The 72,089-nt window shown below is 36.5% G+C and overlaps 3 protein-coding genes and 1 long non-coding RNA gene across 10 annotated transcripts in view; all 4 read right to left on the bottom strand.

Moving 5' to 3' along the window:
• TSK (tetratricopeptide repeat (TPR)-containing protein) overlaps window positions 1-13,449 on the bottom strand; it is a 13,944-nt gene extending 495 nt beyond the window's left edge. The window contains exons 1-20 of the mRNA XM_088942501.1: window positions 12,912-13,449; window positions 11,518-12,318; window positions 10,957-11,133; window positions 10,613-10,704; window positions 10,371-10,469; window positions 9,823-10,286; window positions 9,649-9,692; window positions 9,281-9,550; window positions 5,831-5,978; window positions 4,751-4,870; window positions 3,520-3,620; window positions 3,248-3,371; window positions 2,944-3,056; window positions 2,184-2,295; window positions 1,777-1,881; window positions 1,609-1,675; window positions 1,364-1,484; window positions 1,093-1,266; window positions 334-451; window positions 1-249 (exon numbers count right to left, since the gene is read on the bottom strand). The exon at window positions 1-249 is cut by the window's left edge and continues 495 nt beyond it. Coding sequence (XP_088798627.1) covers window positions 1-249; window positions 334-451; window positions 1,093-1,266; window positions 1,364-1,484; window positions 1,609-1,675; window positions 1,777-1,881; window positions 2,184-2,295; window positions 2,944-3,056; window positions 3,248-3,371; window positions 3,520-3,620; window positions 4,751-4,870; window positions 5,831-5,978; window positions 9,281-9,550; window positions 9,649-9,692; window positions 9,823-10,286; window positions 10,371-10,469; window positions 10,613-10,704; window positions 10,957-11,133; window positions 11,518-12,318; window positions 12,912-13,184 — 3,772 coding nt within the window. The 5' untranslated portion in view covers window positions 13,185-13,449. The remainder of the gene's footprint in view (window positions 250-333; window positions 452-1,092; window positions 1,267-1,363; window positions 1,485-1,608; window positions 1,676-1,776; window positions 1,882-2,183; window positions 2,296-2,943; window positions 3,057-3,247; window positions 3,372-3,519; window positions 3,621-4,750; window positions 4,871-5,830; window positions 5,979-9,280; window positions 9,551-9,648; window positions 9,693-9,822; window positions 10,287-10,370; window positions 10,470-10,612; window positions 10,705-10,956; window positions 11,134-11,517; window positions 12,319-12,911) is intronic.
• Window positions 13,450-27,646: 14,197 nt separating this feature from the next.
• WNK6 (WNK family serine/threonine-protein kinase 6) lies at window positions 27,647-32,988 on the bottom strand. Of its 6 annotated transcripts, none has more exons than XR_016099327.1 (11): window positions 32,717-32,988; window positions 32,028-32,138; window positions 31,910-31,947; window positions 31,541-31,768; window positions 31,238-31,458; window positions 30,872-31,029; window positions 30,325-30,778; window positions 29,420-30,233; window positions 28,761-28,854; window positions 28,362-28,557; window positions 27,647-28,240 (listed from the first exon to the last, which is right to left on the bottom strand). XR_016099327.1 is itself a non-coding variant. In XM_088945158.1 (8 exons), the coding sequence occupies exons 2-8, from the start codon at window positions 32,112-32,114 to the stop codon at window positions 29,386-29,388; spliced, it is 2,034 nt and encodes a 677-aa protein (XP_088801284.1). In that variant the 5' UTR covers window positions 32,115-32,138; window positions 32,717-32,988; the 3' UTR covers window positions 29,083-29,385. The 6 variants fall into 6 exon arrangements, 3 of the variants coding, with proteins under 3 accessions (XP_088801284.1, XP_088801286.1, XP_088801287.1); XR_016099328.1 differs by having other exon boundaries at window positions 28,362-28,504; XR_016099326.1 differs by having other exon boundaries at window positions 28,362-28,854.
• Window positions 32,989-35,369: 2,381 nt separating this feature from the next.
• Window positions 35,370-37,311, bottom strand: LOC148851638 (uncharacterized). Its single transcript, XR_016099329.1, has 3 exons — window positions 36,850-37,311; window positions 36,364-36,732; window positions 35,370-36,232 (listed from the first exon to the last, which is right to left on the bottom strand). It is a non-coding gene; the product is annotated as an uncharacterized LOC148851638 (long non-coding RNA).
• Window positions 37,312-37,813: 502 nt separating this feature from the next.
• Window positions 37,814-64,717, bottom strand: LOC148851637 (Regulator of chromosome condensation (RCC1) family with FYVE zinc finger domain-containing protein). 2 transcript variants are annotated; one of them, XM_088945156.1, is made up of 9 exons: window positions 63,958-64,717; window positions 62,017-62,103; window positions 51,186-51,275; window positions 50,932-51,018; window positions 50,724-50,843; window positions 46,914-49,025; window positions 46,671-46,817; window positions 38,452-39,005; window positions 37,814-38,225 (listed from the first exon to the last, which is right to left on the bottom strand). In XM_088945156.1, the coding sequence occupies exons 1-9, from the start codon at window positions 64,003-64,005 to the stop codon at window positions 38,063-38,065; spliced, it is 3,408 nt and encodes a 1,135-aa protein (XP_088801282.1). In that variant the 5' UTR covers window positions 64,006-64,717; the 3' UTR covers window positions 37,814-38,062. The 2 variants fall into 2 exon arrangements, with proteins under 2 accessions (XP_088801282.1, XP_088801283.1); XM_088945157.1 differs by having other exon boundaries at window positions 46,914-49,020; window positions 63,958-64,603.
• Window positions 64,718-72,089: the final 7,372 nt, after the last annotated feature.

Genomic DNA, 72,089 nt, shown 5'->3' with positions numbered 1-72,089 from the left:
ACTCCGCCTTATTTAGACCATCTTCACTGTCAGCAACTTCAAGGTGATTGTAATCTGCATTTGCTGCATCAAGGCCTTGTGGAGCAGCATCAACTTCTGCTGCTACACATATCTTGAGCAAAATCTGAGAACGATTGTCTACCCAGGCAGATTTGGAGCTCTGTGTTGCTGTTAAATCATACTGAATAGTTTTGTCCTTCTCCAAATTAACATTTTCTGCTAGATTAAGCTCTTCTAGAGAGTTATTCTCTGCCAGTAATGAGAAAACATCAATAGGTTGAATTTAATTCCCAGAAGCAATGTTTAATCTAACTTAGGTTTGAGGAATTTAACCTGCTAGTGCCTGAACTATTTGAAGAATTCCAGCAAGCCCAAGATGGCACTTGTTAATGAGAAGAACTTTCAGACAGCATTGAGGATTCATGAGTAATGACGCTATTGCATTAGCACCCTGTTGTTATGCTTCAATTCAGGTTCCTCTCAAACAAATACATAGAAATATAAAGAAAAAAATGATAAATTACTAGAAACATCTGAGCAGAGATTATTTGAAAAGAGAAAGGACCCACTCAGAAAAGATCACTGAATGTGTAATCTGGCCCTAGGAAATCCAAGAGTGAAGCTATGGAGCAATTAAACATTATGGGACGTCTAGAATCTAGATTGTCATTGTGTGCCAGAAACACTAAATCAATTAGTTTGCACCATACTTCTTGATACAGAGATTTTAATATCGAAAGCATAAAAGCCTCTTAAACTATTGATTCCATCAAACCCTGCCATATATGTTTGAGAGAACCATTCCTTTCTGGTGCAGCAAAGCAAGCCATGTACATCGGTAAATGTCAAGATTATCAAACCTGACTGATACAACCTAGGCAATGTTACTTTGGTTGGTATAAACGAAATCTCACTCCACTTTCTTGTATTGATGAGGGTATTGGCCTAATCTGAAAGGGAAAAATGTTAAAACTGCAAAATCTCCTGCTGCACTTATCCAACGTGTGTTTGTTTAGGCAGTTCTCTAGCAGAAGTATAATATTTGCAGAATACCAGCAGAATTGTGTTATCTTCAAGAATGGGTGAACAAACCTCTTGCCCAGTTGAATTTCCTGCAAGGTTCAGCTCAATAATTCCACCGATCAATAAGAAGTCTTCAGATAGTCTGACAAAATAATTAGATGTAAGCCCACAATATGATAGGTCAAGCTTCATCATCTCTTGAGGCCCATTGGATAATGCTTCAGTTAATTGCAATGCCCCATCCTGCCATGTCATAGCATTTAGAACAAGCAGGAAGTATACATCCAAAGAAAACTATCCTAAAAAGGTAAAAGACATCAACCATAAAGAATTTACTTACAGATCCAATACTAGTACTTCCAAGCATCAACACTGACAAACAAGAGGATTTGGCGAGTTGGCAAAGGCTATCAAGTGCGAACTTGCTAAACTTTATACCATTCAGATTCAACTCTGAAAATCTAAAAAAAAAAAGAAAGAACACAAAAAAGAATGTTGAAATGTCCATTAATCACCACCTAGACACTCAATAACAGCCTTTAACAGGAAAAAGAACCAAACAGAATAAAAGATTAAAAGATGCACCTCTTTAAGGTAGAAAGTTTAGTCAACAAACTAGCCATAGCGTTTCCAGATATAGGATTATTATTCCCTGTCAAGAGGTAAAATTTTGGAACATCACCAGGAATATAAGAAAAACAGACCAACTAGTTTTAATGAACTTGTTGAAGCAACAATAGATTTGTGGAATACCTAAAGAAAACTGTGAAAGCACAGATCCAGCATGCAGTGCATCAGCAACTTTCTGAATTGTCCTAGATGTGATAGAACAACACTCTATGTTCAAGCTATAGAGTGCTACACAAAAGAAGCCTATTAGCAAACTGAGAATGGAAATCCCACATGGGAGCATGAGTCAAAAACTATGTTAATTGGACACTTAAAATTGGGTACTGCGTCCATGTTGGACACTTCACATTTTAGGGTAAATTCCCTATCTAATACTTTGTCCATGCCATGTCTCTGTAACATTACCCAAAAGGATTTACCCAGGTAATAATGTTATCTTCACTTCATTCCACACTATTTACCAGGCCTGAGAGAAACACTGAAATGAGCTAACAAGCCAACAGTAAAGTTTGAGCAGCAAAAAGCACTACCTTTGCAATTCTCCAATATGGTTGAAAGGTAGGATGCACAGGCATCAGTAAGACGGTTCCCAGATATATTAAGCACTTCCAATCGAGATAAAAGCACAGGACATTCACAAATCTGTTGATTACAAATACAGGACATATTAGAACCATTTCTCATAGTAATTATTTGGAATGTTTAATTTCATTATCATGTCACTATGGGAAATTTCACTCTTGAAAGAAATGCAGGTTTTTGTTTTGCTGCCAAATTAGTACCAACATTTAGAAAACATGATATCTATCCAGATTTTGCTTCTACCTGAGGATATTTGTAAGGAATAAAAGACAATAAAATAAAGCTTTGAACTATAGTTTTGCATGGGCATGGACATGGGAGCTGGAATCAAATGTGTCCAAGAGTCTGACTTGGCAAGATGAGAAAACATGGATGCATATGGAAAAGTATACCATAAAAATAGTTTGTATTTTTTGAATTCTAACATCATATACCTGGAAAAAGGGGTCTAAAATGTTGCCTTTTGTACTAAGTAAAATCTGATATGAAAAATGGCATTCATCTTGTACATTAGCTGTTCATTGATCTCAAATAAGCTAGGAGATAAAAGAAAACTGTACATATAAGTGTCTTCAAGAAACCATGGAGTGTCAGACACTGATGCATGTCCAACATGGACAAATTGTCCATTTAGGAGGGTCCATGCAACATTGCTTTGAAGTTTGAACATCCAAAAGTGAAAAGAGTTGTAGCAAATATATTACAGACCTGGAATAATGCAGTTGGACCAAATCTATTGCAGTGTAAGTCCAAAGTCAAGCCACCATATTTTTGACTTGATGATTTAAATATTTTATGAAGTTTCTCCATTGTTTCGTTTCCTTGAGCAAAAAAAATAATAGATAATCAATACTGAAGAATTTTACATGAGAATTGGTACTTTAAAGGGTTATGCAAAGCAAATTGAAAAGAATGGACATTGTTTGAGAAAATGTAAGAAGTGGTTGCATCACAATTCATTACTCTAAAAATGACAATATCAAAGTAATGATGGTATTGAGACTGTTATTACCTAATAAGTTATGAGAAAGGTCTAGCAGAGCAATTGTCTTGTGCTCATGCAGAGCATCCAATAGTGGTGTAACTGATATATCTTGCAATTCACATTCAGATACAATGACCTCATCCTCTGAAACCTAGAAAAAAATAAAATAAAATCGCAATTTTAGAGCTAGATGTTGAGACATCATGAATTATCAAATTGGTATTCCTGCAACAGCTAATAGATCATAGAACAAGAGCAAAGGACGTGAAACAACTAGCAAGCAGAACTTTGATGCTTACCTCCAAGTTGTATAATTTCCTAAGCAACTTCATATTTGGTGCTTCAGACAACTTTTCGCAAAAGTCAATGTATAACTTCATCAAGCGTTTCTGAACCCATCCTGCAAAACACATTGGCAAACTAGAATTGCAAAAGAGATAAATAAAGAAAGGTAAATAAGCTAAAGGCTATCCTAGTGTACTAATTAAGTGCAGGAGGATCAATTTACTCTAAAGCACCAAAACAAGGAGCTGAAGTTACTAAAAAAGAAAAAAATAAAGAAAAACTGTAATACAGACTGGATGTCTTCAGACTGGATGGCAACTCAATAGAAATTTGGAGATGCATCGAAGAGATTAGCTTATTTCAGTTTATTAAGCTGTTATTACAATCTTCAAAAAAATGTCAAATGAGTGGCAGAAATGCACCACAATGCCTCTAAATATAAGCAAAATGAATAATACAAAGTTTTACCAACTGTTCTTCTGCTAAATAAAGTCATACCAACTTTTGGTCGACCAAAGGAGTCAATCTACAGAACTCCTACATAGAATAGATCAGTAAGGAATAAGACATGACAGAAGACTAGGAAGTCAACTTGGCTTCCCACCAAAGAGGTAAATTATTGAGGTCATATTTACTTGGGCAGTTCGTTGAGAAATTCAGGAGAAGAGAGAATTACAGGTAGACCACTTCACTCCAAAGTTAAGCCTTTCCAACATATAATTGAGGAAGTACCACACAATTTTTAAAAATCTTGGCTCATTCAAAAGGTAACCAAATAGGTTTTCTTGAGACACCAAAATCATGGTGTTAAAGCATGCTTTGACATTAAACATTAAGGCCACAGATAAAGTTATAGAATTGAGTTTGTCTTCACTTTTGGGTGGGATTGAAGTTCAATTAGCTGGCCCATGACTTGGACATTAGATCATTGTATTATAGATCTCAGATCAGGTTTCAGATATACATCAAGGCTACATAAGAAGTACATAATCACAACAATTATGGAAAGGACATGAGAAACTAAGATCCCTCCATCAGACAAAAAGAGGTGTCCAACATGTAATTACAATGCACGTTTCCAACACAGACAAGATAGCGGTATTCAGAATTTCAGATACTAGAATGTTGATGTTATTTTGGATAACATTAAGGACAGAATAGATAATAATTTTCATTTTATGCAAAAAGATGCTATGTTATTCAAATGAAAAGTATTTGAAAGGCTCAAAATGCATAGATTATTACCATCAATAGCTACTTCAATCCAGCCTCTTCCCCTAATGTGATGCTTAATAGTTTCATAATCTTCCAAGGAATCTAGAGCTTTACTGCCATACTTCATATGCCGAATGATGGGCAACAGGCCTATTAAGGTAAGGCATTTGTTAGTGGAGAACTAATTTGCTTTGAACAGAATTGCAGTAAATGGTTGGAATATTATCCTAGAATTATAATAAAAATGTAAATATGATATTATAAATAATATCAACATTCATCTTGAACCCAAGTTGATGCAAGATGGACCTGAAAATAAGGGAAAAAAAAAAAGAAAAATCGTAAATCAGCACTTACTAACTTCTTTGAGGAATCAACCCTATCCAGAAAAGTAGAATTACTTTGACATTAGAAACAAGAGATGTGCATTAGTATCTGATGCCAACAAGAGGCCCTTTCAGGCTTACATGTGTTCATAGGCAAAATAGGGAAGGTTGGCCAATGAAGAAATATCACTGAGATACTAACTATAGACAGAGCAAATCCTAGTTGACTTAGGATTAAGATTTCAATTAAGAATTTAATGAGAGAATTTCTAATTGACTTAGGACTATGAAGACAAATCCTTGTTAACATAGGAGTTAGGACTATGACTTTTACTTATTTCTATAACCCTTGACATGCTAACATAACTCCTAAGACAATTAGAGCAAAAACTCCAAGTGTTATTAGAAAACCAATTTCTAGTTTGACTAGGAAAAATAACTCCAGATGCAATAAGGATAAATACAGACGATTTAAATGATCAAAAAATAGCTAATGAGAGATTATAAAAGTATCCTTATTTTATGAAGCTACAAACTTTAACATCACTTGTTCTGTGGAAGCACTCCACCCTTGCAAAGATTTGATGGCACCACAAAAAACAGAAAAAACAAAATAGAGAAGAAGCATACAAAATACATGGATTTATGTGGTTTGTCACTTGTCTAATACAGTTTTGCAGTAACTTAAACAAGTCATTTCAGGAACTCCATAGGTACACCAAACAAAAGATTTTGACAACTAGGAAAGAAAGGCCTGAGAAAATGAGAAATCAAACTTCACTACCTTTTGCCTTTTTCTCTTCAGAGAGTTGTAAGTAATACAAGCATGCCACTTCAACCTTCATACACTCAATACTAAGCTTATCACCATCCATGCATGAGCTTGGATCAACACGTATCATGTTGCCATCAATTTTAACAATAACATGTTTCTGCAATTAATACCAAAAAGGAGAAAATAGAACAAGGTAAGCAAAATCCAATATATAATCTACAAGATATAACATAGTCCAATGTGAAATTGTGAATTAAATATCCAATGCAAGATTGTTAGCTAAAGAAGCTCAGTGAGGTTTTATAAGAGGGTTTCAAGCAGGTCCTAGCAGGGACAAAATTGTGCTGATGACACCCTATTCTTCTGAGACCCTTCAGTTGAATAGATTTCTCACCTTAAATATTTGCTAATCTGGTTTGAATTGGCATCAGAGTTGAAAATCAATCTAAGGAAGAGCAAAATGATAGCAGTAGGTGAGACCCACAACATTGAACACCTCTAATATCTTGGGTTGCAAAACTGACAAGTTACCACAACATTGAACACCTCTTCATGCAAAATGCAATTCCAAGACCATATGACAACATGTAGTAGAACAGGTCAACAAAAGACTTGCCTCATGGAAGATGAAAAAAGACCAAGGGAGGAAATTTTCAGTGGGGAGGGTGGAAGGAATTCAAGTATCACGTAGGTGACTAGAAGGTATGCATCCCAAAGGAAGCAGGTGGTCTAGGGGTGAGGTGCCTCAGGAAGTTCAATACAGCACTACTAAGAAGGTGGTTTTGATGCTTCAATGAAAAGCTGAATGCCCTATAGAAATAAGTGACTGTGGCAATGTAAGGAACAAGGAATTTGGGTTGGAACCCAGGTAGAGTATCAATTTCTTATGGGTGTTCGTTTTGGAAAGGGACAGAGAAGGTAAACAGTGAATTTTCTAAGGGTATCAGCTTTAGAATTGGCAAAGGGACACAGGTTCAATTTTGTAAGGAAAGATGATGTGATGCTCAACCACTTATGGAGACATTTCCCTCACTTTATATGGCTGCAGATGATAGACACCGGTTAGAGATAGCTACATCAATGGGATGGCAATGTGGAATCCTATTATGAGGAGTCTAAACAATTGGGAGATGGGAAAACAATTAGGAGTTTCCTGGGCATGACACATTATCATGAATGTGGGTAAAACCATATTTACAATCAACATTTTTTGGTCAAAAAGGCAAAAAAAAACTGAGTTATATAATGTGTCATATGAAGGAATCTGGAAAACAGCACAGGCTGTTTTCTCCAAACAACCGAAGTTTTTCTCTGGGGGATTGATTCTATGGCAAGGTTGTTATACAAGGTAAATCACCACAACTTGGTCAAGAAGATAAAGGAGTGTGGAGATGGGACAGATCAAGCAACTTTACCACTAAAATCTTTCTTGAGATGTTGAACACCTAAACGGCGAGGAATTCCCTACTCCAGGGTTTGGACTTTGGAGAACTCCTGTGACCTGTCCCCTCCAAAGTGGCTTTCTTGGGGTGGACAGTCCAACAGTGTCACCGGAGAAGTGTCTCATGATGGACAGCTTAGTGAGGAGGGGAATGGTGCTGGATAACGCATTGCGTATTCTCCCAGCTAAACGAATCCCCAAATCACATCTTGCACTGTGGGTACTCTAGAGTGATGTTTCTTTTGAAGGATAATAAGAAAATTCATTAAACTTGAAAAAAGCAGTACATCTAAAAATGCTGGTTGTCTAGTTGACAAACCAACAATATAACAGAATACATTGTGAAAGAAATAAAATTACAAGGATTCATTTCCAAAGTGCTCCAAAGACCTCTGAATTTCATAAAATTACAGCTCCCCTTGACAGCCCCTAAGCTTTAAACTCCACCCAGTCAACTCCCTCTTCACCCCATACTTATTTTCAATCAAACATCAAAAGTTTTCCAATTTTGTTTCTTAGAATAGAGCCACCTCTGTTAAGACACTTTGAAGCATGTTCCTCACTATCTCCCTCTTCCATCCCTCATACCCCTACTGTTTCAACTGAGAATCCTCAACTTTCTCCCCTTCTCCCTGTCTTCCTTCTCCCCCCAATTCACTCAATCTAGTCCAACCCCTCCTCTTCTCCTCCTTCCTCATCCCACCCCTTTTTTTTTCTAGATATTCTTCCCTCTTCTTTTTTTTTTTTTGAGCAAAGGTAACTTTTATTGATACTCTTCCCTCTTCCTTCTCTTTTCTTTCTTTCGAACTTCTCAAATGCTATTTTCGCAAAGCCTTCCCCTCCCCAAAAAACTAGCACAAGAGACTTACCCACGTCCACCTCCCTCTCCACTAGTTTATTAACATTCACCTTCTCGTTTTGTACTATTTCCTTGACTTCTTGACCTTTTTGTGTCTTTTCTGCTCTTTCTCTCTCTCTAACCTTATCCCCAGCCTCCAGATCTTTACTGTCTTCCCCTTGTTTCTCTTCTTCTGAACTCTAAGAGATGCCAATGAGTCTTCTTTTTCTATTGTATACCATGTTTCCTGATTTGCCCCCTCCCTTCTTCTCTTGAAGTTTTCTTTTTTCTGTTGTTTTCTCTCCTACCTCTTCTTCTGTTCTTTTCTCCTCTTCCCCTTCCCCCTGTTTGGAGGTTCCAACTCTAATGAACTTAGCAATCTAGACTGACTTACCTCCTCACTTCTATGCAAAGACAATAGGGTACTTGGATCGGGGTGCACATACACTCTTCCCTTAGACCCTTCCTTCTAAAGCCTCAATTGTAAACTCTGTAGTGCTTGAATCCTGGTTGACCAAAGACCTCTTCTCTATCTGAACCTTCAACCTCCCCGGTCTCCCCAACTCATCTTCGCTGGCTTCTTTAAGGTTTTCTTCCTTGCTGCAATCTGATTCTGAGTGAGAACCGGAAACCCCTCCTTTCAGCTTACCGGATTTTCTTTTTTGACTCTCTCTAAGTCCACGATTTCCCTACTATGGCAGTTCTCTGCAACTCTGTCACCCAACAGCTTCCTAGGACCACAAATGATCTTTTTCTTACCACTTTTGTCAAACCTCGCTATTAGCTAGACCCACCTCTTTTCCTCTCCTTTTCTATCCTCTACTACGATCTTCTTTGTTGCTTCATTCTTCTTCAGAATTGTCTTTAAAGGACCTAGGCATCTCCTCTTGCCTTCCTATCCCTGAAACAATTTTCCCCCCGCCCAACTGCAAGGCAGTTTTGGAAACTCGATCACCTCTCCACCTGTCTAAGAAAAGAGTCTTTCAGATGAGATCCCTGATCTGCATCCGACCAAGAGCTCTTAGCTCTCAGACTCGGTAATAAGCCCATTGTATAGCCCCTTTGTGTGCAAGGGACTTTTCCCTTTTAGGGACCAATACAATGCATTACAGTTTCAAAATAAATAAAAAAGCAGTCTCAGAAACTTATCTGTTGGCATATTGAAACTAGTAACACTTACATTATATTCATCACAAGCAATAAGCAGATTGAAACTTGCACCATTTTGCTTCTGTAGGCCACTGAAGATACAATCGCCCTCAACTTTAGATCCACTTCCACCAAAATTTGAAGTATCAGCAAGTTCCCGAGTGCTTGAAGATCTGAAACCTGTGCTATTTTTAGCAGCTACTTTAGGGCTTCCTGATTTGTACAAACAAGCATTTTCTTCAACATTAATGAGTGTGCAGGCACTGAATGGGTCTTTGAAAGCAATACAAGGTGTAACATTCTGCCAAATGGAGATATCAATAAGAACCGACCACTTCAAAAAGGAACGAAACAGCCCATCTGAGAGCTTGAATTGACAGTTTATGTGACATATGTTACCTGAAACTCCCTGGAAAGGCCAGCTGGTCCATCGTTGTTCTTAACTTTTCATAGTTGAGAAAGACAAAAAAATATATATATCAGTTTTGTTAAAGGTAAATGTCAAACACCGCATACAGTGAATTATTCTATAACAGGAATATAAAGCTTAAATAACTTAAAATTAAGACTTACTGTCATCAGAAGTAGCAATATCCTCTACAGGACAATTACGGTTTCTTCCTCTTGGGGACTCTATCTCATTGTGCTCATCTCTTTCATCATCAGAGAGGACCACCCGGACACGCTTACGCCCAACAACTGGTTGATGACTGCTAATTGATTTACTCAAACTTTTTGGGGAAGACTCAGTTGGCACAGTCGAAAAGCTGGGTTTATTTAGTTGATTGCCTTTTGGCTTGGAGAAATTCTTTCTGGACTGAAGAAGTGATATCAGTGGTAAATCCTCATCTATCTCTTCAATCCTCACAGAAGCAGATTTAGTTATCATGGGTGAACTGCATGCATTGGATCTAGTATCTGTCAGATCATCATTCCCTTTTGTTTCAGTTTCAGAGCAGCAGTCCCCATCTAGCATACATGCTTCATTGTCTTTCTTGGTTGAGCACTTCAACTTGTCAATAACAAGTTGCAACTTCCTACACATAAGCATAATTCATTCAGAAACAGACCATCCAGTAGAAAAGATCCAGTCAACTACGCTTGAATGAAATAAAAGTTACTTGGCTTCTTCAACATTGTCAAAACGTATCATGTGACTGTAATGCATATTCTCAAGTGCAGAAATCTGTGCAGAAGGTAGGTTTGCTTTAACTGCAATGCTGTTGGCAAATGAAAAGAGAATGAAAGTTAAGCATGATTGACCATTAAACTCAGTAAAAGTTAATGAATCTTGTAATTTCGGGCCACAAACAATGTCAATTCACAAGTAAATCGAATGATCCAAGAGAAAGAAATTTATTGCCTGTAACCCTCTTCAAATGCTTCTAATGCACCAGCCCAATCACCATCAGAATCTAAGACATCTCCAATATTAATTTTGGCCAATGCTTGCCCCTGAAATTACCAGTATTTCAGAAATAAGCACATATAAATTAAGTCTTCTTAATGGACATCATGACCATGTATTAGTGATATTAGATGAATAAAGAATACCAAGCCAATTTTCTAATGGCATCTTTGAGTTTCATGTAAATCATCAAGCTAGATAAGCTTTTTCAGTTGCCACTTGCCAAGGCCCAAGATCATCTATGGATACTTGATTTTATCCAAAAAAGAGGGAAATTTTAGAATTTAAATGGCACTTACCTCCAAGTTTCCAATTGAACGATATGTGTCCCAGCTCTTCTTGTACCATTTAAGGGCTTTACTGAAGTTCCTGAGCTTCTGGTACGATTCTCCAATCACCAGAAAGGAATCACTAAGCTTCTCCTTGTCACAGAGTTCAGTTGCTACTCTTTTCTTCCTTTTTGCAAATTCACGATGCTAAAACACAAGATACCATAATAAGAAACAGTGCTATGTCAATCCTCAAAAGAACAAAACAAATTGAAAAAGCAGTCGCTAACTACCCTAAAATATAAATTTCAAAGGCTCTCAAACTACAGTAACTACCAGAGAACTGAAATTATGTTTCAATATAAAAGGAAGAGTTATATGTGATGTTGGGCATGTTAGATTGCAACTTAACTATATGCACTATAATTTAGCTAGTTTAGAAAGTAACCAAATTTTAAGAATAGTATACCATTAGAGAACAAACATGTTTAGAAAGCCTTCTTATGTCATGAAGGAGCATTCCTGAAGGGAGTTGAGGAAGTCCAGAAAGGTTGACAAATTTGGTATAGAAAGCAAAGCATACAAACTTACTTTCAGCCATGCAAAGATCATGCTGGACTTTTCAATGAGACGATCAAGGGATGCACTCTGATCTAGTAAGCACTTTCTTTCACCTGGAGTGCCTCTAGCCATGGCCATAGCTCTTGTCAGCTTCTTAAGATTCTGCTCTTCTTTTCTTAACTCATCCATTACTTTTATTGCTTCTTTTACAGTTTCAATATTCTGACCAACCTGATCAACTAAAGCATCTTCATCTTCCATGGATTTTGCAATTTTAAGAGCCTTCTGGTAACAGTTAATCGCTTCTTCATACTTTTGAACCCTATAATGCAATTCACCAAGATTGATATAGCCTTTGGCCTCTCCTTGGTAGTGCTCAATTTTCTCACAGATCTGTATGTCCTTCTCTATATGAACTTTAGCTGTATCCCACATCCTTAGCTCAATGTAAATGCTCCCGAGGTTGTGGTGAAGCCTGCTGCGTGCATCATCATATTCATTCACCTCTTCTTCATCACATATCTCCAATCCATCCAGAAGAATTCTCTGGGCTTCTTCCAAGTTATCGAGATCCATTTCAAGCATGCCAATGTTATTATGGGCATCAATAAATTCCTTTAGGAAGAATGAGGTTTTGTTAGGTGGTCGGTTTTCCTTGAGAGTCCGAGCAAGTTTCATAGCTGATTGGAAATACTTCTTGGCATTCCGCACAGATAAGTGGTCACCATCAGATCTTAAAAACAATTCATGATACGTCCGGCCAAGTTGGGTGCTGGCCCTTTGCTGTTCAATGAGGTCACTTGTGTCCTTGGCAAGCTCCAAATGCTTTTTCTGTTATATTACATGCAGTGAAGTTAAACCTTAAGGTTGATCTAAAAACACGTAGGTAAAACATGACCTGACATAATAGAGTTCCAGTGAATCCAAAAGTAAGAAGGAAATGGAACATTTTAAAGAAGGGCAAGAGATTACCGATGAGCTTCCTTGAAGACAATTTTTAAAGGAAATGGAAGAAAGAAGAAAAAATTGAAAGAGGACAAATTGGTTTGTTATAGATTAGGAAATCAATAAAAAAATGAAAAACTGCAAAGTAGATAAAATTTTCAAAGGGTACATGCGACATTAGTTAAAGGCAGAGTGGAATTAGACAGAAATAAAATGAAATTCAAAGAAGATTCATATCAGTACCTAATAGGAAGGGCTTTCTTTGGTCCAAAATTAAAACCAAGATAAAGAAAAAACAGACACTTGTAAGCGAAATTCAAAACCACTAGATAGATTAGGGCTTCAATGAATCCAATACTAAAACAAGTTAAAAGCTATAAATTGAGAGAAACTTTCAAAAGGGCACCTGGTTTATAAAATTTCTATGTGAAAATAACCAAAAGAAATTAATTTTTAAAGAGAGAGATCAAAAAAAGCACCTGATAAATTAGAGCATCTTTGAAATATTCCAGACGGAGATAAACCTCGCCGAGGGACTGACAGGTGGGAAGGAGTTGCTTCTCAGGGAGATACTTCGAAGAGACCTCGTAATCGATACGTAGCCACTTGAGAGCTTTAACGTATTCTCCTCTGTTCTTCAAGATGTCTCCTATAACGTTCGCCCACCGAGCTTCCTCCTGTCGATTGCCCTCCGCTACAGCATGTTTGTAAGCTCTCTTCGCCGCACTGAGCTGAACATCGTCTCTCGCCATCTGTGCCGCCTACTTCAATTTCAACACTTGAAGACTTGTTCTGGCATTAGTAGATCTGGTTGCTGAAGCCTCAAATTTGCCGTCTGGACTCTCAAGCCCTGAACAGAACTGGAGAGGTTTTGTTTTGTTTCCTGCGAAAAAATAAAAAACCAAGCATGAAGCTCCCGCCATAATGGTTTTAGGTACCTGCGGCTGCGAGGGAAATTTCATAACTAAAATTCTAAATCGTCCGTCATGTTTGTTAAAATTACGCCTAGATCAGTATATTTGAAATTTGAACTTTGAGTCGTAATGTACTACGCTAGTGGGCACCAGGCCACCGGGCCACCGGCAAAAGGTCATGTACACTCATTCATGTTTTATGATTGAAACGTAGAAACGTAGAGGTGTAAATGGGGGGTCATGTTGGGTTTGAGGTTTTAGGCAAGGTTTAAATATTATTATGTATCGGCTTAGCCCGTATGTATCATATCGTGGCCTTCCTGATATTTCATGTCAGATCATGGTTCGAAGGGTAGTTGGATCTTAAATTGACTCCTTTAAATTAGATATGAAAAAATTAAAAAAGAAAAACACACACATACAAAAAAAGTGTCGATAAAGGCCAACGGGCCGAAACAGCACAACACAACATGGAGACCCCCCAACGGCTAGTTTCAACTTTGGGGGTTATAGAAATATCCCCCGAATAGCTAGAAATAGTTATAGGGGTATTTATGTATTTTGGCTTTAGGGAGATAAAATGACAATAATGTCCCCCTAATAATTATATAACAACTAGTTTAGGGGTATTTAGGTAAAGTGATAAATGATTTTATAATAAACAAAATACCCATCCCAATAACTAACAATTTGTTAATTTTTAGGGTATTTTGGGGAATTAAATTACTTTCAATTCCTATAAATAGCCTTATCTAGTTATCCTCCACAATTCTCATCATGCCAATTCTAATACTTTCATAGTCTCATACATCATACTCTCACATATACTCTCATGGTCGCATACTTTCTCTACTCTCTAATTTAGAACTTGATTCAAGTTTTAACAGAAAAGAAGACTTGCTCATATATCTCAAGTTAGCAATTTAGGAAACTTTGAGGCTTCAACCGTTGAAACCAAGTTGATATTCTGAATCGACAATTCGGGTAAGTGTAATTAAATAATTTTTTTTATAATTAAAAAAATGGTTAGCTCTTACTCTCGCTCTCGACACCAATTCTCCAACGTGGTCAATGTTGATGATATTGATGTTCAGTTGCAATATTATAGTGTTAGCATTAATATGGATGGTGTTGATATTGTTGATGTTCCCAGCCCTAGTACTACTAGTAAAGGTAGGGAAAGAAAAGGAGAACACTATGTTGATTAGCTCGGTTTGGACATTACTTAAAATAGAGAATATTAAAGGAAAGGGAAAGAAAGTCGTTTGTTAAAAATGTAGGAGTGACATTTGAAACACCACGTGATGAAAGAAGAAGGGAAAGAAACATCATAAACACAAATAAGAAGTGAGATTTTTTATACTTTTAAATATTCTCAAAAAAGAATGAGGCAAGAATTAGCAAAATATATTGTGAATGTTGAACATCCATTTTTATTAGTCAAAGATACTAAACTTGAAAAACTTTTATGTATATTTATAAACCCACATTTAAAAAAAAAGTTTCTAAAAATACTATTAGAACAAATGCTTTAAAAAATATATATTCATATAAACAATATTTAATTTCTATGTTATCTAAATTTAATTCTAAAGTTGCAATTACTTTTGATGTTTGGACATCTAAATTTAATATAAGTTATATTTGTATTACTAGTCATTTTATTGATAAAAAAAAGATTTTTACATAAAATAATTTTAAGTTTTACTAAGCTTGAATGGCCACATACTGACCCAATTATTGCTACAAGTATTTTAGATACTATACATATTTATGAAATTGAAAATAAACTTTTTTTGTATTAGCTTTGATAATGTTAGTAATAATGATTCAACAATGAATATTTTAAAATTTCAATTAAAACCATGTTTCAATGGTAAATTACTTCATATTAGATATGCATGTTACATCTTCACTTTATGTATTCAATATCTTTTAAATATTATTTTTCATCATATTTTTAAAATTATAAATTGTATAAATATATTAAAAGTTATAAAGCAAGAAAGTAGTAGATATGGTTGCTAAAGCCTCAAATTTTTCATCTTGACTCTCAAGCCCATAACAGAACTGGAGAGGTTTTGTTTTGCTTCGTGCGAAAAAAAAAAATCAAGCATGAAGCTCCCGCCATAATGGTTTTAGGTACCTGCAAGGGAAAATTCATAACTAAAATTCTAAATTGTCCCTCGTGTTTGTTAAAATTACGCTTAGATCAGTCTTTTTGAAATTTGAACTTTGAGGCATAGTGTACTATGCTATTGGGCACCATGCCACTGACAAAAGGTCATGTACCAAGTCTTGTGGCTAAAACGTAGAAACGTAGAGGTGTAAATTGGGACATGCCATCCGCGGTCAGGCATGACGGTTCACGGGTCATGCTATGGCACGACACAGTGGGTCATGTTGGGTTTGGGGTTTTAGGCAAGGTTTAAAATATTACTAGCCGAGACCTGTGTGGTGCGTGGGATTTATTAAGCGAAAGTTGAATAATAGAAAGGGTCATTAGCTAAAATACTTTTTATAGTTTCATGGATTTACTAAAATCTATCATATAGTTACAATTTTATTAAAACACCACTTATAATTTACAATGGATTTAATCAATCTTTCATTAGATAATAGTGGAAAATGATAGTGTTGATCATAATGTTCATTTAAATAAATTTAATCAAAATAAAATATAAATAAAAATATCATTTTTTCCTTTTATAAGACACGAACAACCACTCTATTTGCTATATTTGGTTAATTTTGTTTTCTATACAAAAAAAAAAGTGTTAAGTGTATTTTTGGAATAAAAATCATGGGCCTAATGGAAAAACAAACACTCTTTAATGAAAGGTTGATTAAGTAAATAAGTTGTAAAATATATGGGATGTTTTAATAAAATGAAAACTATAAGGTAGTCTAAAATGGAAATTTCACTTTGGCCATTTGTAAGCCAACCAAAATCGAACGACCTAACCATGGATATATATTGATATTTTATATTTTAAATATAATTTTTAATATGGAAAAGTGGGAAATTTCTCATTTTTTTAGTCTAAAATGTTTTATATCATAAATCTAACTTTTAAATTTATTTTTTAATAATTTCACTATAATTTTTAAAATTTAATTTAATTTTTAAGTTAATCTTTTGAATTTACTGACCAAACCAAAAAATCGACCCAAACCGATACAATTTGAGTGGGTCAATTTTCACAAAAGGTCAATCGGTTTCAAATTTTTAACTACCCAACTCCCCAACTTGACCAGGTCAATTTTGTTGGCCAAATAGCCTACAACCGAACCGAACCAATTCATAAAAACTCAATTTCAACTAAATTAATAGTCTCATATTTGATAAATAACAATAGTTTAATCTCCAATAATTATTGAAAATTGATAGCAAAAATAAACAATTATTGAAAATTTGATAATGAAAAAGATACAATAATTGCAAAAATACAATAAGTAATAAAAATATATTACTTAGTCAATAAATAGTATAATCTCAAATAATAGTTTAATCTCTAATAAATATTAATCAATAATTTATAACAAAAATACAATAAATTAAATTTAAAAATTTCACTAATAGTAGTTTAATCTCTAATAATTATTGTAAGTTGTATATTAAATAACAAAACAAAATAAATTTATACATAATCATTGAAAATAAATTTATCACAAAAACAATAAATAATTACTAAAATACAATAAATATTAATTTTGTATATATAATTACACAATAAATAAAGATTAAGATTTTAAATTTATTATTAATAAATATATTTTTTTGAAAGTTATTTTCCCGAATTATTACTTGATATAAATGAAATTAGTTATTTACAATATTATGTAAAAATATTAAATTATTATTAATTTCAATATTATGTTATAATTATTTTTCTACTTTTCTGAAATTTTTTAAATTTATTATATAATTTCTTTACTTTAACTATTTAAAATCTAGTTATGTTAAATATTTTGTTATTTAAAATACCCAGTTATTTAAATACTTAAATAATATGTAAAATATTATTTATTTATGGAATTTAATTATCCATAAAATCATAATTTATACTATTATTACATAATTTCATTATTAATTTTGTAATATATTAAATTATTATTAATTTAAATATTACGTTATAATTATTTTTCTTCTTTAAAGAAATTTTTTAAATTTATTATATAATTTTGTTATTTTAACTATTTGAAATCTAGTTATGATAAATTTCTAGTTATTTAAATATTTAAATAATCTATAAAATATTTATTTTTTTTTTGTATTTTGAATTTTATTTATTTAAATCTATTACATGTTATTAAATGTTTGAAAAACATTTAAAGTGATGATCAAGAAAAATATAATTTAAATTGTTAGTACATAATTTTTTGATATATTTTGTAAAAATATAAAATTATTTATTAGATAATTTCGTTATTTTAACTATTTAAAATATAGTTAAGATAAACATTTAGTTATTTAAATAATCTATAAAATATTTAAATTTTTTGTTATTTGAATTTTATTTATTTAACGTTCTTACATACTATTAAATATTTGAAAAGCATTTAAATTGATAATCCGGAAAAACATAATTTAAATTGTTAGTACATAATTTCGTGATATATTTTGTAAAATATAAAATTATTTTATGTGTTTTTAATAAATATCCTAAAGTTATTATATAATTTTGTTAGAATATTTAAATAATTCTTAAATTTTTTAATCAAAACTTTCTTTAGATATATATAGATAAAAAGTAGGGGAGAGGATAAATAGAAATTAAAGATAACTTATGAGAGAAACTCTCTACTAAATTAGTGATAATTGTGGAGATAAATAAGAATTAGAGATAATTTAGAAGATAAGTAGGAATTAGAGATAATTAGGGTAAAGTGGGGGAGGTAGTTTAGGATAAATTTTAGGAGAAGAGATTATTTAGGTTATTGGGAAAGTGCATCTCATTGGTTCTTTCAAAAATGACATGGAATAAAAAAAACAAAAAAGGATAATTTTTCCTGACCGCTATGTTTTAATATATATATATATATATATATATATATATATATATATATATATATATATATATATATCGTGGTGGATTTGGCAATTGGGTTGGGTGAGTCGGGTTCGGGTTGGGTCAAGACACTTCGGGGGTGATTTCGGGTCAGGTTGAGTTTCGGGGTGGGTTACCAAATGCTATACCCTAACCCTAATTGTTCGGGTTAGGGTTGACCCATGGGTCAATTCGGGTTATCACAAAAAAATAATTAAATTTTAAAAAATAAAGATTAAATACATGAAAAATGCCAAATATAAAATAAAGAGTAAAGGCTAAATAGTAAAAATTAAGGGTAAATTACAAAGACCCCCCATGTACTATGGGGTTTGTGACAAAGACCCCCTTCCGTCCAAAAAGGTTGTTACAGTATTTTTTTAATCCCTATACTACCCTTATAAATATTGTTCATCTTCCCCGACCTTTCTTCACATTTCTCTCCCTCTCTCAACTCCCTCTCTCTTTCCCCCGATCTCTCTTTTCATCATTGTCTACCAATTGATGGGGCTATCAGGCCCTCGAGCTCCAACATACATCATAATATAACGATCAATATCAACAGTTCGCCACCATCTACAATGCACATTTTCATCTCGTTTTCTATTAATAAAACCTCAACAAACCCTAACTTGTTTTTTTTCTTTCTCTTATCATAGTGAGCCACATGGAAACCAAGAACAAGACCAAGACCACGACCAACTATCCGATGATCTATCTGTAATTAAGAATACAAGCTTTTTCTTACATATGATATGACAACTTATAATGATATGATATTTTCGCAGTTTGGTTGCTTGTTTATATGCTTCAGACTTTCCCTTTAAATCCCTAGAATTAAAATAGGCTGCATTGTGATTGCGAAATTAGAAGAAGTCATGTAAATTGTCTTTGTTCCTTCTTTTTATATATTTTTGGTGGTTGTAGGGTTCCCTCATAATCGTATACATCCAAAATATTATTCTCTGTTATTTATTTTTTCTAAGCTTGTACAATTTCCAATCAAAAGAACGTTTCATTTCATTTCACAGCCAATCTAATTTGATTGACAGACAAAGATGAAAAGAGAGATCGGGGGAGAGAGAGATAGAGAGAGAAATGTGAGGGAAGGTCGTGGAAAATGAACAATATTTATAAAGGTAGTATGGGGATTAAAAAATATTGTAACTGCCTTTTTGGATGGAAGGCTAACGGAAAGGGGTCTTTGTCTCACGGTCATAGTACAAGGGGGTCTTTGTCGCAAAACAAAGAACAAGGGGGTCTTTGTCATAGACCCCATAGTACAGGGGGATCTTTGTAATTTACCCAAAAAATTAAAGAGTGGAAACTTCTACAATGCATAAATAGTCCCAATTAGACCTAACAATCGAGTCAATGGGTTAACCCATGACCCAACCCAACCTAACCCAAATTTTTTTTCGGGTTGGGTCGGTCGGGTCATTCTCACATTCAGGTAGTTTAATATGATACCCTAACACTATTTTTTTCGGGTTGGGTTGGGTTGGGTCAACTTTTTGCCAATCTATATCGTGGCCTTCCTGATATGCTCCTATAGGGGATATTTCAGGTCAGACCATGGTTTAGAGGGGAGTTGGGCCTTAAACCGAATCCTTTGAACCATAAATGAAACACACACACATACACACCCCCCCAAAAGGCACCGATAAAGGCCAATACCGGCGTATCGGCCTATATCGATACTTTGAACCTTGGTTTTAGGTCCATAGGCTGAGCCAGCATAGCACAACATGGAGACCCCCCCCCAACGGCTAGTTTCAACTTTGGGGGTTACAGAAATATCCCCCGAATAGCTATAAATAGCTATATGGGGGTATTTATGTATTTTGGCTTTGAGGAGATAAAATGATAATAATGCCTCCCAATAACTATATAACAACTAATTTATGGAGGTATTTAGTTAAAGTGATAAATGACATTATAATAATAAAAATACCCCTCCCAAAAACTAACAAATTGTTAATTTTTAGGGTATTTTAGGGAATTGAATTATTTTCAATTCCTATAAATAATCTTATCCAGTTATCCTCCACTATTCTCATCACACCAATTCCCATACTTTCATAGTCTCATACATCATACTCTCACATATGCTCTCATAATCTCATACTTTCTCTACTCTCTAAGTATATGTTTGGCATTGATGTTGTAGTTGCAGCACCATTTTCTCAGAAAATGATGTCTTTATTTTTGTTTAGACTCGTTGCTGCCAGGTAGGACATTTCCTGGAGCAACAACGACTTTTTTTGTTTGGTACCATTGCTTCAGGAAACATTTTCAAACTGGTACCCATTATCCAATAACACATCAGTGCCACATCACTGCCCTATTGGCAGCAATGAGCTGCAGCTCCAGGAAACGCCAAATTTGGCGTTGCTCCAAGCCATGGCTTCCCGATTTCTGATGTGTGGCTTGGAGCATCATTTTCTATGGAAAAACGGTTCCAAACAAATGCCCATTTTTCGATGTGGCACCGTTGCTCTAGGAAACGACAACGATGCCAAACAACCCCTAATTCTCAACTTGATTCAAGTTTTAACAAAAAGAAGGCTTGCTCGTATATCAAAACTTAGCAATTTAGGAGACTTGGAGTCTTCAACTGTTGAAATCAAGTTGATATTCTAAATCGACAATCTAGGTAAGTACAATTCAATTATTTCTTATTTTTTATAATTGAAAAAAATAGCCAGCTCTTCCTCTCGCTCTTGACACCAATTCCCTAATGTGGTCAATGTTGATGATGTCAATGTTCAGTCACAATATTATATAGTTAGCACTGATATGGATGTTGTTGATATTGCTGATGTTCCGACCCCTGGTACTACTATTAGAGGTAGGGGAAAGAAAAAGGAGAACACTAGGTTGATTAGCTCGATTTGAACATTATTTAAAATATAGGAGATTGAAGGAAAGGGAAAGAGAGTCGTTTGTTAAAAATGTATGAGTGACTTTAGCTACTTTAGTAGTGGTAGTATTGGCCACTTGAGTAGACATTTGAAACACCACGTGGTGAAAGAAGAAGGGAAAGAAACATCATAAGCACAAATAAGAAGTGAGATTTTTTATACTTTTAAATATTCCCAAGAAAGAATGAGGCAAGAGCTAGCAAAATATATTGTGAATGTTGAATATCCATTTTTATTAGTTGAATATACTAAACTTGATAAGTTTTTATGTAAATCTATAAACCCACATTTTAAAAAAGTTTCTAAAAATACTATTAGAACAAATGCTTTAAAATTTTTGTATTCATATAAACAAAATTTAATTTCTATGTTATCTAAACATAATTCTAAAGTTGCAATTACTTTTGATGTTTGGACATCTAAATTCAATATAAGTTATATTTGTGTTAGCAATCATTTTATTGATAAAAAATATGGTTTTTACATAAAAGAATTTTAAGTTTTACTAAGTTTGAATGGCCACATACTGGCCCAATTATTGCTACAAGTATTTTAAATACTTTACATATTTATGGAATTGAAAATAAATTTTTTTCTATTAATTTTGATAATGCTAGTAATAATGATTCAACAATAAATATTTTAAAATTTCAACTAAAACCATGTTTTAATGGTAAATTATTTCATATTAGATGTGCATGTTACATCTTTAAGTTTATGTATTCAATATGTTTTAAATATTATTTCTCATCATATTTTTAAAATTATAAATTGTATAACATATATTAAAAGTTATAGAGCAATAAAACAAGAATTTAAATATTTTATGTCAAAATTATGGTTTAAAATATAAATATTTTGTATTAGATGTTCAACATAGAAGGAATTCTACCCATTCTATTTTAGAAAGTTGTATTGCTTATAAACATGTTCTTACTAATTTTTATAATGCAAAAATTCCACGTTGTATTATACTTGATGAAGACTAGGAAATGACAATTTGTATAAAAGATTTTTTACAAATTTTTTATGGTGCAACTAATGAATTTTCAGGTGTTTATTATTCAATTAGTTGTCTTTTAGTTAATCAATTATTTATGATTAGTGAATATTTTGCAAAATATAGGAAAAATCCACACTTTTAAAGTATTATTTAAATAATGAAAAATAAATTTAAAAATATTGGGAGAAAATTTACCCCCTTTATTGCTTAGCTACAAAATTATATCTTAGGATTAGGAAAAATGGTTTAGAAGTTTTATTTGAATCATATTATAAAAATATGAATATCAAAATTGAAAATTAAAATGAAGTTAATAGTTTATTATTTGAAATATATAGTTTATATGAATCTCAAGTGGTAGGGCATAGAAAATCTTGTACAAGTGCAAGTTTCACTTCTGAAACAACTAGTTCCAATGGTGGAAAAGACAGAATTGGATCTCTAATAAATAAGAGGTACAAATTTACTACCATTTCATCAACGAGTTCATGTACTGAGCTTAATTTTTATTTACAAGCAAGTTTTTTTACTTTAATTGATTCCTTCGACTCAGAAGAATGGGATAATTTTGATATTTTAGCTTGGTGGAGAGGACATAAAAAAAAACTATCCAATCCTTGCCACGATGTCACGTGATATACTAATCCCTCCGATGTTTACAATTCCATTGAGTCTTATTTACAAAAGAAGTTGCATAAATGATAAAAGTCTGGAGATGTGCATCTGTCTTAATGATTGATTGAATGTTGATGATAGATTACAAGAAAAAGGAGGGCATGACACAACACATGATGTTTCACCTGAAGTAGATGATGAAAATCAAGGAGATAAAGATGCAGGTGGAGGTGGAACTTGAAGAAAAATGGTGAAGCCAATATATTTTTTGTATACTTAATATTTCAATTATTGTATTTTTTTTTTCAATTTTATTAAAATTAGTTGTTATTTTTTCAACAATGTAATTTTTTATTTTTAATTTATAATTGTATTATATTTGTTTATATTTTATTCTATTTTCTATATTTTCATTCATCCATTGACCATTGTATTGTTCAAATTCAAGAAATAAAATTCCTATTCTTTCCAATTTGTTGTCTAATTTGTATTTTGTTAAGTATTTAAGTATTTTTTTCATTTATTTGTTAGATTTTTTATTTTCCAATTTGTTTTCAAAGCTCAAAGGAAAGTGAAGTATTTTAATTTTAGTGTTTACTTTGCAAAAAAAATAAAAAAATATCAAAATGTCCAAAAAAACAATTTGGCTTGATTCATCCCAGGCGCAAGGCCCGACCTATAGCACTACCTAACACAAGGTAGGCCCATGCCTATGGCCTGACCTGGCTTGAAACGGGCCCACATGGGTTCGGGCTGTGGGTCATTACCGGTTCAACCCCCCGAAGTATCCCAGGGGAGGGAAGCATGACACTTTGCACGGGTCATTTCGTACCGTCCCAACATGGCCTGATTTACACCTTTACTCAAACAGGTCAAATTTAATCCTATTATATTAAGGCTGCATTTGGTGGGACTTTTTGTCTTTAAACGTGACGTGATTAAATCCACATGGTAAGGTGTTTTTTGGGGTGCTTTTTCTCATGAAAAAAAAACACTTATTTCACTCACAATAATGCTTGGTTTAAAACAAGATTTTTGCCACTTAGTTTGTCGCAAAAACCACTGTTGAAGGCATTTGATTCAAAACAAACAAAATAAAAGGAAAAAATAAAAAATAAGGGATTGATAGAGTGGTGGGAATCAATATTCAATCAAGTAGGTCACCACCGCTGCAAGTGGTGAGAAGTGAACATAGAAGGAAAAAGTAAGGAAGAAGATGGTATAAGGGTTTTAGATTTGATGCTGCTTTTTCGCCAAATATTTTTTTTGGGGTGCTTTTGGCTTCTAAGCCCCAACAAATATGGCCTAAGTTAGATTTGTATATTTTTCAGCAACGGTATTAGTAATAATCAGATTTGAGGATATGATTCATTTATTAATTATATCCATTTGGGAATTGTTTGAAGTTTGAACCAATCCGTTAATTTGATTCAGTTTCGTCGTGGAAAAACCTATGCTACCAGAAAGAAATGATACTTGATGTGTTTTGACCAATCAAAAACCCTAGTGAATTAAATTTGACAAATATATAGCAACTGACCGCATGTTGCAAATGGATCGGATTTGATAGAATCAATAGTAGATCAGATATGTTCGGATCTTATAAATACTGATTTGAATTCAAACCGTTTTAGGTATTGGAATATGATCTGATTCAATTTAATTTTGGAAATTAAAAAAATACATTAATTTATGTAAAAAAACAAAAAAGTATATAAGTATTTTCTTCAATTATTTCTATCATATATACATGTGTGTGTAAGATTGGACCAGATCTATTTGAATTGGATAGTGGATGATTTGAATTCGATCTAATATGAAAATCCAATAGGAGTATATCCAAATCTGACAAAATAGGATCGGATTTCAGATTGGATCATGATCTAATCCATTTGTACCCCTACCTAATTGATTACCACTTTTATGATACTGATTGATTGGTTGGTTATAACTTACAAGATTTTACAATAACCTTCAAGTAGGGCAACATAAAAAAAAAATCCTATTTAAGTAGTTTGTTGGCTATGGCTATAATATCTAGACTCTGGATCTCCTACCCACAAGAACACTGCCCATGCCTATCCACAATACACTACCCCCTCGTGAATTGGGAACATCTCCCCCTACATAATACTATGCAGAGGATGAGATGTTCTCCATATATGGCTTCAATAAATGTGGGCAGAGTTCTCGTGGGCAGGAGATCCTAACTCTAATATCTAGATTGATAATGTTGATTAGGTCTTCTACTAGGCTCTATAAATTATTGTTGTCATTATTGTCTCTACTCACTAGTGTTGTTATTGTAGTTAGGGGTGTAAATGGGATTGAATTTGAATTCAACATGCAATATCTAAATTCAATTCCAATTAGAAAATTTGCTTAATAAATATATATAATAAATATTTTATTTATACAAAATATAAAAATATACAAATTATTTATATAATTTAATTATATATAAATTATATAAAAATGCTTAAATATTTATATATATTATATAATAATTAAATTGGTCGAATTCAAATATTTATCAAATTAATCTAGGTCATATATAGATTCAACTAATTATGATGTTCAAATTATCCAAATTCAATTTGATTATATTGAATATTGAATTCTAAATTAGATTTTTGAATACCATTGACACCCCTAATTGTTGCCGTGTCCTTGTGTGTTTCTATTCTGCTTTTTATTTATAGAGTCATTTACTAAAACACCCTTATAGTTTCATGAATTTACTAAAACCTAATTTGTAATTTACATTTTATTAAAGCATCCCTATAGTTTGCAATCAATTTACTCAATCGACCTTCCATTAAAAGAAAGTAGAAAATGATAGTTTTCGGACCTAACATTCATTTGAATAATTTAATCAATAGATAATTAAATTAAAAAATAGGTTGAAATAAACAATGATATACTGATACACATTTTTCACTATGTTTAGGTGACGAGTTACTATTTTAAGATGGCAAATCAAACATCACTTCTTAATAAAAGGTTAAGTATGTTGCAAACTATAAGAGGGGTTTTTTAGTGAAATGGAAACTATAGGGTAAGTTCAAATAAATCCATGAAACTATAGGGGTTTTTATTAAAATGAAAATTACAGTGAATGACAACATCAAACATGATTTGTTTCGAAAATGGATTTGATATGCTACATACAACATATATTTTGTTTTTGTCAAGGTTTTTAAAATCAAACCAGACAATGAACCGGCCAGGGGTTTGGTTCCCAGGTCAAACAATTTGATCATTCAAACCGAACGAACAACCCATTTTGACAAAAAATAAAATAAAATAAAATAAAAAAAAAAACCAAAACCATTGGACAGTTTGAACAGTTCAACCACCTAGGTTAACAGTTTGCTGACCAAATCAACAGTTTTTGGCAAAATAACAGTTGTAAGGTAAAATGGAACCAATCACCCAATTGGTTAATTTTTCTAGTCCAAGTGTTTGATCTGGTCTGGTTTTGAAAACCATGGTTTTTGTTTAATTTTTTTTAGATTCATGTTAATTTAGTACAATTATAAGCATGATTTTCAAACTGCCGTTGACTAGACAGTCAAACCATTCAATCCGAGAACCATCCAAGCAATTGGTTCCATTTTACTCCAAGCTCGGTCAATGGCCAAAGATCGTTGACCCAAGCAGTTGAACCATCAACCCATTCGACCCGTTCAATGGTTTTTGACTGTTTTTAATTTTTAGTTTTTTATCAGAATGGGCCACCCATTCAGACCGGAGAGTTGAACCGTCAACCTAAAACCGGTGGCCAAAAAGGTTCCGGGTTATTTATTAAAACATTGATTATAAGCCCACGACGAAAGCCGCTTTGTAGAAAAAGTTATACGCCACCCCTTAAGAAATAGGTAAGTTAGAGATGGAAAGAAAGTAGAGCAATTACAACAAGGGGAAATAACAAGACACCGGTACAACCCCTTCTTCGTTACTATGTGACAATATTTCCTTGTCTTATTCTTAACTGATTTAAAGGAAGAAGTGAATTATGACTTTATGAGCACAGAAGCAAGCGATACTGCCACTAAAATGCACCCAGCCTGAGATTGACTCCTCAACTTTCAGCATACCAAGTTGATTCTTGATTCACTTCCATGACAAACCATAGTAGAATCTATCAAAGCAAGCCTAGCGGAACCCAACAATCACAACCGCTGCCTTGATTTCCATGACAAATCATAGTACGAATTTTCTAAACCAGCCTGGCAGAACCTGCCAATTACAACCACTGTCCATTCACTGCATATCTGAGTGGCTTAAATCTGTTTCTGTTACATATTCTCCTTAACTACCTTGAAGCATGATACTCACAGATAAGCCAAGAAAGACTACCGGTTCGGTCCAAAAAAAAGGCCCACGGTTCGGTTACCTGACCGTGAACACCCCTACTAATCCTGACTAAAGTTAAAGGGGAAAAAAACAGCATCATTTTGTGTGACAGACAAATTGATCTCAACACATTCAAGAAATACTTAAACATGAATTTCTTCTGGCTGAAAAAAAAAAGAAACTAAAATAGATGTGTTCTGAAACAGGACAAAAGCACACTGAACTAAATTTTGAGCATCAAGGGCATAGAGGAGCATAGGAAAACTTGGGAAGGAAATGTAAAATAATCCTGCAGAGATGGATGGGTAGTAAAGGAACAGATTGATTCAATATATTAATGCCTGTGACTGTTCAATTAGAAACATTGATTCAACATATTAATGCTTGTGACTGTTCAATTAGAAACATTGTGTGCATCCATACAACTTGGGAGCTTTGATCATTATCATTATTCAAGCCCAACTATATGGGGTAGCTACATGAATCCTGTTTCGCCATTCCATTCTGTTAAATGCCAATATCCATTGTTAAGTTATTGGCGCTCAAATCATCTCACACAACTTATACACGTCCTTTTTCATCTACCCCTCGCCCTTCTAGCCCCTTCAACAGGGACCTTTGATGAGATCAAAAAAAGAGAAAAAAAGGACAAAGAGAAGATATAAATCCAACTAGGGTTGGGAAATATCTGATCATGGTAACCCTAAAACATCTATTCCCTACCTGCATTAATGCAAGAAACTGTACCATTTCCAGGGAGAGATTTTTACATACCTTTTGATGCTGAAAATTTTAATATGAAACTTAGCAAGATAAATACCTTTTGATACTGAAAATTTTCATATGAAATTGGCAAGATAAAATCAACTCATTCAGTGGCCCCACAAAATTCCAATGGCAGTTGCATGCTGACCAAAAAACTGTCTGTAGCTATTCCAGATCCTATATCAACGAAATTAGACCCAGGGTAATCATAAAAAAGAGATGAGAAGCAACAACTGAAAAGTAGAAGAGTAACAAAAATATGAAATAATGAACATTGCAAAATCTAAGAGAGAAGTACCCATGAATATGGCCTCATGTTTTGTTGATAAATGGTTAAGAATTGATTCTGTCCCAACTTGCATGTTGCACCCAAGACTATTTGGAGTTCTCAAACCTTTCAAACCATGTCTTGCACTTCCAAGAAGACAAGGGACAAAAACACTACTGGAGTGTCAGTCATCTTCCTCATCCTTTTTGCATCAGCATAGCCATGGCTGAAAAATTCTAAAGGCAGGTGACAGAGAAAAGAAATGGAAAAGAACAGCAAGGTGGATCTAAGAATTCAACTAGCAAGGTGGTGACACATAGCATCTAGATATGCACAACTCAGAGGAATTCTATGAGCACAACTAAAGAGAAAAGAATCAAATATAAAGTTTTAATGTTTTCATCTAACTCAACTGATGTAGGCATTTACCTCATGGTCCTTGAGAACAACTCAACTTCCACATTCTTGGAAAAGATCCATTTGAATCCTGACAACTCAGCTGTAAGTTTATTCTTCTAGAGTCCTTCAAGCATAAAAATAGCATTATAAGTGAGAATTAAATAGTATGTACAAACCAACAGGGCCACCTTTCAAGAAGAAACTGGTCAGATAGAATTTCTTATGTCATAGTTTCTACTTCCATCTGTTTTTCTCATCAGATGTTTTACATGTCACAAACCTAATAATTGTTTTTCAGGGAAGGGGGGAGGGGGGGAATAAAAAAAGGAAATGACAAGGGCCCAATTTCCAATGGCAAACCCACTATTGGCACAATTTGAATTTCACATGATCAAATCATATTATTAGTGATTGATGGCATAGAAGAAAGAAGGTTTTGTTCTCAAAGACACTATTAATTCTCCTAAAGAAGGTTCGACAGCTTATCCTAATCACAGTATATCCTCTGTGCAATAAATCAGACACTAAGATTTTCTCAAGGTGAAATTTATATACAAGAAGGAATATGAATTTGTGACAAGATAAACTCTCCTCCATGAACGGGTTTTCTACATTTGAAAGGAAGAACAACAAAACAAATAACTAAAGTATCAGATCATTCAATTGATGCTATCTTCTTCTGTGACAACCTCTTTCTAGCCTCCATAATAGCCTCAAGCCTTTTCTTAGATATGTCCTTTATTGCTTCCTGGTATTGCAATTCGATCACCTCCAACTCCATTCTTATTTCCTCATCATCATCGTCATCAGCTAAAACCGCTGAGGAAGAATTGCTTGGATTACTCGAAAAGGTTGGCAAGTTATCGCTGCCTGTGTTGATAGCAGTTTTGTCATCAAGAGGTGGACCTATTTCAACTCCAGAAAGAGATTCTAGAACTTCTCTTTTCATCTCATATTCAGTAAAATCCATAAACCCAGACTCTGCAGTCATGCACCTTGTGAAGGAGCAATTCTTTCCATTTCCTTCAGTAGAGAATGCAGAAATAAATGAAACCCCAGAACTTCGGTCATCTGCCATGGGTGAATTTTGGAAGCCAAAATCAGCATGAGACATGGTTTCATCAAGATTTCCATGGTCATGAACTTCATGCATTGGCTGAGTAGATCCTTTGACAAAAAAAGAATCGCGGAAAGATGGTAGGCTCAATAGGTTGGGAACTACCAGACCATTTTGGAATGATCCAGCTGAGCTTTGTCCATATTCAAGTAATTGATCCTTGCTATGGTCTTCTGGGTTTTGGGTCCCGTTTGGAGGAACCAGCTGATCAACAGGAACACATGGTTTCCAATTGGGTATCAAGTTTATCAACAACAAATCAATCAACTCAGCTATAAACATAACATTCTGATCAGCTAGTTCCAATTGCTCAACCATTTCACTAGAAACTGAAAGGGCTGTGTCGCTGTTGAGATAAAATAGGAAATGTATATTCCTCACTCGCCCTGCATTAAGAGCAGAAAAATTAAGTGTCCACCTAAATACCTAAGAACATGAACACTTAGAGTGAACATGAATACCAAAGAATATCCTTACCCTTATGTTCACCACTCTGATCTGCAATCCTTAGGATTAGTGATACAGAGTTCTCATCACTCCTCTCTCCTTTCAACTTGAAATAATTGCCCCTATTTGTCCTTTGAACCTCCAGACATGGACTATGAGAACCCCCATCAACAGAATTCTCAATAAATGTGATGACAGGTGGTTCACCAATATCATCAGCATCCACCTCCATGGGAAGAGGTGATTTCTGCATACTAGTAGGCTCCACCGAGAGCACACAACGATCCCCAAATGCCCCTGATCTGGGTGGAACAATATCAGGAAGTAGTAATGGAGAATTCCTGGCAAAACCATCCACTTGAAGAAATGGATCTTTCAAGAGCACTTTTGCCGGCAATCTTTGAGCTGCCGGAACCAAACACTTCTCTATAAACAATTTCATTTCTGGATCTTTCACCTTAGAGAGGGAAGCAGGTTTTATTCCCTACAAAATTATTTAGAGATAAATTAACTAACTAATTTTAGTGGTAAATCATAGGCTATTGGAAAATATAAAGTTTCTACTATGCCGACTTACAGATGACACTTTCTTATATATTTGAGCAGAGTTTTTACATTCACTGTAAGGATATTCGAAGGTAACCATCTCTAACATACACATCCCAAAAGAATATATATCGACCAACTCATTGTAATCTTCTTCATAAAGCTCAGGTGCCATAAACTCAGGTGTTCCTGCAAAGACCACTTCTGCATGTTACTTTGAATGAGATAAAAATAAACTAATACCCAAAGAAAGAACAAAAAGAGGTATTCTCTTAACCATCAAATGTAAGACATAGGAGGAAACCTTATATGTTAATATGTCCAAAATCTTAGTTTTCTTCTGCAACCATTTACAGATTAACAATGATCAATTGAAAACAGGGAAAAAAGATCATACCAATCACACTTCGTGCATTAGCATGTTGCATCACAGTTGCCAATCCCAGATCTCCAATCTTAACTTCGCCATGGTTACCATTAATAAAGATATTATCACACTTCAGATCCCTATGTATGATAGGTGGCTCATGGCCATGTAAATAGCTCAAACCTGTCAAAATCTGTCTTGCCCACCCCTTCACTGCCTTCATATCAACCTTTTTGTGTTTCTTGCGGTACCTAAGTCAAGCATCACATTAAATTAACAACAGCACTAATTTTCCATAAAAAAAACCAAAATATCATATGAAGAAAAACTTACTGTCTTAAGCTACCCGAGGTAAACAATTCAGTAATAATATTGATGGTCTTATTCCGGTCATCAATCCATGAATTGTAAAATCTTATTATGTTGTTATGTTTCAGAGATTTCAAGAGGTGTACTTCAGAGTAAAGCCTTTCCAAGTCTTCTGGTGACTGTAACACATCATCAATCCGAACTTGATTCCAAGCTACTTCAATTCCATCAACTTCATCAAACGCCTTGTAGCTATAATTATAATAAAATTAAGGAATGCATGTAGTAGATGGGATAAGACACTAATGATGAGGAATGAAAATACACGGACAAGCTTAGATAAGTTTGAGATAACCATCAAATATTTTTCAAAATAGACTATTTAAAGGATACACAGTCTTGTAAGCTCCTTTCCCCAAAACTTCTTTATACTGTTAGAACATAAAACCAATTAATTAGAAAACAAAAAACCCAAAGATTTAAATTATCAACAAGACATCCAATGTTTTACCCGGATATATCGATTAGTTGGATCAATTTCAATAGCATCAGGGTCTGGAGGCTCGGGATGGCCTGAGCTCTCTTCCACCCCCTCCATACTGACCAAAGCCAATATCCGAAACTACAGAAGGACGAAATGATCTTAACAAAATTAATTAGAAACTACATTTATTCGAGAAACAGCACAGCTTTCAAATTTAAATAGTTTTGGCACTATAACGTCCTACGGCTAAGGTTCCAACCAACACAGAGGAAAGATATTCCAACATAGATCAAAAGGGCGTTACTTGAAAAACACATTTTTATGGGAGAATAAGTTGTAAACCATTAGGCTTGCAAGGTAGGGGATTCATGCCAATACGTGGAAAGGCACGTGCATTGATGCATTCACGGACTCGACTGCAGAATTTAAATTCCCATACACCCTAAAAATTTATCGTTCGAATGACATCTCAAAACCCAAACATTGACGCAAATGTCACCACTAAAACAAAAGATTATGTCACCAGAAACAATAGAAGATTGGGGAATGCATGCCATACGACAAACATTTACGAAATTCATCCAAAATCAATCATAATCATAATATCAAAAAACAACAAGAAAACCTAACTAAAAACGAACCATGATTAATGCAAGGTACGCCGAAATACAAATTGAAACCCTAAAAAAATAAAAAAGAAAAGAATCTAATAATACCTTCAAACGCAATTCCTTCCTGGTTTTATTCTCGCGAAATTAAGATCCATGAAGAGGCGAGAAGAAACCCTATCACTAATTAAGGAACGAATACAGATGTGCCCCTGAACCGATCATAACCTCCTGTCTGAAACAGCAAAGCAGCGCTCTTTCTCTCCCTGCTCCTTCTCCCCCAGACAAATTTTCGTTCCATCTCTCCTTCGTAGAGGCATGGCAGCAATGCAACAGCAAATTTTCCCTTTCCGAACGCGGGGTGGTACGTGGGGGAGAATGGTGCTACGTCGCCCTCACCATAATCACGTAAGGCCCCTCTCTAGCATCTGAGCCGTCCATTGCGCATGAGATTACTACACACGTCGGATTGGTATTTTTCTGCTTTAGTAGCCCCTCCCTTGTCTCCCTTCCATAGTTTCTTCTCTTATGAGAAGAATCCAAGTTGGCAAGGGTTGTTTGGATACCGAATCTACGATGAGACCCACATGTAATCAGCAATTTTTAACCGTTAGATCAGGAAAGAGTGCATCATCTTAATTCGGTCCAAAATGCCAATTCGACTCTTAACCGCTCCTTAAGTGGTGTTTGGTACTGTGGTAATTTTTTGAGAAATTATTTATGTTTTTATTCCACATAAGCATGCAAAAAGGAGATCAGATCTGCTCCTCACACCGACCTCACACTTATAATTTATTATGGACGAGAGATGTTCTCAATGCACGGTGAATGTGCCTATGAGGTGCTCATGTATGAGGAGCAGATCCCCTTCCCGGCAAAAGAGCAAAAGGGGTAGCACATCCCCACAAATCACTAGAACAAATGCCAAGAAAGCTTACAAAAAAGAATAGATACCACACCATGCATAATTGACTAGGCTTCATGAGCAAAGCAGTCAAGCTTGATTCACCTCATGGAAGACATGCCTGTAAACTAGCCATTCTTGAACAACTCCTTCATTCCCCATACAATCATGAATGATGCTTTTTTGAGGTTCCAAGGCAGGATTTTCACTTGTTGCAGGCAAGCAATCACAAGCTTTGAGTCTTTCAAATTTAGAACTAGGTTATGGGCTTCCCATGTAACCTATGCTTTGGCCAAATCAATAGTTGCTACACCAAGATTATAAGCTTTTACATCGATCAGTTCCCCTTATCGTTCCAATCGTAAGTAAGTTCCACCTAATGTGCTTCCAAGTCTTAGAATTTTTCTCCTCATTAGGCTAATTGATTATTGATAGCATCATGGTATTCCATGAAAGAGTTTAGGGCCCTTTCTATGATCATATAGGTAGGGGTAGATGTGTTATTAAAGATTCTTTGATTTCTTATTTTTCCAAAGCTACCAAAGGATGGATACATGTTTCATCCTCATTTCATGGCTCTCTATTTATATTGAACCACCATTCTCTTAGTGAAGAGTTTTGGTCTTCTATCCCTCTAAAATTAAAAGTATGCGCCATCCAAGTTTGCTTCGCAATTATGCAATTTCTAAATATATGATTAAAATCCTTTTCCTCCCCACATAAGCCATAGTCGCCATCAAGCATTTTAAGCTTCATGACCTATGTGGCGCTCTGCCTAATGGCATTGGAATAAGCAATAAACAAATAAGCTTCGGGTTTGGATTTAGTCTTCACAAAATCCGTCCTCATTGTCCTCACATCCCTTTCAACGTTATATTGAGACTTTTCTTGTTGGGGCCTCACAACAATCGCCCATAAGATATTAAGCAAAAAAAAAAAAAACTAATATAATAACAAAATAACGAAATCCAAGCAAAAACAAATAAAAACAAGTACTACCAAGAACAAAAAGGATTTATGTGGTTCGACTTTATTATCTATATCTATGAGAGAGACGAAAACTGTTCTTAATTATAAAAAAAAAAAAATGAGAAACAATATAGGTTACCTTGTAGCTTGCAACTCAAACTAACCCTTAGCCCTTATACACCTATTTGCTCTTTCCTCTCTCTCAACCTGAATAAACAAAAGACAAGAGAAACACTCCAGTCTTGCACCGAAAACACCATCTTTCTCTCTACCTCTAGTTTTTTCTTCTTTAACAAGAAAAAGAGTAAACTTTTTTCTCACTTATTTAAACTCTATATACAAAAGAGACCTTTTTATATGTAAAACCTTCCTTAACTTAAAAGAAGAACCGCACTAATTGTTAGATTAAAACATAATCAAATAGTGAAAAAATAAGACACAACTCTAGCATATACCTTTCAACAATCCAATCGACTAAGTATATTAGATTCTTACATACGCCACACCACCCAAAGTGCGAAGCATTCCATCAAATGCTGATTTTCACCATCCCAATATATGTGATGTTTTACATAGATTGATCACCCATTTTCCTCTATTGGAATGTACAAAAATATTTTCTCTTGGAATAAATATATATAGAACACAGAGAATCTAAAATCTAATTATTTAGAGAAAAATTGTACATACCTTCGGAGACTATGAGAACGTCTTTGAAATCATCTGATGCAATTGCAACGCTTCCAAATTCATCCCCATTATTTTTTTTTTGTGTAAGATAATCTCTCTTAATGCGGTCAAATTCCTTGCATCTGTAACATTGTACTTTGCCCTTCTCTTAGATCCCCTATCAGACAACTTTCCTTTCGTACAAATAAGAAAGTAAGGTAAAAAGTAAAAGGGCCTGTCTTCTTTCTCCACCTTGGCATTAAACATTGTTAAACAAACTTAGGTGTACAATTGTCACTTCAAATATAAATTTGTAGTTTACTTTTTCCTAAATAAAGTTTTTCTAGCTTGTCTCACAGTTTTGATAGTTTTGATGTAGAATCTTCTTCCATAACATTAATTTGAAATGTGTCCGTTGTAAGAGTTTTGTTGGTTTCTAAATCAACCTGCAACATAAATTTAAAAGTACAACCCTGACTATAATTTTCCTTGAAAAAAATCGAATCCAGAAATCGTGTGAGAATGGATTTTCACTTTTCAAAGCCTTGCAATAGCTTGATGGGCACACAAAAGTTTGATCCAAATGCAAGTGGCAGCAGCCTGGCCCCTTTAGAAGCAATTTTGCAACTTGCCCATCTTAGCATTGAAAGATTGGGATTGATAGGGACACTGTCCTTTGCAAGCATCGCCCATTTTGAATAGGATGCGCCACAGCTAGAGTTGTTCTTCCTCCATCCACAGTATACAGTCTGAGGCTGCAAGCGCTCCGACTCCAACAAATTGTCTTGGGTTTATGTTGCATGACGTCGAAGCAAGCATTTTTCTCCACACCTGGTGCCAGTTTATGGAAGCTGATCTTTTGACCCAACAAGTCACCCTTGAGCTGTAGAAACTAGAAAGCTTTGGTTTCACGCACCTCTTCTGAACTCTGAAGGTACCCTACGAAAGGGGAAGTAGTAGTCCTCTTCATGTGATAAATGCCCCACTTTTTGGGGCTGATTTATTCACGTTTATCCCATTGGTGAGCTTCAGATACTTTCTGTTGTTCATGAGACGATATTTCCTCAAGGCCCGAAAAAACCCTACAAAAATGGTGACGAGAATTCCATCAATTTTACATAAGTGTAAGAGATATTCCCAATAAACGGCCCACTGTTCATTGAATCAATAATACGTACAGACAGAAAGAATATGTGAGAATGGGCCTCCTTACCTTAAAAAGGTCCAACTGGATGATGCTATACTGATATCACGTCTTGCTTCCTTGTCACATCCGTAGACGGGTTTTGGGCGGCTACAACTTGACACTTATTCCATGATTCAAGGATCTAGCTTAATTCGGTTTAAACTGAAATTCGGATCGAGTTCTAGCCTGATATATAGAGTACCCCCAAGCCCCAATAGCTAGGAGCTATTTAACAGTGGGACCTGATATTCTAAGTATACAACACATGGCAAATTATGAGACCCCCAACTGCTAATGCCGGTTACAATGGTGTGGAGATGCATAGGAAGATCATGTCACACCATTCCTAAGAAAGTCTCATTCCACGCATCAAAATCAGCCCAATAATCGACTAAGCTTCACCTTCCAAAAATTAAATCCATTAATATGGTGTAGAACTATAGATACTTTCTTGCTTTATTTTTATGTCATTTATCAGAAACTTTTTCAATGATCCAGCCCAATGGCACTTACAGAAAGAGACGACCATAGTAATCACAGTCGAACCAATCAACCCTGACCAGGGACCATCAACGACGTCCGATCCAGCTCTCCAGACATTGGTGCAAAACTACAAACCGCTATAAATCAGCATTTGGAGTTTAGACCTCAGCAGCAATAATTCCGATGGCAACTCTAGAGGCTCAAGCCGCTCCGACCATGGTTTTCAAAATAGGACCAGACTGGATGGTCAGACCAAAAAAACCAGGAACCGGTCACCTGACTGGTTTCGTTTTCCCCCAAAACCGTTGATTTTGATCAACAAACCACTGAACCAGCTGGTTAACCATTCAATCAGGTTTGACCATTTTTCAAATATTTTTTATTTTTTTGTTGGAACAGGCCGACTGTTAGGGTCAAATGGGTAACTGGACCCCTGACCGGTTCGGTCACCGGGTCGGTTTTAAAAACCATGGCTCCGACCATTACGCTCCAAAATGTGGAACCGTTAAGAGTCACGCATAGAAGTATGGAGTTCGAAGCATCACCTTACCAACACAACAATAGACCCATTGCATTACCTTACCTCTCTCTCTCTCTCCTTTCCCCTCTCTCTCCCATTTTAACTTGAGAGATGTGGCAGGCAGCTAACTGCACCTACACCTACAATAGTCAATAGTCACGAAAGAGCCACGAGAAGACACTGCTAAGGCTCAAATTTCTCCCAGCTTCTGTCAAGTCTGTAGAGTTGTTCACTGAGAAAACATTTCTCCCAGCATTTACCAAAGTCTGCAAAGCAGTCCACGAAAAATATAATGCACAGAATGGGAAAACTAGTTGATTACTTGATTCGGAGTATGAAATCTAAGTGGGACCAACAGTGGATATATTAGGATTCTCAAGGAAGACAGGTCAGGGAAGAAGATTGAAAAGGTTAAAATAACACGACACGACTGGGGGTAAATTGTGACAGGTGAGATGTATACTATACGAGGGGTAAAGGTGGAAAATTTTTCCTGCCCATATTATCTCACAGGATGATTTTTATATACAATACAATACAATACAACAGGAAGGCAAGGGCAGAGACCCAGGAATAAAATGAAGGAACAAAGAAAATAAATCAAAAGAGGCACGAGGAAAAAAAGGCAGTATCCCATCTGGTTGATCAGGGATTTTCTGCACAGCCTTCATAAGCTATCACAAAAAGGATCCAAAAAGACAGACAGGCACATTCTCTCCGCTGCTAAGGTTGAGAAGTTTGTGAAATGGCATCTTCAGGTCTACGCATTGATTGCGCAGTGGCTCCAGATGACCTGTCTGATACCCGGACATTATACCTCTCATAAACCTTCTCACGGTTCTCTGACCACCAAGTTTCTGCTTGGTGCTCACCGAATCTCCTCCGGCTGCAGACACATTTCCATTTTCAGTTGCAACATTACAAATGAAGAATTAAATTTTAATGCCTAACCTAATGCTCTAAGACTTTATGATGAGTTAGCAACCACAAAAAGTTGCCTTTTTTCTGACATAATTGTCAACAAATATCTAAAGGCTCTAATAGAAATTATGATAACTGTGTGAAAAGTAACTACCAAGAAAAATTAGATAGAGATAACCAAGCCAAAGTACCTGAATCGCACTCGCCTTAGATCTCTAGTTCCATCCCGGAGGGCTACAAGGGTTATATATACCCCGGGTTCATATTGTTCAATCCATTCAGCCTCAACTTGATGGCTGTTACCTGTCAAAGAGGGACTTCTAGAGTTCATACTATCCTCACCATTCTGGAAAGGCTCAGGTTCCCTGCCATCAGCAGCCTCAGGCCTACCATTGCTACCGCTATGTACATTCCCACTACCATTCCGCAATCCTACATCTTCATGGTCATCCATCCCATTGGGGGACAAAACTCCTTGGCTTTGTAGGCAGGAATTGGTTTCATGGGCTCCAGGTATGTTCCTTGGCAAATGAGTCTGACTTGGAGTCCCATTGGTGGTGCCTGAGTCTATTCTTGCAGGAGAAGCCAAGTTAGAGCCATTGGTTGCATCAGATCTTGGGTGGACCTCTCCATTTGCATCAGGATGATGGATGCCATTCAGATCCAAGCCATTTGGTAGGTAAACTGCCTTCATGCTTTCAGTCTCATAGGACCCAGGTGGAAGTTTCTCAGCCATGTCCTTGAGCTGGACAGTATATAAAAGGCCCAATCAGCAAAAAAATATGGTATTGCCAAAAAAAGTAAAGAAAGAGTAATGCAGAAGCCTTTGCAGATGAAAACAATCAACATTTCTGGCACATAAATCTTCATTCAATAAGAGATAATGCAACTCGGATAGATGATAATACTCACAGTATATACAAATCAGGAATCACTCTAAAACACCCATTAATGGATTCAAGGAGAATGAATTCTACAAGAAAAGGCAACTCAAACCTATAAAATAATGATTTTTAGAAATGATTAATGGTTCAAGTAAAAGGATAGTTCATGAAACAGCTATCTTTTCAATTTTTTTTGATAAGTAGCTATCTTTTTAAAGTTGTACAGAAATGCATTCTTTTCAACACAAAGCAGGTAGATTTCAACATGCAAGACTAGTGGCGCGGTTTATAATCCATTTATCAACCATATTGGCAAAAGGCCAACATCAATAAGATGATCAAACATGACTAGCTTAACCAAATGTGTAACAACATTTACTGGATCATCTGTGTTACCCGTAAGAAGTGATTTATTACAAGTTAAGGGGCTAAAAGAGCTAAGGGCAGACCAAAAAGGACATGGATTGTAGTAAGAAATGATTTAGGGGCTCTTTTTAGATAGTAAAGAAAATTTTCATTAAAATATAAAAAGATAATTACAATCTACTCAGGTGTTAAGGTAAAACTAAGGAAGAACAAATCAAAAGAAACTTTAAGAATTACAATTTTGTAATTCAAGAACATCCCAAAAATTAACTCCTAAATCTGAATGGCACACTTGTGCAAATTCAGGGAGAATAAACACCCAATCTGCTACACACTTGCCAATGACAGCCACACTTTTCAACATTTTACAATAGACATGGGACTGAACAGAATAGAATGGCGAAACAGGGTTCATATAGCTGACCCATATGCTTAGGGCAAAGGCTCAGACGACGACGACGACGACGACGACGATGATGATGATTCACTTTACCTTTACACCATAGCCTGTTAATGTATTCCCCAGGCAAACAGGTGGTATTCAAGGATCACCATGAATAATAATACTGAGCCCACTTAATATATAAGGCACTTGCCAACAGCCTAATGTTATAGGGGCCTATGCATGATAAGAGGCTGAGCAGGCTCCATATGGGTATTGGGTACGGATATGGTGGTGCACTTCGCCTTTAGGCTGTGTTTGGTTTGAAGGAAAAAGAAGGGAAAGATAAGGAAACTTGTATAGGTTTCCCTACCTTTCCCTTCTTTTCCCTACCTTTTCCTTTAAATCAAACATAGCCTTAAGGTACTTCTTTTCCCCATTTTTCAGGAACTTGGGGTTTGCAATAGAAGGTTTGACAAGGGTTTTGGAACTGAAGAGAAGAAGATTGATGTTGATTTTTGGACAATAAAAGTGCTTTCTTTCTTCATATGTTCTGTTTTCAGTGCGAATCTGAATTGGATGCAAATTTTGCACCTAGTTCAATTTTGAATCAGTATGTTTGTAACTATGGCTGCGTTTGGTTACAGTGCAAATGCAAATATGTACACTACATATTTACCTATTTTTCGGTTCATGAATGCAAACACGGTTCACATTTTAAACCGTTTTTGCATTCATCTTTGTCTGAAATCGGTGCAGAAGTGTGAGCCCATCATTAAATGCTCCAACTATCTTATGCTCCAATGCCTTAATTTTGGTCAAAAAGTTAATTATCAAAAGAACACAAAATTGTGTTAAAAAAAAAGGTACAGTAATGCTCTCTTTTCAGAGTACAAAAGTGTCAGAAAATACATTTTTGCTCTGATAATCATTACTTTTTTACGTATTAAACAAACACTCACAAATGCGAACCAGGGTACATAAATACCCTGGTTTGGCGTTTGTATCGCAAACAAACAGAGCCTATGGCTCAGTTTAGAAACAGTACAAATACAAATATGTACAGTACAAATACATACAAAATACAAGGTTTTGCTTTGTATTTGTACTCCTTCCAAACTGAGCCTATTATGGCTTCATTTGGGAAGAGTACAAATACAAAAAAGCAAAAACAGAATTTTTGTATTTGCACTCTTCACAAACAGAGCCTATGATTCACTCTCCAACCTGATACAAAATTTGTACATTTTGCATCATTTGCACTCACTAGCAGTGCAAAATTTGTATATTTAAACTGATGCAAAATTTGCACCACCATCCTCCTACATTAATTCTCCCATTTAAAGTGGGGAACTGGGGATCACAGCATCTTGCTTCTGACCTAATTCAAAACAAATAATCCTCCTACTGCCAATAAGGTGGGGACCACATCGTTCTCTTTCTATTTCAAATAAAGTTCAAATTTGAAGCAAAAGTGAACCAGTTCACACTCAGCCTATTTACATTTCCATGCATATATGCCAGTGGAAATGAAATTCATACTGCAAACAAACTGAACCTTAAGCAGGGGTTCTCCCCTCTCCATCTCAGTTCACCCAAAACAGCACCCCTCCCTCCGTGGCCTCTCCATCTCTATCTGATGTAAAATAGGGATTCCATCACCCCTCACTCTCTATTCCCTTGCTCTAACAGTGGCACTTCCCCTCCCTCCCTCACAATTGAACAAGGGGATCAAGATTATATTGTTTTCCTTTAGAATTAGTCAAATTATTTTTTATTGATTCTTTTTGCATTCATAAATTGGTGCTTCAATTGAAGGCACTCCTTCCTCTGGTTTTAAATACAAGATCCATCCAACTGAATATTGGATCAACCATACATAATCCAAGTATAATTTGCATTTTTTTTACTTAACATTATTTCCTTGTTAGATGAATAAAAAATGAGCTGCTATTGGCAAATGTTGTTACTGCAGCAATTCATTTCTTGTTGTACTTACTAAAGTTAATCCTTTCATTGTTTATCTAGCAGAGAGCATTGCTTTTTTTCATTTATTTTATTTATATGCTTGCCTTTGGATATGCAAAACTAGATAGTGAACCTAGAATCAAGCTATTTATGTTGTATTGCAACTTTAACATCCAAGTAAATACTAAATAACACATTTAATTGCTATTTATGTTGTTCTTCCAGCTACTATATCTTCCGATTTTGGTATTCCACCCTTTTGCTCATCTTCCATTAATGGATAACTTTCATTTCATGGATGAATTTTCAAAAAGTATTGTCACTAAGACATGCATGGTGTTATTATTTGAACCTTTTTTAGTGAATTGTTTCTTTAATTTTTAGTAACTCATGGGATTTACTATTTAAAGCAACTAGTGATTACTACTTTTAGTAAATTATAGTATTACCGCAAAAGGTTAGCTTCACTACTTCTAGTAAATTTCAGAACTAATTTGGTCTTAGGCTAGTTTCCACAAGTCTTATTTTATTTAAAAGTTAGAAGATACTCCTTTTCCTTTCATAACTTGGTAAGTATTATAAAATTAGGTCTAGTTTTATCCACTAATCTAGGAGGTTCTTTTGAATAACATATTTTTAATATAGTACTTTCTAATATTCCTTTCTTGAGAAAAATAACTATTAGATGTTTCCTTGAGGCTCATTTCTTCATGCTACTGTATTGATTATTTTGAAATAAGCAACTAGATTTATCAATAAGACCCAAGGACAGATAAATTTTTCCTTTTCTTCACAGGTGAAGATTACGAGCTGGGGATTTAAGTGGAAGGAGAAGAATATGCTTTTTTCAGGGCTAGAAAAAGCTGCAGTTGGAGAGGAGAATGTTGGATTGTGGAAGAGAAAGGTGAGAGGGGGCTAGAGTTTCAGGAACAGACGCCTGAGATGCAGGGGAAGGCAATAGGTCAGTTGGAGGTTGAAGACAATAGAAGAGGAAGACAAAAGGGTAGGGAAGTAATTTTAGAGGGGAGGAATGTTCTTTAGTGGGACCCGTGGAGGCTGGAGGTCAGAAAGAATTGAACTCATGAGTTACTGAGGTGGGAAGGCCAGAGGAGGTTGTCGAAGGGTCGTTTTCCAGCATTCAATGTTGTTGGCCCTGGGAGCGGGGTCCACCTCTTAAATTCAAAGGTTAGGGATAAAGACAGAGACACTCGATGGAAAAATTGAGGATGTTCAAAAGAAAAGGCTTCAAGGTTAAGTTTTCAAGGATTGGAAGGAGAAGGGTCTGCTTCAATGATCGAAGATGGAAGACTGAAGAGTGGGTTTGGGAAGTCATCAGATATGATAGTGCAGAGAAGGAAAAGGTGCTCTTGGAGCTGGAGGTCTCTTGAAGCAATGGTGTTGAGCAGCGAACTCTGTTAACCATGAGTTGCTGTCTGTGATAAGTGATTCAAGTGCAAACAGTGGGGTTTTCTGACACAGATAAGAAGGATAGCCAGCGGGTAGGTATGACTTTAAGCTTAAGTTTTGGTTTGTTTTGGGTCAAGCTTCAAGGAGTTTTTCAGGAAGGGAGGAGAGGTTCGGTGATTTAGTGGGTTGCAGGGTTAGAAGGGAGGAAAGAGAAAGAGAAGGTGGACTTGGGAGGAAAAGTGGTGGACGATGTAAGGGGGTGGAAGTGCTAAAGAGGGAGATGGAGAGATAGGTGAGAAGGTTGAAGATGGAAGCCCGGAAGTAAGTTGTGACCCAAAGGCTGTGTTTTGGTTTGAAGGAAAAGGTAGGGAAACCTATACAAGTTTTGTAAAGGTTTCCTTACCTTTACTTTCCTTTCCCTACTTTTTCCTTCAAACCAAACACAGCCTAAGGATGTTGGTAAGGAAGGAGAAAATGGTGTGGTAAGAGGCTGTAAGGACTTTTCAATATCTGAAGTGGTAGTTGGGAGTTGATTTGGGTTGGAAAAGGAGATTTGCAAATTCAGATGGTATCGAGGGTGAATTGGATGTGTTGAAGAAACCTTGAGTTGCAAATTAAGTTTATTTAGTGCATTCTACTAAAATGTTCTCTAGATTGACAAGAGGGCCTGATCCAACAAAAAAAAAATCACGAGTTTATAATAAAAAAAGAAAGAAGTTCAGAGGCTCAATTGGTGGAGATTGAGGATTTAACTGCAAGAGATGTCAGAATTGGTAGGAGCTTAGGTCTGGCAGAGGGCTTCGTGCATCGGTTTGAGAGTTTGGGGTTCCGGAGTTTTAGGAAGAAGTTTTTTTTTTTTCTTTTCCTATTTTTTAAGAAGAGATTGCAGTGTGTCCTTTGTGTTGTGATTGGGTAGAGTTTTTGGGTGTTGCCTCATCACCCGCTGATGTTTGTATTAAGCTTTTATTTTAATGAATTTTACTTTCTACTTCTCAAAAAAAAGCTTTTTTTTTTCCTTTTTCTTTACTTCGACTCCAAATCTCTAATTTTGAGGAATTTCTTTGTTGGGTAGTTTTTATCAATCTTTATTGGTAATGTTTTTTGCATTGTTTATAGGGAAAACAGGAGTAACCAAATATGCATCAAGATCTTTCAGAAAAGCATGCTTAAAAATGATTCTGTGATTGAAATAAGATGGCTTAGAAAGGTGCCAGGGTCCACAGGAATTACCTGATCCCATTGAAAAGGCTAATTCATCTGGGTATCACATCTTTTTTTTTGATAAGTTGGGTAAAACATCATATTCCAATGGATGCTTAAGATCAGTTGATCACAATACAAAATGGTCTTAAAGCAGAATCTCTAGGGCTGAATTCTATTACAGGACTTCAATCTATACTCTACTGTCAATGAGTGCAGACTGCAGATCCCTTTCATTCTTATTTATTCCTTTAAAAGAACTCATCATTACCAATTAAAAAAGATTATTATATTACAGTTGAAAAAGATGGATCATGATTCATGACATAATTTTTTTATTGGCAACGGTAACTTCGATTATAGAGAATTCAAATTACAACAACTTATCCACTGATTATTATTATTATTATTATTATTATTGATAGGAAATGATAACTTTCATTAGCTAAAAGACCAAAGTACAACTGTCACCTACTAAAGTGAAAGGTGACCCCTGAACAAAAACAACTTACAACACTGCCCAAAACAAAACCTCCTGATTCACCCCTTGCTTTGCACGGTTGTCAGCTAAAGCATTTGCTGACCTCCTATCCACTGATTAAAATTTTCAAACATGAACCTCAAGGAAGGAAAAGAGAGAGTACTCATGGTTGATCATCACTGCTTTTATGCTCCTTCAGGCTAGATAGTTTATTTATTAAAATAGTACTATTACAAAAGATATGCAAGATAAACTCATAGAATAGTAGGTTCCATAGTAAGCACTGGCACACTTCATTACTTGTTTACAACTTAAGAAGTTGGTTTTCAATGAATCTATACATCTATACTATATAAAGTGGATACTTGCCTTGGTTTCAGTCAGTGATTTAAAAGGCATGCCTAGGTGCACAGGCGAGGCGCATTTCAGGGTATGCGCCTCGCCTAGGTCCTAGGCGCAGCCCTTTCAAAAGGCACACGCCTGGTGCGCCTAGGCGTGCGCCTGATGTGCCTTGCGCCTCAGCCCAGGCATGCGCCTTTTGAAAAATTGACGCTCTTTTGCTTTTTTGGAACATAGCGGCTGGGCCGGGGGCTCCGCTCCTGGGCCCCCATGCCACGCCCAACATTACCAAATTGGGGGTTCTTGGAGCTTCAGCAAGCAAGTGAACTAGAGTGGAGTAGACCCCCCAATTTGGTAATGCTGTTCATTCATTCATCCTAATAAAATGTCTTCTTAAAAAGCAGTTAAAACTACAAAATCATTGTTTTTTGTGTGAAGAGTAAGAATTTAAGACCTAATGTGGACTTGTTTGGACTTGCCTCGAGGGGTGTGGCACAAAGGCAGCTCGTAGAATCAGGAATGTAATATGTTTTACATTACATTAGCCCTTGAAGTAATGCAATTGAGTGAAAAAGAGATTAGAGGTTTTACACGCTTGAAAATGTTTTATATGTTTGATTTTATTTTTAAATTCTCATTTGAATATGCTTCCCATCTTATGTTTATGTATTTTAATCTTAGATAATAGGTTTTTTAAACATTATGTTTAAATTTAAGTTTATATTTTGTATTAATATTATGTTTAATATTATTTTATTTTATTTTGGCATTTTTTTGAATTTACTGATTTTTTTTTATTTTTGTGCCTTGCTTCAAAAAGGCGTGCGCCTCGCCTTGTGCCTTAGGTGCAAATTGACCCCTGTGCCTTTTTTGCGCTTTGCGCTTTTAAAACACTGGTTTCAATGCAAGTCATAAAAGTTAAGAGCCCGTTTGGCGAGTCTTTTTGGTAAGATCTTCCTGTAGCTCTGACATGCAAAAGACGCATTGAGCTTTGGAATGAAGATCTGAGCAGCCCGAAGCACGTTTGGCAGATGCACCTCTTCCCGTGTCTTTCCGCACGAGAATAAAACGCAAAAGATGCGGAAAGCTTCATTTGAAGCTTCCCGAAATCAGCCCAAAATGGGCTTCTTGTGTCTTTTCAGTGCTCCGTCTTTTGGTGGCTAGATCTTCTGCGAGCCAAATGGGAATAGACCGCAATCGGTCTTCCCGGCTTGTAAACAGCCGAAAGACCACATGGAAAGATGCACCAAACGGGCCCTAAATCTAAATACCATATATCATATATGGTTTAATGCTTACTTGCACATGAACATAGACATGCTCTTACAATAGTAGTCAGTCATAAAAAAAAAAATTGATGACACATATAAATAGGAGCATTACCTGTGCAGTAAGGGATTTTATAACTTCTTTTGCAGCTTTGGATTTAGCAGATTCCTCCGCAGCTAATGCAAGAGCTTCTTGAGTTTTCATTGTTGATTTCTGCAACTCATATTCTTGTAGTTCACATCGTTGTCTTAAGCTATCAACCTAACCAAGTCCATAAAAAACAGGATAAGGAGACTGTTTTGCACTTGATGCTTAATTAAGAAAAAAATAGGAGTGAATGTGATCAGACTAGCATACCTGGGAACGCAACTTCTGCACTTCTTGAGTCAAAAGCTCATTTGTTTTCTTCAAGCTCTCTGCAATACTTTTGGAAAAAGAAAGGCCTGATGTTGTAGGAATAGGTGTTGCAGAACGAGGTGGGCTTGGTTTCCTAGAGAAAGGTGATACAGCCCTGGAACTGATTGCAGACTGACCAACTGACGTAAGTACTGGTCTTGGAGCTGTTCGGCGCAGGTCAATAGCACTAGAAAAGGCAATATCCTTTAGTTGCAACAAATTGGATGTTTGGGAAGATCGAGCAAGAGAGAATGTGTCAGATTTCTTCCCATGCTTAAATGCTTTGCTATCAAGCTGTTTAATCAAATCCATATTGGTAGGCGTTGCAGACTTGCATGATCTTAGGTCAGCTTTGTCTAACCTGTCTTTGTTTTCTCCTGAGAGTCTGGGTATAGCATTCCTCCTATTATTACTACCACCAGGTTCTGAGACCTTGCTCAGCTTGGCATAACAAGAATCACACACACGATATGGCTTAACAGGATTTGGAGCCAGAGCTGCTCCTAAAGCTTTTCTGGAGCTACAGGAATGGCAGTGTACAAGTCCACAATTGTAGCAATTGTGCCTCTTCCGAGTAAACCCAAATGCCTGTCTGCATGCTGAGCACTGGGACTGCTCAGTTCCAGGTACCCATTTATGGAGGCATATGGATGCTGTGAAGTTTGAACCGCAAGCAATATATTTCACATGTCTATCCTTCAAAGCCTCTACTAGTGTTGGTGTTTTCCGATCTTCAATATCTCCATGGCCCAGTCTTCCATTAGCTCCCTTTCCCCATGTGAAAACCTCATTGCGGGATGTTAGAACTGCTACATGGTATGCACCACAAGCAATTTCTTCAACAGATTCACTAGCAAGTTTATCTTCCACCAAGCAAGGAAGCTTCCCATCAGAGTGGGGATTGCCAAGCTGGCCATAAACTGTACTTCCCATGGTAAAAACATGCCCTGATGTGGTCAAGCCAACAGTTAAACTATGCCCACAAGCAATCTTGTAAAAATTATATTCAATTAGTGAAGGCACACACGTGGGTTTCAATCGAGGTTCTTTGTCTCCATGACCAAGACGACTCTTGTCCCCGTCACCCCAAGTAAACAATTTCCCTGATGAAACACTAGCACCGGATTGTGCCACAATAACCTCCACCACAGCAGCAGTATGCCACACACCACAGGCAACGGCAATTGTCCTCAATCCTGTCAGAGATTCCACTTCTCTTGGATATGTTACACTTTCCCTGTTGCCATGGCCCAGAACACCAAATGTTCCATCACCAAAAGTGAACAGATGCCCTGTAGATGTAATCAGTGCTGTATGCCATGGACCACAAGTAACGGAAGCAACCTGAAGTCCTTCAAGAGGACCTGAAACTCTCTTTGGTATCCAGTGACAAACATCGGTGCCATGACCAAGAAGCCCAGCATTATGTGTGCCATCCCCCCATGTATAAAGTTCCCCAGCCAAGGTAACAGCACAAGTATGGAACTCTCCGCAAGCAACAAAATCAACATTTGAGACTGCCAAGGATTCCACCAGACGAGGTTGAATAACATCTTCCCCAACTCCATGGCCAAGGCGTCCACCAGACTCTTCACCCCATGTAAAAACCTCTCCCTGCCTTGTGACTAAAGCAGCATGCCTGACACCACAGGCTATATGATGTACGTCCAAAACTACATTGGACTCTAATGGTCTAGGAAGAAGTACATCAGTCCTAATGCTTAAAGGATTAACAGTTTTATCAGCTCCAACCTTGAGAAAATTATCACATATAATGTCACCCCACATGTACACATCACCTAAAGCATCACAGTCATCCTGAGCAGAGCCATGACTAGATGTACTTGGAGCACTTGAAACACTAACTCGAAAAACCTCTGAAGCAGATCCTTTTACTTGCATATTTGTGTGATCTGATGCTACATGTGACCTATCTGAATGCAGTGAAGTATCAGGAGGACAACTTTTGGGGAAACTATTGCTGGCACCAACAGATGCTTCTGGAGAGCTAATATCTCGTGTGGCACTGACAGAACTGTTGCTTGGGCTAGCAGATGTCAAATCTCTACTGTCCTGAAAGAAAATAATCATCAAACCATGATCATGCATTACAAATAGTTAAAATTAAGGAAAATATGATGCATGAAACACAAAATTACAATGTGAAAACAAAATGTTTGAAGGAAATGAAAAATCTTCTGTACAAATATGTAGGGTACAAGTGTTATCTCATCAATTCTTCTTCTTGAAGATTTCAACTTGTTTAAAAGCAGAGATTTTACATTTAGATAGAACTTTGTTTTGGCTGAAAAGAGTGGTAAACTATAGAGAAGTATTTGCTTTTATTCCTTTTTGCATGTCCTTTATAATTAACAAAAATTTTCAATTACTTGTAAAAAAGTCACATTATGCAAAACAAAACAAAAAAAAGGTTCGTGTTTGCTCTACCACAGTTTTCGATGACTGTCTAATTTTCAAGGTTTAGATTAAGGGAAAACAATAAGAAGAAAAATATACTAAAGACAAACAGCACCAGATAACGGACATTAAGAATTTGAATGGAACAATACTTTGAAGTCTTACAATTAAAGAACTTTAAGATATTTGAAACTAAAATAATGAGATATTGTGACATATTTGGGATATAATGACATGAAAACATTTATCTGTTTACATGGATAGATAATAAACCAAGTATCACCTTCAAACCAATGCTGTAAAAATCAGCATGTAAACTCTGACTTGGTTGGGTGAGGCTCCATTGAAGGAGAGGTTTCCTAGTTGCTTCCAACTCTAAACCTTCAAAGGGGAAGTGTTTCCAAATTTGCCATCCTTTCTACATCTGCTGGGTGGGAATGGGACTTGGGTTTCAGAAGAGGGGTAGGGAGTCAGAACTTTCAGATATCATCTACTTATTGGATTCACTGGGTGGGGGTTTTCTTGGATCCTTCATATCCAGAATACCATTTATGAATTTGTAACCCATCAGGATCTTTTTTTGCATGCATCCTTCTATATAGCATTGATCCCTTCTTGGTGCTTGTCTCCTAATTGAGAAATTTACCTTGAATTTTGATGGAAGTCGCATGGGGAACCCAGGTCCTTCAGGCATAGGGATAGGGGGAGTTTCTAGAAATGAGAAGAGCATTATAAAGGCTCTTTTTTCTGGGCCAATAAAGGTGGGGGTCTCACTAAGAGTAGAATGGACGGCCATGATTCAGGGGATACAAAAAGCAAAATATATGAAGATTGAAGAGCTTGTAATAGAAGGACTAAGGTAGTAGTGGGTTGGCTAATGAATTAGGAGGAAGCCCTTTGGATATATAAGAAATTAGGAATGAAATCAAGAAGTTTAAGTGGCCAACTCAAGGAATGTAGGTAGAGGTGCAACGGATTCAAAGATTAGCCAATTCCATGGCTGATACTCTGGAAAACAATGAGAAAGCAGAACTCAGTTATTTTGGGCTGGATTTTAATGTTTTCTTAAGGGGGAAGAGAAACATTACTCTCTTCAGCGATGTATACTTCATTGTATATCTGATGTTTATATAATCTTAATGAAATCATGTTATTTATAAAAAAATCATCATGCAAACACATTAATCAAATCAAAATACTCAATGTTGAAACCTTTTGCCCAGCACTTTAGAAACAAGTGGAGTTTAATGCCAGAAAGGGGCAGTTTAGTTCATAGAAATATAATTTTATGATAAGGCACAGAATATAATACTTAAAGAACTGGACTCCATAAGATGGTATACGTGTAATTACATCAATGTACAATCCTCCATCACTCCATCCATCAATTTTTGAGCGTCCACATTGATTGGAAGAAATCAATGCCTTAAGGCCCGCAATCCACACTTCAGCCTCAACTTTGTCCTTGCAAATCTGAAATTCATTAGCATGTTGGTTTAATATATCTGAAAAGAAATCAATTACATACTTGTAAATAGGTTCTCATAATAATAGCACTAACCAGATCAAGGGATCGCTTTCCATTGTTGTATATAAGAGAAAAAGATATGTATTCCTTCTCTGGGCGCAAATATCGTTGGAAAACAGACTACCATATAACCAAAAAACAGTGAAAGGTTTTAGTTTCAAAGAACTTAGTGATATATCCTCTATCATTTATTTTTATTGTTCTCTATTTTCTTTCATTCAGCATATTAGATTAAATGTCAGTATAAAGCACAAAAATAATATGAAATAAGTGCAAAACTATCTCACGGTTCTTTGTCCAGGGACAATTTTTGATACAGAAGCTAACTTCAATTTTTTTTCTCCACCACTTGAAAACCAGATCAAAGATGATTCATCCTGTGAATTTCAGATACAAGAATAGTAAGAAAAATAAAGTTAAGAGTTTTCTACATAAGATTTGATATACATTTACTACAGTTCAACTCATAAAATGACATAAGAAAATGAAACATCTTTAAAATAGATAGTTGGATGTGTTATGCATTCAGGAAAAGGCAAATCCTCGAAAATGAAAGTGTTGTTTATTTATCTAGTGGTAATGTTAACGTGAGGAGTGAGATTTCCTTTCAAAGTTAATAGGGGTGGGGCACAGAATTTCAGATCTGAACCGGATGGGGCCCCAGCCCAATCTAATCCAATGCTAGAGAGTTCTGGGGGCTCAATGCAACGGGGGCAGTGGACATTGCACCAACCCAAGATGCGCATGCGGGCCCAGATAACGGGTGTGAGAAAGTTGATACATGTGAATTGTTTCAAAGTCACATGGCTCATCTTATAAATAGCAGATGTCGTCGTCGAAGGCTTCTCGTCCTGAAAGAGCCTCAAGTGAAGTTCAGGCCTTAAGTACCAATTGCAGTGACAGTAGGGAGATTAGAAGGTTGCAAAGAGGTAAAGTGGACAACAGATTGAAATTAAGCCCCAATAGATCAATGTGCATAAAAAAAAAGTTTGGAGGGTGTGTGTTGTTGGAGTTTAAAAACAGAAGGGAGGAGAGGTGGGTCTGGGTAATCACCAGATATGATAAAAGTGGGAAGAAGAGGTTGGCTGGGGATCAAGGGAGTTGCTTGATGATGGCCAGCCGCCCGAGGTGGAAAGCGAACTTGGAAGGCACTCACATGCCAAGGCCTCCAGAGAGTGGCACTATTTCTGAACTTAGAGGTGCAGAGGTGGATTCTCAAGACCTTAGATCCGTTTCTACTACTACAGTTATGTCAAGCCCAGAGGAGGATGGTCCTAAGGGGTCCACGGGGATGGAGGAGGAAGAAAAGAAAGATGGGAGCAAAAGGTCTTTTGTCAAAGATAATTCCGAAAAGGAAATCACAGCCAGAGAAGAGGGGATTACAGCTGCTGGAGGGAATGAAGGTAATAAAAATCAGAGTAATATCGGCAAGCATTTATGTTTTGAGGAGGTGCTGGTTGGAAAGTTGGGTGTAGACTTGGATAGAAGGAAAAGATTGAGAAGGAGAAGGAGATGTCTAATGAGGTGAATATTAAAAAAAAATGCAGTTCAAGAAACCATAACATTGTGCACGTAACAAAAAGTTTTTCCAGGATAAAGCTCAGGCTGGTTGGGATAGGCCCTACAAAGAACTACAAACGGGTTTATAGGAGAAAAAGTGAAAAAGGAAATGTGATAATTGGAAGTGATCAAAGGGGGCCTATGTTGCAGCTTAAATCATCGGATACCGAATTAGGGAAAGAAAAACAAATAAACAAGGAGGGTGTTGAAAGTGCTGACTCTGGTGGCGTTACAAACAAGCGACAAAAAGAAAGACTAAAATTCTGTCAAAGGTCTTATAAGAAAGACTAAAAAAGGTGTTACCCTCAATCATCTCTCCTTACCAAGGTGCTTTTGTAGAAGGCAGGCAGATTGTAGATCAAATCTTGGTGGCTAATGAATCCATCGTGGAAAGAAGAAAGGGTAGAGAAAAGGGGCTGGGGTGTAAAGTAAATCTAGAAGAAGCCTACAACCTGGTTAATTGGGAAGTCCTTCTAAAAGTATTAGAAAGACTAGGATTTGGAGCTAGATGGAGGTCTTGGATCAAAGGATGTTTAAGTTCAGTTCACTACTCAATCCTAATCAATGGTACAACAAAGGATTTCTTCCCGGCTAAGAGAGGAATTAGGCAAGGTGACCCCCTATATCCATTCTTGTTTACCCTAGTGGCAGAAGTGTTAAGCAGAATGATGGCATAAGCTGATCAATGGTACAACAAAGGATTTCTTCCCGGCTAGGAGAGGAATTAGGCAAGGCGACCCCCTATCCCCATTCTTGTTTACCCTAGTGGCAGAAGTGTTAAGCAGAATGGTGGCATAAGCTGATGCTCAAGGCCTTATTAGAGGTTGGAGGGTAGGTAGAAATCGGGTGATTGTTACCCATCTCCAGTTTGTAGATGACACCATATTTTTTTTTTTGTGAAGGAAACAATGGGGAAATGGTTTAAAATTTGAGGGTGCTGCTGAATAATTTTGTGGGAGTATCAAGGCTGAGGATAAATTGGGCCAAAAGTGGAATTGTAGGGTTCAATTTGGAGAAAGGAGAACTAATACGATTTGCGGAGATCTTGGGGCGCGAGATCAGAAGCTGGACTATCAATTACCTAGGTCTACCCTTAGGAGAAAATCCCAAGCCAGTTGGGTTCTGGAAACCAGTTGTAGAAAGGTTTGATAGGAAGTTAGCCCTTTGGAAGAGGAATTATATTTCTTTGGGTGGAAGAATAACCTTGATTAGAGCCACTCTGGCAAACCTCCCCACCTATTTCCTTTCAACCCTTAGAATCCCTTCTAAGGTAGCAAGGTGCTTAGAGAAGTACATGAGAGATTTCCTTTGGGACCCAGGAGAGGAAAGGAAGGACCACTTGATCAAGTGGGAGCAGGTTAGCAAATCTAAGGAACAAGGGAGTTTAGGAATTTGGAACATCTTGTTAAGGAACACAACTCTACTAGGTAAGTGACTTTGGAGGTTTCCCTTTGAGAGCGACAGACTATGGCACAAAGTGATTGAGAGCATTCATCGGGTGGTTGGAAATGGCTAGGATGCAAAAGTTTCCCCTCACAGTTCTTCAGCTTCTCCTTGGAAAGCAATTCATGAAATCTACCCTACTTTCCTCAATTCCATCCGGTTCGATGTGGGACAAGGTAATAAAATTCTGTTTTGGGAAGATCTATGGGTAGGGGAAACCCCACTAAAAGACTAATTTCCTGATCTCTTTGAGCTATCTAACCTCAAGGGGGAAGCTATATCCATGTTGGGAACACCGTGTCCAAACGGTGTGAATTGGAATTTGGGCTTTAGAAGGGGACTAAGGGAAAATGAGTGTGGGTCTTTAATTTGATTATTGGACCTCCTAGGGCAAATCCACTTGGACCCTTCATTGGAAGACTAGAATTTGGGTGGGATCTCTAGACGGCCTCTTTTCTTGCTCCTCTTTCTTCAAGTACTTGCTTCCCCCAACCTTTTAGGTGGGGTTTTCCCTGTGAAAGAAAGTTGGTGCAAGCCTATTCCCCCGAAGATCCAAGCCTTTTGCTAGGAAATATTCCTTGGTAAGGTAAAAACTTGCAATATGCTGCAGAAAAGAAGGCCATATATTTGCCTTTCTCCTCATATGTGTTCATTGTGTAAGGAAAGTGGTGAGATCCTTTCTCATTTAATGATATCCTGTTCTTTTGTGCACCGAATTTGGGAATTCTTTTGTACTCTCTTTGGCTGCATGTGGGTTCCCCCTCAAGATGTGGCAAGACTCTTCAACCATGAATTCTTGAGACAATGAAAGAAAAGAGGGATGCTTATGTGAAAAGCAACAAAGGCAGCAATTTGTTGGGTAATATGGGAAGAGAGGAACAATAGACTTTTCTTGGAAAAAAGTAGTATAGAGGAAGTGATTGATAGTATCAAGGTGAAAGTAGCCCATTGGGTAAAACCCTTGGATAGCTTTCAAGTCTTCTCAGTCACAGGCATTCTAAGAACATGGTCCGAAGTAGCACAATCTTTGAGAGTAAGAGATAAAGTAAGGCTGGAGTGGAAACCACCAAAAGGCAATAAAGTAAAGTTGAATTTTGATGGGTGTTCCTTTGGAAATCTAGGCCTCTCAGGAATAGGAGTATTAAGAAACTCTGAAAGGAGGATATTAGGTATATTCTCAGGACCGATTGGCACTGGAAACTCGCTGAAGGCTTAACTATTGGCATTACTGCAAGGGTTAAAGCTAGCCAAACAGCTAGGGTGCAGACATGTTAAAGTGGAAGGGGACTCAAAAGTAGTAATTTCATGGGCAACAAACAAAAGACATACCCCATGGATGTTTAAACGTGTGATTAGGGAAGTGGAGAAGATTGCAAAGGAGGTTGAGGTTGAATTTAAATGGGTCCGAAGAAGTGCAAATGGGTTAGCTGGTGGCTTAGCAAAACGGGGGACATTGAGACAACAATTATTTTGGGCTGCACTGTAATGGAGGATAGAATAGAGTGATTAAAGGGGATCAACAATTCCATCACCAAGTTGTGCTCAAGATTGAACAGACACTTAAAAGGAGAAGGAAAAAAATAAGAAAAGAAGAGGGAGAAAAGAGAGAGAGAGAGCTCGAGAGAGATTTTGATAAAAGAGAGTCGGGTTGATGTGTTTAAACAGCCGCCCCCCTCTTAAATTTATATACATAGTATCATACTTGTAAAAGGACTGAATTGCTTACATGGCAAGATAAGATAAAGCCGAAAAAAAAGACTAATCCTACACTTATAAAAAACTAGTCCTAATCTTATCATAAAGAACTAATCCTAATCATAACTTATTGCTGACATACGAACAGTGGGGACCACCTTAGTGGGGTCCACATTAGTCCCTACATTCCCCCTCAAGTTGGGAATAGATGCTTGTCATTCCCAACTTGCATAGATCTGCTTCTAACTTCTTCCTTGAAACCGCCTTGGTGAGAAGGTTTGCCAACTACATGTCGGAGGTGATGTATGGAAGACATACTTCTTGAGATGTAACCCTTTCTTTGATAAAATGTCGATCCACTTCAATATGCTTAGTCCTGTCGTGTTGTACCGAATTATGGGCTATATTGATGGCAGCTTGATTATCACAGTACAACATCAAGGGTTTATCATAAACAATACCTAACTCTTCAAATAATGATCTCAACCATAGGATATCAGCTACACCATTTGCCATGGACCTATATTCCACTTCAGCACTGGAACGAGAAACAACATTTTGTTTCTTACTCTTCCAAGAGACAAGGTTACCTCCTACAAAAGCACAATATCCAGAGGTAGATCTTCAATCATCGACACTCCCAGCCCAATCAACATTTGTGAAAACTTCTATCTTCATGTGATCATTATTCTTGAATAAAATGCTTCTACCTGGGCACCTCTTCAAATATGCTAGTTACCTCTCAACTGCAAGGAGGTGAGTAATCCTAGGAGAGTGCATATACTAACTAACCACATTGACTACATAACTGATGTCGGGTTGAGTAAGACAAAGATAGAGAAGTTTTCCAACTAACCATTGGAACATAGCTATCTTCAAGGGGTTCTCCACCCTCTGCACTGATCTTGTGATTTTGTTCAATGGGTGTGTCAGCAGGCTTAACACCCAACTTTCCTGTTTCTTCCAACATGTCAAGAACATACTTTCTTTGATAAACAAAAATCCCATGCTTAGATCTGGCTACCTCAATGCCCATGAAGTATCGTAGTTCTCCCAGATCTTTTACCTCAAAACTCTTGATGAAGGAATTGCTTAAGGAACTCAATCTCAGTATTATCATTTCCTGTTACTACAATATCACCCACATATACAGCAAGCAAGGTTAAGGAAGAATACACTCTCTTAATGAACAAGGTGTGGTCTGACTGGGCCTGTACATATCCGAACCTTTCAAGGGCTTGCCTAAATCTATTAAACCAAACTCCGAATGACTGTTTTAGTCCATACAAGGCTTTATTCAACCGACAAACCTTCTTTCCCGTCTCTGTACCATAAAATCCAAGAGACAACTGCATGTAAATCTCTTCTTGCAAGTCTCCGTTGAGGAAGGCATTTTTAACATCCATCTGATACAACGGCCAAGAGTAACTAACTGCAAGAGATAATAAGACTCTGATAGTGGTCATCTTTGCTACTGGTGCAAAAGTTTCCAAATAGTCAATACCATATGTCTAAGTAAATCCTTTTGCAACTAACCGGGCCTTATACCTTTCAATAGAACCATCAGCGTTATGTTTCACAGTGAATACCCATCTACATCCAACCAGTTTCTTGCCTTTAGGCTGATCAACTATCTCCCAAGTATTGTTTCTGATGAAGGCATCCATTTCTGCTTTTATTGCATCTTTCCATTCTGGTACTTCCAATGCTTCCTATATCGTTCTAAGCATGGGAACATCGACAATGGATGCGAGAAAAGACTTATAGGAGACAAATGATCGTAGAACAAGAACTGAGAAATACTGTGAGTTGTACATGTAGTGCAACGATGCTTGCCCTTACGAACTGCTATGGGAAGATCAAGATCATCTAATGAAAGTGAAGGCTCCATGGTGGGATGTCTTTCATCTGTGTATCTGTGGTACCTGGATCTGGCTCTACAGAAGGAACTGGGGCTACTATGGTATCGGGATCTGGATCTGCAGAGGAAACTAGGATTGTCCTGCATTGTTGATGTCCGAAGTCAACCTGTCTCCATCGTCTATGATATACTCTCACATCTCTGCATCTCTGACAGCCCTCCCCATTACACCCCTCTTCACTTAATGGGATAGGTAAAGGAATTATAACGAGTTAACCCCATCCTTACTACTCTCCCTCTAAGGAGAAACCCTTGGATAATAGGGTACATCTTCAAAGAAAGTGACATCCATTAAGACATCATTTCCCAGAAGTAGGTTCATAGCAGCAATATCCCTTTTGAGTTTGTGCATAACTAAGGAAAATACATTTTGAGGCCTTAGGATCAAACTTGGAACGATGAGGGCCAAGAATCTGAACAGAGCATGGACAACCAAAGGTTTTAAGGGGAATGGTAAATAACCCTTTATCAGGATATAAAAGGGTAAATGGAGATTTCATGTCAAGAACCCGTGAAGGAACCCTATTGATGAAATACACTGTTGTAAGAACAGCATCCCCCCAGAAACGTATAGGCACATTGGAGGTAAACATAATGCTTCTGGCTACTTCCAATATGTGTCTATTCTTTCTCTCAGCAACCCAATTTTGTTGTGGTGTATGAGGATGGGTACTCTGATGGATAATCCATGTTCAAGCAAATAGGAGGCTAATGGGTTTGCAAAATATTTTTTTTTCGCATTATCATATCTAAAAATTTTGATTTTGACCCTAAATTGGATTAAAATCATCTGATGAAAGACTCGGGTTAATGTTGGAACCTCATCTCGAGAATGCAAGAGATAAATCCACGAAAAACGAGTATAATCATCAACAAACAGTAGGAAATATTTGTACCCCCCCATGGTACAGATTAAGCTATCCTTGTTGCTGCCCTTAAGAAGGAAAAAGACCTTACCCTGAAATTTCTGAGAAAAAAACCTGATCTTGATTCAAAAAATTCTTACTGAAATTCTGATCGCCAACTTCAGTTTACTCAAAACTGATCTTGATTCTAATCAACCCGAGAAACTTCTGAAACATAACTGATCTTAGAGAAAAATCTTCTTGATCGCCAACTTCAATCTTGATGAGAGACCCAAAAAATCTGATTGGCACCTCCAATCTTGACCAAAGACCTAACCTTGATCACTTAATTCTCCTTTGGTTTTTCCTGATTACAACAAGCACTTTCCAATCCCGGGACAAATGTTGAAGACTTCTTGTAATCTCCAAGAATCAGTCGAATGAAAGAACTCAGCCCTAAATAATTCTCATGTGGTCGGCTGAATTAATTCCACATGAGAAACCCTAGATCGAATGCTTTGATACCAAGTAGTCACTCAAGATTGAACAAACGCTTAAAAAGAGAAGGAAAAAAATAAGAAAAGAAGAGAGAGAGAGAGAGAGAGAGAGAAAGAGAGATATTTTGATAAAGGAGAGTTGGGTTGATGTGTTTAAACAACCGTCCCCCTCTTAAATTTATATACATAGTATCATACTTGTAAAAGGACTGAATTGCTTACATGGCAAGATAAGATAAGATAAGATAAGAAAGATAAAGCTGAAAAAAAAGACTAATCCTAATCTTATAAAAGACTAGTCCTAATCTTATCATAAAGAACTAATCCTAATCATAACTTATTACTGACATACGAACAGTGGGGACCACCTTAGTGGGGTCCACATTAGTGTTCTTTACATGTATAAACTACTTACAATCTAAATTTTAATAAATACATGTTTACTTGTAAAAAAACAACCAACAAAAAGAAGGATGATTCAGATGGCATGTCTATCCAGAAATTAGCAGAAAGAGAGGTAACAATCGGAAAAGGCCTAGGCTTATGTTTTTGGGGCGGCGAGGAATTTGCTAGAAGGGCCTTCAAGGAGTTTGAGATGAAAAGAAGGGATGAAAAGTTGAATAAAAGAGCTCGACTGAAAGAAGGCAAGGTTTGGGACGAGGAAGATTCTGGGCAAGAAGATGCTCTAGTGGACAAAGATTGAGGCTGTGTTCATATTGCAAGTAGAGGCTTAGTTGGCTCGGCAGTCAGTATGGTGGTGGTCTCAGCTCTAGGGGTTTCCTTTTTAGCGTCTGGGGCTTGTAGCTGTCCTTAGGTAATGTGTGGTTTTTGTATTTTGGGTTGGTTATGGTCGCTGTGTAAGGGTCTTTTGGATGTGCCTCTTTCTTGGGTGATATCTTATCACCTTTCTTTTGTACTCTTTTCTTTTAATAAATCTTTTTTTTTTCTGATTCTTCAAAAAAAAAAAAAAAGGCAAATCCTCTTCTCAACTATTCTGTTTTTTCCTTGTCTCTTCTTAAATTTGTAAAGCTATCTGCCAACTAGAAATCCCACATCCTTAGTTATTATGGTTTAAAGCTTGAGATGCTAGATGACATTTACTGAAGAACCCATCTATACAACATTCAGAACTCCTAGCCCTCCTAGTCTAGCAATTCAGAGCCAACTCATATGTACCTATCCATCAAATAACAATAAACATCGTTTTTAGACATTTCCAATCAGAACCGTTCAGGAAATTATTCACGACCATTTGAAGTATTTTAAAAGATCTGAAATATAGTTTCATTAAACCACTTCAAAATTTAGCACAAGAGACACTCCAGATAAAACCAATGAAAGTTATTGTTCACCACCCAGCATGTGTAACATTTACATATATACTAGGATAATAATCTCTATTGCCAACTAAAGGGGCCATCAGAAGCTATCTAGTATCTTCCCATGTTTCTCACAAAGACAGCAGTACTCATTGTAAATGTTTAACAGCAGCCCATATTTCATTTGAAAAACAAGGGTTCAGAAAAGCCAAAATCAGAATAATATCATTTTGAGTCCTAAAATTTTGTCAAATACATAAAACTTAGAACCCTAAGATTGACAATGATGTCAAAATCTGGAAATACATAAGAAGCCTGTAAAAAATTATTTCAATCAATGTTCAATGAACTAATGGAAATGTATTTATTAATTATACGAGGAGAAAAGCCATCGACGCGAAAGCCTTCTTATTGGATTGCTAAATTTTGGGTGATTCAATAAAGGGCAAAATAAAAGATTCGTTATAAAATAAAAAAAGACATTACATTATCCATAAATAGATATATACGTGTAGTTGCATATACAAACAAGATATACGAATTCCTACATGACAGATTAAATCTCCACAATTCAGTGTATTTTTCATTAAATACATGCATATTTGTAATATTATTTAAATTTAATCGTTTGATTCGCGAGGAGCTGGATGAGAAGAAACTCTCATGTCCGGTTCTGCAGTAGAGATGGAATTGAGAAACAACAATTCGAGGTTCAAAATTTCAAGAGACTTATTTTCTTCCATAGCAAAGAGTAGATTCAGAATTAAGGTAAGGAAGAACAAATATGAAAATAAGGGCCTCCGTTCGTAAAATTTGTGAAAAATGTCGACTGATCCGTAGGCGGGGACGAATTATAGTAATTTGTTCCAACCCGAGACATAAGCAAAGACAAGGATAATCTTTCTAAAAAGGGACTCTCTAAAGAATCCGATGTACAAATAAAGAATCTGTTTTGACATGAAATGGATATTTGTCAGGCTATTGTTCTCTTGTTCCCTCGAATCCCTGGAGTAAGACATCGATTTTTCAATAAAAAAAATTCTGTTGATTACATGATGGACTCCCCTGAAAAACATTGGCGCGCGTGTAAACGAGGTGCTCTACCAACTGAGCTATAGCCCTTGTGCTTGTGATAGATATTTTATCATGTAGATTTGGATTGGAAATATAGGGCGAAGAGTCTTCTATTTCCATCTCTTTGAGCTCCTCCCACTCCCAATAGCCCCACATTACCAAGTAAATTCCCATTGAAATTCAGCTTAATTTTTGCTGTGTAGAAGGTGCCCAACTCTCCTGAACTAAAGGTTTAGACCTTGATGAAGTTGCTACTGCATTCCAACTCCTGGATAAATCGTCAACTGATAACTCCTTAAATAAATCCATTGCTGTCAATCAATTCCTCCTTGGACTTTTCTTTCCCTTGAAAGATCTGGTTGTTTTCTCCTTCTCAAACCACCCATAAAATGAGAAAATCCATAGACTGCTGCCAGATTCCCATGAGGAACTAGTTTTATAAACAATACAAGGCTCTGGTTGGATGCGCATCATATTTAAAAGCCCATCATTTATTTCACTATACATATAGATAAACGGGAGACAAATAAAAGCAAGTGAAGTTTACTCTTCTCTTAGCACTGACAATTGATGATCAATTAAATATCTTTATTGTTTGAAATCTTCTTACAGTAACCATTTTAAAACTTTACAGCACATCTAATCACGGTTAGTAACAGCATCCATAACAATTCAACAATATAAAAATTAAAGGTAGACAAAAAAATGCATTATTAACCATAAGAAATAATTCATGAGGAAAGTAATCTGGACACCAAGCTTACATTTGAAAGTCTGAATGGGCAAAACTTTGGCTTTCCCTTACGACCATACTTGAGCAGTTGAGCACCTTTTTTCAAAGCAACTAATGCCTGTATACAAGGATCAATTGAAACCTGAGAAAGCTTACAGAAGAAAATATGCAGTGTGACATGGTATTACCATAGAAATCAACAAAGTAACTCTTTAGGTTGAAGTGGATCAACAAGGACCACATGTGCCGAACAGTGTATTCTACACGATAAAGTTGACATTTCACATTTAGTTGTCACTGTCTTAATAATTGAAAGGCCATGATTAAACAATGACAATGAAATCTGTTGTCCCCAATCAGTCATGGTCTTTCCTAATATTCTTCAAGTGTATAATGCTTCCTGGTCAGCTTGACTGACTATATGCATTTGTCATGATTCATTAAGTTCCCATGGTAGTCAGGTAGTGAAAAGTAACTTGACTTTCTCATCTAGAGGTCATAAAGGTAGAATCTCTGTATGGATGAGAAAACTGAAAAGATGCAGTCAAATAAAAAAGTTATTAGGGTTAAGAAGTTCAGCCATTCAACCATAAAATGTGAACATTGTGATGGACACATGTGAAATCTCCAGCACTAAGTTTTCCAGGTTATTCTTCACTCTGTTTACTTCTCTGAACTCTTGTCTTGATCTGCTATATAACCTTCTCGAATTCAAAATAAATCAGTATGGGTGATGGAATGATCATGACTTTGCCTCAATCTCCACAACCCACAGAATACTGTATGTCATATTTGTTATCATTTTCAAACTCTGTAGATATTCTAAACCTCAGATCTGCATCTCAGTGCCTTCTCCCAAATTTTTTAGCACACCTCCAATAACTTCATACAGGCATTCTGCTGAATTTGGAAATTGTATACCTCCATTTTTTTCATCTTTAATGTTCCCAAGACCATCTGAATTACTTAGAGGCCAATGAAAGGGGGATAAAAATCGTTATATGATCATGAAGAACCCAGTAAATGCTTTGTAGGCATAATGTATTATAAATATAACATGCACCACATATTGGGAGGGCACTTCATTGATTCTATTGTTGAGGAATCCATCAATTTAATGATTTTTTAAATCCAAAAATCAATAAATTCTCCTTCTACGGGGATGTTAGCAATGTGGAGATTAAGCCTAGTAGCAAGTGGGTATGTGAGAAAATAAATTATGTGATAAGAAGATTCAAATCTCATTTTGAAAAATCAAATTATGAAAGCTCTCCACCCAAACTCTATTTTTGTTGTGTCACCAGAAGTTTGCAATTTGTAGACTATTGTTGGCTTGTTATCAACCAGATTTGGCTCATGCATGCAACAAGTGGCGCGGACCAGACATTTTTCTAATAGTTCTAATAGACTTCTCATCTTCTCTCCCCTTCCCATAGCCGAAATCCCCCACGTCTACTTGAATACTCCACTTGCATGTTTCCTCCAAGCTCTATTCTATGTCTAATCAGTAGTCTCCGGGGTCATGTAAGTCCTGTTCCCATACACCTCGCTTACATTTTTCCCGCAGGTATCAGAACAGCAGAAATACTATTCGCATACTCAATGAACTCTTTCAACAAAGTAACCTCAATCAATCACATTTAAATATCTAGATAATATAATCATAACACCCTCCCCATGAAGCCCAGGAGATATTCCATAAGTTGGGAACAACTGGGTTCTCATTTTATCTACTTGATCATAACTATAACCCCTACTAGCTCATTAGTACATTCAAGTTACTTATCAAAAAATAAAATAATAGTCTGTTCAAGTTTCAGTGCTTCTACATCATCTACTTTACAAACCAAGATCTACTAATGCAATTGACTGTCAAGATTGACACTGAAACAGATAGCTAGAAATCAAGAAAAGAAACATTAAAAAAAAAAATCCAAGCTTTACAACAAAATGCGGAAATTTCGAGACTCACCTGCTCGACGTCTCGTTCTACATTTCCGTAGCTAACAAGATCTGCCATTCCATGTGAGAGACTCTCCGAACCACCTCCCGCATCGATCGTTCAAGAGTTCTGATCATCATAGATGACAAACTTGTATGTGAACTACCATCAATGTACAGCTCCAGAAAAAAGAACTCCTCGCGTCTCCCCCAAAATGGTTAAAAACATTCGACAAAGACGCAAGCTAATCAGTTCCAAACCCTAGAAATACACAGCTTTCCCGATCTGCAACTCTTCTGCAAACCGAAATCAAAATCCAGACAAGCCAAACCCTAAAAGCTCCATCCAATTCGAAGTCTTCGAACGGTTCCCTTTTTTATTTTTCTTTATTTATTTAGTCTTTTCGGTGCGGAGAAATGCGAGCCGTTGAGAGTTGTGACAGTTGAAATCAGAAATCGTTTTGGACTGAAATAAAGTGTCTTTGAAGTTGACCGCCGTTAGAGAAGACTGGAGAGAAGCGGTTTCCCGACAAGACAGAGACTGTTTCGCGGGAGATAAAAGAACGGTTTTCGGACAGGATTCCGGTAAGAAACCGGAGTTCCCGTCGTCGGAAAACCGAGCGCAGTAAACGGAGGGGGACGAGAGCCGAGAGGAGAAAATCTCTGAAGAAGAGAGAATCGGATTTAACTCCGCGGTCGCGTCCGTGTAAGTACCAGTCAAAGATGAAAAAACATGAAATCGCCTGACCACCAAAATGAAAAAGCGAATGGAGTTTCGGAATAATAGGAGTGAAAAAATAATTCTAATAAAGAGATATATAATTTATTGGATGTATCGGAATCGGGTTGAATGGAGTTTCGGGTCGTCTCGGTACTTTACAAAAATTGAGGAAAGGTGACTGGTGACGTTCTTACTTGGGATATTTTATTGGGATAAAGGGAGATGATAATTCATAATTGTGATCTTTCTTTGCTTTTTGTGGAGCTGGTCTTGATATTTACAAAACTGCCCTTGAAATGAGGAATGTATTGAACTGCGAGCTCAGATTTCTTGATCCATGTGTTCATGGTGATGATGGGGCTGGACCCACAAATGGGTTTCTGAGCAGATTGATTATCGTGAAGCCACAGAAGCCGTCCGATACGATGACTGCTTTTATTTTGTTCTTTTTGTTTTGTTTGTTCGAAAGAATGAGATCATCCGATGAAGATTCCTGATGTTGGAGTCGGAGATTTTCTATGTGGGACCCCCTAAGTGAACGACCGTATGACATCGACGTTCAAATCGTCCATGCTAGCTCAGCCGAAGGCAGAATGGTAAAGGCCGTTTCATGTTTGGCTTCCATGTGGTCTCGCTGGAAACAGAGAGGTTGCCTGATATGAGACTATGAGTTCCCTCTTCAAACCGTCCATTTGGTATCGATTTCACCTATCTGCATGGATTTTATATAGAAGACGTCTGATGGTTGATGATGTATGGGAACTTGAATGTGGGAACTCTCACCGAATCATGACTGTTTGCGTGGCCACATGTCGGCCAGCTGCATCAATCATTTCTAGAGAGACCAACTTCTAAGTTCTAAATACCAAATTACCAACCTGAAGCAAAAAAAAAAAAAAAAACAAGTTACCAACCATCTTTGTCTACCCTTAAAAAACCATTTTTTTTTACTGGTACGTGGATATGATTCGGATCGGGTCTAGGTATATATATACCTGGATATGAATCAATCAATGAGGCCACGCATGGGCCCAAAGCGGATCCGGTTTAGCTACATCTGAATTGGGTTGTCCGGCAAAAGTTACACGGATCCAGTTTAAGAGTCCAATTCGGGTGATATGATCCGATCCATATATAGCCTTGGCCATATGAGAAAAATGCAATAAGCTCCCTCCACTTATGCAATCAACGGCTGTCAAAGGATGTCTTAGTGGGTCCATACATAGAAGCTAATTACCACTGCACTGACTGTGGAAGCATATATATCGAAGGAAGCAGGAAGCTGACTGATCATCCATACCCAATTGACCCGACGCCATTAACATGTCAGTTGGCCTATCTCACCTAACTCTGCCCATCGAGTGGTTAATAGTGGCTGTTCACGCATGGGACCCTTACTAAATTAAAAGGTGATCCCGACTGGATGACAGTGATTTGACGCAATAAGTTTAATGCCAAATAGTGATTTTGATGGAACAAAAAGTTAAGAAAATAACTTAAATAATTTTGGGCCCGTTTGGTTTTCGGGAATAAGGGTGGAATCAGAATCAAATGGCCATTCGGATTCCCATTCCTGATGAATTGCATTCTCCCATTTGAGTGAATAGACATTCCCTCTCGCTCCATGTTCATTCCAAATTCTGCCTAAATTAAACAACTATGAAAATAGACCATTTTTATTCTAAAATATTCCTATTTAAAATTTAAAAATAAAAAGGAAAAAAAACTGTAGAAAAAATAGTCTCTATCTATGCATAGATAAGAGAGCGCTCCCTTCACGTGAGGACATGAGAGATCCCCCCTCAAATTGAAAACGCATCCTTTGTTTTAGCCTCATCAATCAATGAGGGCACAAGATAATCAATGAAGCGACGGATTACATTTGTTTAGTTTTGATTCATTTAAACAAGTCATTTTCCAACCTCAACTAAAATTTTGGCCTATTTAATGCCCAGCGGAAAATCAGTTTTTCTTATATTCACTTTTTTTTTTCATTTAAAAAAAAAAGGAACCATGAAGCTTAGTTCCATATTTACAATAACTCAAGCAAAATTATATTTGAAAATAAAGATAACCTCATCTGTTTCAGCTATATATGGAGAATGATATGAAGTTTTGAATACTAAACTAATCAGATTTGGCTCTAAAATATGGATTTAATTCATCAAAGCGATCCCGATTTTTTTAAGTGAAAAAAAAAATTGATGGAAGAAGAACAAGTCTCCAGAGTCAAAACTTCACAAAGTTAGAGGAAAAAGTAGAAGCAAGAAAAAAAAAAGTTTTCTAAGTAGTTTGTTCCACTCTTTTTTCGTTAGATAAGCTATCCATTTCTGACATGTGGAGAATGATATAAATCGAAAAAGGCCAATTAAATTAAGACTCAAAATTGATTATGCATTTGGGCTGTACTCCACGTATTAGGGGTCGTTTGATAATGGTTGAAGTTGCTAAATTAAATGGCTTTCTTTTCGAATGACTAATTGCTTTGTTTTTTATTGAATACATTAATTAATATTAACCTATGGGTCTAAGTTTCAAATGGGCAATAATTAAGAGGAACACCCAAAGAATGCTTTGCTATATGGTGAGGGCGCGCTATGTGGACCGTGTGGTACTAATATGCGTGCATGGTTGATAGAGTGACCCAGTTAATACTTAAGAGATACGCATGGAAGATCCCTAGTTTACCAGCATATTCCTTTTTCCGGATGATCGAGTCTAGTAGATTCATTTTAGCTTTTAAATGCTAATCTAGGCATTATGTATTTATGTTAGGAATATGGAGTCACTGTAACTTAGAAGGAGAAGCTCTGAGGTTCGTCTGAAGATACTATCTTTAGAACATTATTTGCCCCCACTCAGTTCTACTGAGTTTGTTGTTGGGTTACAGGAAAATTCGTTCCCAGGATACAATAGAGCCTTGGGCGAGAATTTGCAACAACAAAGTTGAAGAGTCTCTAAAAAAACATTCTGTGAGACTGTAGCAGATCGGACAGAGAGAGAGAGATAGTGAATTTCGAAATTGTGTGTTTTGGAGTCTGATTCATGCTCCTTAAATAATTTGTGAAGAAGTATGGGGAAAAGGTAGGTGCTGGTTTAGAGAAGGCACATTGAACAGTCACAGTTTCAACCATTGATCACACCCGATCGAATCATGATCGTTGATCAACGGTGATCAACAGTCATCAACACACCAAAACCAGAGCCGCCTATCGCGAGTCACACAGGTGCACGCAAAGTGCGCCTCTAAAGCGCCTCATTGCGCCACACACACGCGTGCACACGCATGCGTGCACGTTGCACGGTATCGAATCCCCATACTCTCTTCTACTAATTCTAAAGAGTGTAAATCAACTCCTATTGAAATACTGAAAACAAACATTGTATTTATCCAATGTGGGACAAGTTCAAAACTGAGTTTTTTTTTTTTTTTTTGTAAGAGAAAAACTGATTTTTCAACCAAGTGTGCAAGTGCAATTTCTCATATAATTGACCAATCAAACCCATTAAATTTTAATCTCTTATGAGATTAAAATCCAACAATTTAAGGACTGATTTATTTGCAGCATAATTTTCATTTGCACTTGTGTGTAAAAGTGTGGGAGTAGACATGATTTGACTGTAAATGCAAATTCTGATTTATTTTTATTTCAACTTTTTATCTGATTTTGTTTAATTGCAATGCATAAGAAATAAAACAAAACTTGATGTAAAGCAAAACAAAATACAAAAAAAAAAGTAAACCAAAATTTGTGTTACCACACAACCCTCCCTTGTATTAATATATGTGCCTCTAGATGACTCGGGGTCCCATTTTATGACCTCAGCTCCCATGAAATGACACAGGTGTTTTTGTACCCTATAGAATGAACAGTGCTCGTACATGCCAGTATATATAACCCTATATAATACAATATTTTAGTTTGGAATTTGATAATTAACACTAATAATAAATACTTAATAATTGCTTATATAGTGAAAGACACTAGACGTTTGAAAAAGGAAGAAGAAGAAGAAAAGACGGTGATTTGGGCATATCCCCATTAATAAACCCCCACTAATGGTCAAAACTACTTTTTAAAGGACAAAAATAACCCTCTATGTCAATTTTTAATATTGTTAAAAAGAGGGCATTTTTGGTCATTTTCACATGCATGCACAGCCATGCACCAACCCATTCATCAAAAATGAGATGTGCTCTAGTCAGTACCCTAAATGGAAAGCTTGACATTGCCCTTTTTTGTTACATCCACGTAGGCACACTTTGCAATGTTCTTCTTTCGAGTGGTAATCCCAATGAGAGTGGCCTAATGGGTACAAATTGGAAGGATATGAGAAAAAAAAAAATTTATTGTCTGATTTACACAGTGACATGCTCATGACTTGATGAGAGTGCACTCTATGATGGCTCTTTTCTATTTTGAGGGGCTAGTTACTGTATAGAAATAAGGGGAGGAGGCTTCCAAAGGCTAACTTTACGGGCAAGAAGCCAAAGGTGTAAGGTAAGGTGCCCCTTGAATTGATACACTAGCTATTTAACCTGGTCGGCCCTGTGAATGGCACATTTAGGGACAACCCATCATCATCATGGTCACTATCCCAACTTAAAGTAAATAACATCCAAAATAGTATTCAGTGCTGAGGATGATGAATTACATTCAGTTTCCTAATAGAAAGGTTAAGGCTTTGTGGCCTTGTGGGTGAACTTAAATAGTCTTATATTTGTGGCCTTGTGAGAAGGAGAGAGAATAATTTGGCATCGAATAATGCTATTAATATAATTTATATAGATTAGAGTTTGTTTGGATGATCTATGACATGACTCTACATTAAAGAACACGTGATTTTAATTTTCTTCCTTTTCTCTCTTGTTTGTTTTCTTGTTGACATATCTAGGCACAGGGTGCATGAGATCCGAGTCTCTGCCACTAGTTGTGACTTGTTAGATCAATTGATTGACGGAAAATAGTTTGAGATTCTTGATTAATTTGGAAAATGCCATAGAACAGGAATGCTAAATCTCCTTTGGTTCATGAACCTAATTACCCACCCAAATATGCTGACATATGAATCAACTGGATCAAGCTAGTATTCCAAAACATCTACAAACCTTCCTCTTGGATTTATACAAGAGGAGTAATCTTTAAAAAATTTAGAAAACCTAGACAAACTCCTATTTGCTCTGTATATATTATATGTACTAAACATGAATACAGTGGGCAACTGATGGGTTTTTTCAGTCGGTAGGGTTGGTTGCCGGGGCTTGTCGCAGTAGAGAGATTTGGGGCCTAATCCCACTGCCACCAGGGGTTGGGGGTTATGGGTATGGAGGATGGGCCATCCCAATTGTGTAGCCCAATGAATCAAAATGTGTTCTCTCTCTTTCTCTCTCTCTATATATGTATATAGAGGTATTCATTCCTTTAATAATGGATTTTGAAGGATCTCTCTAAGCCTGTTCTCCAATTATCAACTGAGAAAATTATAGAAAAGAATATCAGTGGATACATATTGATTGATACCAAATTTTTGGTATCAGTGCATATGGAGTTATCCTTGATTTTGATTTTACTTGTATAACCATATATGCACCAAGACTTAGAAACTAACTAGTACGATGAATTTAGAACAAAATGCTTAGCGACTGCAAATTGTGTTTGAAGTATAAACAATAAGGGAACAATAATACAATGAGGTTGCGTGGCTGTTCTGTCGTCCAAAGCTATGAGCTCCTCTATTCAGCCGCCATGGGTTTCATGCAAAGGATCAGGACCTAAAATATCAAGCAAGTTCTTCTACAAATTTAGTGATGGGATTGTCCATGGCTCTATGCCAAGTATCAGAATGGTCATAAACGAACATATGGTTCAGTTCATCAAGAACCAAAGGCAAGAACAGAATTTATACAAGGCTCCAAATAATCTGAGCATGTTACGTAGTAGAGATCAATTATCATGCATCCTCTACATGCATGTCAACTTTATACTATAAAGAAAAAGGAAAAAGGAAGAATCTCATTTCATTGCAACAGTGTGTGGTGAAAAAGTAGATAGATAGAGCACAAAGAGCTAGCGGATGTCATAATGTATGTACTACATGAATGAATGATAATGGTCTCATAAGCCGACAAGCCAACCACAGCATCTGCATGCAGGGATGAACTGTGTAGGGTCCGTTGGAGTTGCACGACTTTGCACCATATATAAAATAACAACTGTCCCTTTCTTTCTTCTGTCTTGCTTGCATTTACATACTTTATGTAGTGGGATCAAGATCTTCGGCCCAAGTAGTGGATAATATATCAATCCAAGAAAACATTTTCTGGGACCGTGTCACATGCGTACCTTGCATGGAAATGAGTCTAACTTTTTACGAGTTATTTGAGCTTGGTTTAGTTCAATTTCAGTCAAGCTCGAGTCCAATTCAGTGGATCGATTACTAAACTAGAACTCGGCTCCTGAGATTCATGAGCCGGATCGAATATATATATATGTATATAATATAATATAATATAATAAGATTATAAAAAATAATATATATAATAAAAATATTATAATTATTAAAATTTTAAATATAAAATAATTTTTATATATGATTTTTATTTTTATAAAATACTTTTATAGTAAAATATATAATAAAATATTTTTACAAAATATAAAACTAGTTGAGCCGAGCTCGAACTTATGACCTTTTGACTCTCGAGCCTTATAAAATAGTCTCGAGCCAAACTCGAGCCTGGTACTATTTGGCTCAACTCGGGTTGAATCCAACCCTTACTACCCTCAATGAAAATCATTTGAAATAAAAGATGATCAATTGGTGTGATGTTTAAAATTTATTGAAAATGCTGATGGGTTTACATCTTATTGAAGATGTATTTGGGTATTGGATTGTCCTTGATGTGGCAACACATCATCAGGCTTGGGCTTTACTGCCATGTGGACCAACCAAAAGCTGACAAGTGGTTGAGCCGAGGACTGCCACCATGTCATCAAGCTAGGGCTTGGACAATCCAGTGAGTAATGACATGGAACCCCTTAGTCAATCATCGAAGTAGACAGACTAGTGTTAAAGGAATCTGGATCACCTATCAACAAACCACGCTCCAACCCTCTACTAACATAATCTCACACCGTACATCCCATACATGGCGGGTCCCGCTTTATGATAGATCCTAATCTTATGGTGAGATGTGCGGTGTTAGATCAATTTGATAGAGGGTTGGAGTTCATTTTATTGGCAGAAGATCCCAGCTCGTGTTAAAGAACATCATATTGCACATCTCGTACAAGGTGGGACATGTGAAGAATGCAGGTTGGTGGTGATCGAGTCCGGATCTCATGCCTAAATCTACCCACATAACATCGCAGCCACACATGGAGAACATCTTGTTCTCCTACATAGTATTATACAAAGAGAGATGTTCCCAATTCACGGGGATA

This window comes from Nelumbo lutea, chromosome 5, assembly GCF_056320005.1.
Source record: "Nelumbo lutea isolate HS-2025 chromosome 5, American lotus-T2T, whole genome shotgun sequence".
Lineage (NCBI taxonomy): Eukaryota > Viridiplantae > Streptophyta > Magnoliopsida > Proteales > Nelumbonaceae > Nelumbo > Nelumbo lutea.
The sequence above is the reverse complement of the archived record's forward strand: the minus strand, read 5'-3'. Positions and strand labels throughout refer to the sequence as shown.

Coding starts and splice junctions, on each gene's coding strand:
- WNK6 (XM_088945158.1), bottom strand. CDS start 32,114: ATGGAGGGGGTGGAAGAGAGCTCAGGCCATCCCGAGCCTCCAGACCCT. Junction 31,459..31,540: donor ACCTCGGGTAGCTTAAGACA/GTAAGTTTTTCT, acceptor TGCTTGACTTAG/GTACCGCAAGAAACACAAAA. Junction 30,234..30,324: donor TCAGAGTGGTGAACATAAGG/GTAAGGATATTC, acceptor CTCTTAATGCAG/GGCGAGTGAGGAATATACAT.
- LOC148851637 (XM_088945156.1), bottom strand. CDS start 64,005: ATGGCAGATCTTGTTAGCTACGGAAATGTAGAACGAGACGTCGAGCAG. Junction 50,844..50,931: donor GAAAGCGATCCCTTGATCTG/GTTAGTGCTATT, acceptor AATGAATTTCAG/ATTTGCAAGGACAAAGTTGA. Junction 38,226..38,451: donor CTAAGGCGAGTGCGATTCAG/GTACTTTGGCTT, acceptor ATGTGTCTGCAG/CCGGAGGAGATTCGGTGAGC.